This window comes from Apodemus sylvaticus, chromosome X, assembly GCF_947179515.1.
Source record: "Apodemus sylvaticus chromosome X, mApoSyl1.1, whole genome shotgun sequence".
Taxonomy (NCBI): Eukaryota; Metazoa; Chordata; class Mammalia; order Rodentia; family Muridae; genus Apodemus; species Apodemus sylvaticus.
The window spans coordinates 102,419,998-102,471,306 of NC_067495.1; the positions used below are offsets into that span (position 1 = coordinate 102,419,998).

General features: G+C 42.9%; 1 protein-coding gene, 1 non-coding gene and 1 pseudogene across 2 annotated transcripts; all 3 read right to left on the bottom strand.

The window, feature by feature from the left end:
• Positions 1–15,545: 15,545 nt before the first annotated feature.
• On the bottom strand, positions 15,546–20,919 carry LOC127674627 (stathmin-like; annotated as a pseudogene).
• A 10,073-nt stretch (positions 20,920–30,992) lies between these two features.
• On the bottom strand, positions 30,993–33,581 carry LOC127675817 (testis-expressed protein 13B-like). Its single transcript, XM_052171942.1, has 2 exons — positions 33,129–33,581; positions 30,993–31,100 (listed from the first exon to the last, which is right to left on the bottom strand). The coding sequence occupies exons 1-2, from the start codon at positions 33,579–33,581 to the stop codon at positions 30,993–30,995; spliced, it is 561 nt and encodes a 186-aa protein (XP_052027902.1).
• Positions 33,582–44,840: 11,259 nt separating this feature from the next.
• LOC127675931 (small nucleolar RNA SNORA17) lies at positions 44,841–44,977 on the bottom strand. Its single transcript, XR_007975607.1, has one exon. It is a non-coding gene; the product is annotated as a small nucleolar RNA SNORA17 (small nucleolar RNA).
• Between the last annotated feature and the right edge of the window lie 6,332 nt (positions 44,978–51,309).

Below are 51,309 nucleotides of genomic sequence, written 5' to 3' on the forward strand. Positions count from 1 at the left end.
TTATGTATCCAGTCTGTTATAATCTATGTCTTTTTATTGGAGAAATGAGTCCATTGATATTAAGAGATATTAAGGAGAAAGTGTTTGTTGCTTCCTGTTATTTTTGTTATTAGAGATGGAGTTATGTTTGTGTGGCTCTCTTCTTTTTAGTTTATTAAAAGAAGATTAATTTCTCGCTTTTTCTAGGGTGTGGTTTCCCTCCTTTTGTTGGTGTTTTCCATTCATTATCCTTTGAAGGGCTGGATTTGTAGAAAGATATTGTGCAAATTTGTTTTTTGTCATGGAATATTTGGTTTTCTCCCCGTCTATGGTTATTGATACTTTTGCTGGGTATAGTAGCCTGGGCTGCCATTTATGTTCTCTTAGGGTCTGTATTATATCTTCCCAGTACCTTCTAGCTTTCATAGTCTCTGGCCAGATGTCTGGTGTAATTCTGATAGGACGGTCTTTATATGTTACTTGACCGTTTTCCCTTACTGCTTTTAATATTCTTTATTTTGTTAAGTGCATTTGGTGTTTTAATTATTATGTGATGGAAAGATTTTCTTTTTTGGTCTAGTCTATTTGGTGTTCTGTAGACTTCTTGCATGTTCATGGGCATCTCTCTCTTTAGGTCAGGAAAGTTTTCTTCTATAATTTTGTTGAAGATATTTACTGGTCCTTTAAATTGTGAATCTTCACTCCCTTCTATACCTGTGATCCTTAGGTTTGGTCTTCTCATTGTGTCCTGTATTTCCTGGATGTTTTGAGTTAGGAGCCTTTTGCATTTTGCATTTTCTTTGACTGTTGTGTCAACGTTTCTATGGTATCTTCTGCTCCTGAGATTCTCTCTTCTATCTCTTGTATTCTCTTGGTGATGCTTGCATCTATGACTCCTGATCTCTTTCATAGGTTTTTATCTCCAGAGTTGTTTCCCTTTGTGACTTCTTTATTGTTTCTACCTCCATTTTTAGATCCTAAATAGTTTTGTTCAATTCCTTCACCTGTTTACCTGTGTTCTCAGGTATTTCTTTAAGGGAGTTATTTATGTCCCTCTTGAAGTTCTCTATCGGCATAATTAACTGTAATTTTAAATCCAAATCTTCCTTTTCAGGTGTGTTGGGCTATCCAGGACTTGCTGTTGTGGGAGAACTGGGTTCCGATGGTGTCATGTTGTCTTGGTTTCTGTTGGTAATGTTCTTGTGTTTCCCTTTTGCCATCTGGTTATCTCTGGTGTTAGTTGGTCCCACTGACTCTGGCTGGAGCATGCCCCTCCTGTGGGCCTGTAAGCCTGTCTCAGCACCCCTGGGAGACCAGCTCTCCCCTGGCATAGAGGGCTTGTGGTTCATCCCAGCTCCTGAGTGCAGATGGAGCCCAGAAGGACCCTGTCCTAACTGCTTGCCACACCTGTGCTCCCTGTGTTCCTGGCCGTACCACCTTGGACAGTCACTGGAGAGAACATGGCAGCCTGACCTCCAAACCCTGGGCATCAAAGTACTCCCTGGAGACAAGTTCTCCCCTGGCATGAGCTGTGCACAGATGGCTGTGGAGCAGCCCAGCTCCTGAGTGCAGATGGAGCCTAGAAGGACCCTGTCCCAGCTGCTCTGCCACCCCTGTGTTCTTCAAGTACAGACTATTATTAATCAATGTTCTTTAGAGGAACAGAACCAATGGGATTACTTTGTGTATATACATATTTAAGTCAGGTAACCCATGTGATGAACATGAATATATACATATATTAATGTATTAAGTTAGCTTATGCTAAATCAGCAACAACAGCTGCATCACCCAAGAGGCTGAGAACATGCTAGTTGCTCTGTCCTTGATGCTGGTGTCTCAAAAATTGGAGTTGTTTCCATAGTAGTTGTCTGTTATTGAGGGTGCTGACAGCATCAGTCCTCAGTTCTTCAGGGAACAAAAGCCTGAAATGTTTCTGGGGATCCACTGGTCCTTAGTCTACAAAAGAATCTCAGGATTACTAGTGATAAATCTACAGAACCAAAAGCAACACGGGAAGGAAAGGGTTTGTGGTGGTTTGAATATGCTTGGCCCAACGAATGGCACTATTTGGAGGTGTGGCCTTGTTGGAGGAAGTGTCATTGTGGGGGTGGGCAATGAGATCCTCCTCCTAGCTGGAAGTCTGTCTTCTACTAGCAGCATTCAGATCAAGGTATAGAACTCTCAGCTCCTCCAGCCCCATGTCTGCCTGGATGCTGCCATCCTCTGGCCTTGATGATAATAGACTGAACCTTTAAACCTATAAGCCAGCCCCAATTAAATGTTGTCCTTATAAGAGTTGCCTTGGACATGGTGTCTCTTCATAGCATTAAAATCCTAACTTAGACAGGGTTTATTCTGCTTATACTTTCACATCACAGTTCATCATCAAAGGCAGTCAGAGCAGGGCCTAGTTGCAGGAGCTGATACAGAGGCCATAGAGGAGTGCTGCCTACTGGCTTGCCCAGTTGCTCTCTTAAGAGCACCCAGGGTCATTAGCTAAGTAGTGGCATAGCCCACTATGAACTGAGTCCTCCCATATCAACTGTCAGTCAGGAAAAATTTCCCACAAGCCTGCCTACAGACTGATCTTACAGATACATTTTTTTTCAGTTGATATTCCTACCTTTCAGATAACTTTAGTTTATGTCAGGTTGATATAAAACTATGTGGCACACCTGGAAATTCTGGCTCAATTATCATGGGAGAAATGAGCTGCAGCAGCAACAGGGTAAACTCATTTGGTGGCAAGAGGCAAGGCCAAGACAGAGGAAGATAGGTATATTCCCTCTTGCATACTCTTTTTGTTGGACTGCAACCTGAATTTCCTTCCCACATCAGTCAAGACAGTCTGGGCACTTCTTCAGGTGATTCTTCCTATAGAGACGATTCTAATTTGTGGGAAGTTGATACTGAAACCAACCCCAAGACCTGGCTATCACTGTATTGCTCTACTTTAGAGGCTAAGAAGACAAACTTCAAGGACTGACATGTGAAGTGGCCTGTGGTTAGACATTGTTGATGTAAGCACAGTAAGGTTAGCGTGTTAGGTCAGTTGTCTAAAGTCACTAATGCTAAGGGTGAGAATGGCAAGGTAAATGGAGCCAGTGTCAAAGGCAAGGTCTAATGAAGGCACAGTCATTTGTTTTGACTAAGATTTGCTGTGCTCTTTCTCAATGTCAGTATGTAACAAGGCAGAGAAGGTTCCTAGAAGTGGAAATTTATGGTTTCTTTGGAAAGTCAGTTATGTGGGATGGTGTTTTGCTGGAGCAGACACGTGGAGGGGTGTTTCACTGAAGAAAACCCAGGTGAAAGGATGTTTTGGCAAAGCAAGCTTGTGAAAGGAAGTGTGATGCAGGATTCTTCACTAACGATGACACACATGTATTGGTTCATCTTACATGGCATTGTTGACCTCGGTTTCTTGTGACTCCATAAAGAGAAACACACCAAAAACCTTCTGGTGGTGTTCTGGTGGTTTCTTGTCACTTCCACAGACAAGGGCTAATGGGCAGAATGATGTCAACTGGTACAGACTTGCATGGAGTTTTGCTAAGACAGACTCATGTGCTGAGGCAAGACATGTAATGAGGCAAGACTTGTGAAAAACATGACTTTTGGAGGGAGTATAAATAGGACTCAATGGACAGTGACTGCTGGCTTGCATAGCTAGCTTTGCAACACTTTGTTGGTCTAGTGTCTTTGCTTTGTTGAGAGAGGTATGGCAAAAAACTTCTAGTGTCCCTGCTGGTCCTGGTTATTCCTGCTGACTTGTGCCAATTTGGCAGAAGCCTGGTTATTTCTGCTAGGTCGCGCCTCCTCTGATGTTTCATCCTGACACTGCTGAACTGGACTGCTGGTGTATCTGTGAAGTGTTTTTGAGTGGACTGAGCTGCTGAATGCAGACTTCTGTGAACTGAATAGCTGATATTCTGACAACATGATGGTATTTGCATCAAAGAACCATTCCTAAACAGGTTCACTTCCCCCATATCCTAATAACCTTTCTTTTCTACTACCTCTGGTGGGTGGGGGGCTAAAAGGGAGGTTAAAGCATTTACGAATCATCACTAAAAGTAGGAGGTTAAAACATTAAAGCTACAGTTCCTGATGTACTATAAACAAAAAATGCAAACTATATCAGCTCTACGGTAAGAAAATGTTTCTATAGATCAGCAATTCTCAATCTTTGGGTGGTGATCCTTTTGGGGGTCAAATGACCTTTTCACAGGGGTCACTTAAGACCCTTAGAAAACATAGATATTTACATAACAATTCTTAGCAGTAGCAAAATTGTAGTTTTGAGGTAGCAGTGAAAATAATGTTATGGTTGGGGTTCATCACAACACAAGGAACTGTATTAAAAAGTTAGAGCTTTAGGAAGGTTGAGAACCACTGGTCTAGATGCTTATAACATGAGTAAATGTTATAGAGAGAAGAAGTGAGGCTGACTGACAAAAGCTCGATGATGTGTGTAGATGAAAATACAATGAAACGCATTTTATGTTAATTAATAAAACAAAGTATATTAAAAAAGAAATTTAGATGGAGAAAGAAGTGAATTGAAGGCTGAATTGGGATGGAGGTGAATCGTGGGTGGGTAGATGTGTTTTAGGTGAAGGAAATAAACCTGTATACAGGCCTGAAGCTAGATGCATAGTGGATTAGGGGAATTGAAAGATGTCTCATGGAACTATAGCATTTTAAGTAGTGCTATAGCCATATAACAGTAATGTGATTGAGAGCTGAGCAGTAGGTTCCTGTAAGGAAGTTTTGCTCTATCTAAGAACAGTTAGAAATGCTCCTATTTAAGAGTTATGATTAGGTAAGTAACATAATCCATTTTCTCTATATTTGTAATTTTTATGATTTTAAAAGTGTATGTATGTGTGTGTGTGTGTGTGCATGAGTATGTGCCACAGTTTGCCTGTAGAACTCTGGAAAACTTTTAGGAGCTAGTTATCTCCATCTACCTAGGTTACTAAGGATTGAATACAGGTGATCCGGTTTGCACAGTAAATATTCGTTATACAGACTGAGTAGGTAATATTCAGGAATATATACATATATACATATGTATATACATATATACATATATATATGCATGTAATAAAAGTTCATGTAAAAAGTTAATGTAAATTAACAGGTAATGTAAAAGAGGTCATGAATTTGAAAGGGAGCAAGAGGAGTGTATGAGAGGGTTTGATAAGGAAAAATGTTGTAATTATAATATAAAACAAAAAACAAACAACTCTGTGGCCATCTCACTGGTCCTGTTGGTGGTTTTGAGAGATGGTCTCATTTTACCCAGCATAGTTTTGATATTTTTAAAAAATTTTCTCTCTCTTTTTTAATTGGATATTTTATTTATTTACATTTCAAAAGTTATTCCCTTTCCTGGTTTCCCCTCTGCAAACCCCCTATCCCATCCACCGTCCCCCTGCTTCTATGAGGGTGCTCCCCCACCCACCCACCCACTCTCACCTCACTGTCCTAGCATTCATCTACACTGGGGCATCAAGCCTTCACAGATCCAAGGGCCTCCCCTCCCATTGATGCCAAATAAGGCCTCTTCAGCTCCTTCAGTCCTTTCCCTAACTCCTCCATTGGGGTCCCCGTGCTGCTAAATCCAGTGTTTGCCTGCCAGCATCCGTCTTTGTATTTGTCAGGCTCTGGCAGAGCCTCTCAGGAGACAGCTGTATCAGGCTCCTGTCAGCAAGTATTTCTTGGCATCAGCAATAGTGTCTGGGTTTGGTGTCAGCATATGGGATGGATCCCCAGGTGGGCCAGTCTCTGGATTGCCTTTCCTTCAGTCTCTGCTCCACTCTTTATCCCTGCATTTCCTTCAGACAGGAGCAATTTTGGGTGAATATTTTGGAAGTGGATGGATGGCTCCATCCTTCAACTGGGAGAGGCGGAGCATGCCTAACCTCTGGATATGGTCTCAACAGGTTCTATCTCCTCTTTGTGAGGTATTTCAGCTAATTTCATCCCCATGGGGTCCTGGGAAGCTCCTGCTTTCCTGGCACCTGGAACTCCCTGGTTGCTAACCCCAGTTCCCCACCCCTCCCCTTTGTTACACACCTCTGTTCCATTTCCTGACCTTCTGTACATCAATTCCATCTCCTCCCATACTTGATTCTACCCCTACTTTCCCCTCCTCTTCTCTTCTACCCAAGTCCCTTCCACCCTTTACTTCCTTTGATTATTTTGTCCCCCTCCCTTCTAAGTAGAACTGAAGCATGCACTCTTTGGTCTTCCTTCCTCTTGAGCTTCATGTGGTCTGTGAGTTGTATCGTGGGTATTCCATGAACTTTGCCTAATAGCCACTTATCAGTGAGTACATACCATGTGTGCTCTTTTGTGACTGAGTTGCCTCACTCAGGATGATATTTTCTAGATCCATCCATTTGCCTGTAACTTTCATGAAATTGTTGTTTTTAATAGCTGAGTAGTACTCCATTGTGTAAGTGTACCACATTTTCTGTATCCATTCCTATGTTGAGGGACTTTTGGGTTGTTTCCAGCTTCTGGCTATTATAAAAATGGCTGCTATGAACATAGTGGAGCATGTATCCTTAATACACGTTGGAACATCTTCTGGGTATATGCCCAGGAGTGGTATAGCTGGGTCCTCAGGTAGTATTATGTCTAATTTTCTAATGAATCACCAGACTGATTTTCAGAATGGTTTTACCAGCTTGCAATCCCACCAGCAATGGAGGAATGTTCTTCTTTCTCCACATCCTTTCCAGCATCTGCTGTCACCTGAGTTTTTTACCTTAGCCATTCTGACTGGTATGAGGTGGAATCTCAGGGTTGTTTTGACTTGCATTTCCCTAAAGATTGAGGATACTGAACATTTCTTTAGGTGCTTCTCAGCCATTAGAATTTCCTCAGTTGAGAATTCTCTATTTAGCTCTGTTCCCCATTTTAAAATAGGATTATTTGGTTCTCTGGAGTATCCAGTCTGTTAGTCTGTCTTTTTACTGGGGAATTGAGTCCACTGATATTAAGAGATATTAAGTAATAGTGATTGTTAATTCCTGTTATTTTTGTTGTTAGAGGTAAATTATGTTTGTGTGGCTGTCTTTTTTTGCGTTTGTTGAAAGGTTACTTTCCTGCTTTTTCTAGGGTGTTGTTTCCCTCCTTGTGATGGAGTTTTCCATTTATTATCCTTTGTAGGGCTGGATTTGTTGAAAGATATTATGTAAATTTGGTTTTGTCATGGAATATCTTGGTTTCTCCATCTATGGTAATTGAGAGTTTTGCTGGGTATAGTAGTCTGGGCTGGCATTTGTGTTCTCTTAGAGTCTGCATGAGATCAGTCCAGGATCTTCTAGCTTTCATGGTCTCTGGTGAGAAGTCTGCTGTGATTCTGATAGGTCTGCATTTATAAGTTACTTGGCCTTTTTTTCCTTACTGCTTTTAATAGTCTTTCTTAGTTTAGTGCATTTAATGTTTTGAATATTATGTGATGGAAGAATTTCTTTGCTGGTCCAGTCTATTTGGTGTTCTGTAGACTTCTTGTATGCTCATGGGCATCTCTCTCTTTAGATCAGGAAAGTTTTCTTCTATAATTTTGTTGAAGATATTTACTGGCCCTTTAAGTTGTGATTCTTCACTCTCTTCTATACCTATTATCCTTAGGTTTGGCCTTCTCATTGTGTCCTGTATTTCCTGGATGTTTGGGGTTAGGAGCTTTTTGCATTTTGCATTTTCTTTGACTGTTGTATCAATGTTTTCTATGGTATCTTCTGCACCTGAGATTCTCTCTTCTGTCTTTTTGATTCTGTTAGTGATACTTGCATCTATGACTCCTGATCGCTTTCCTAGGTTTTCTATGTCCAGAGTTGTTTTCCTTTGTGATTTCTTTACTGATTCTTTTTCCATTTTTAGATCCTGGATGGTTTTGTTCAGTTCCTTCACCTGTTTGTTTGTGTTTTCTTGAAATTCTTTAAGGAATTTTTTATGTTTCCTTTTTAAGGACTTCTAGGTGTTTACCTGTGCTCTCTTGTATTTCTTTAAGGGAGTTATTTCTGTCCTTCTTAAAGTCCTCTATCATCACCATGAGATGTGATTTTAAATCAGAGTGTTGCTTTTCTGATATGTTGGGGTAAATAGGGACTTGCTGTGGTGGAAAAACTGGGTTCTGATGACGCCAAGTAGCCTTGGTTTCTGTTGCTTATGTTCTTGCACTTGCCTCTTGCCATGTGGTTATCTCTGGTGTTAGCTGTTGCTGTCTCTGACTGTGGCTTGTATCTCCTGTAACCCTGTGTGTCAGCACTCCTGGGAGACCAGTTCTCTCTCCCAGCAGGATTTGGGTATGGAGAGCTGTGGCACAGGGTCAGATCCAGGGTGCAGATGGAAACCAGAAGGCTCCTGTCCCAGGCCACTTCCTTGTTCCTGTGACCTGAGGGCTCTGGGTGGGTCCCTCAGAGCAGAAGTGGTGGTCTTACCTGTTCTCTCAGGTGTGTCAGCACTCCAGGCAGACCAGCCCTCTCATGGTGGGATTTGGGTATAGAGAGCTGTGGCACAGGGTCAGATCCAGGGTGCAGATGGAAACTGGAAGGATCCTGTAGTTTTGATTTCTTGACACTTTTGTCTCTGACACCCAAGTGCTGGGATTATGGGTATATTTCACTAAGCCCTGCTTTGTTTGTTTCTTCCTTAAGCAATGTAAAAAAGTATGTCCCCAAATGGATGGAGCTGGAGAACATCATACTAAGTGAGGTAACCCAGTCTCAAAAGATCAATCATGGTATGCACTCACTGATACTTGGATATTAGCCTAGAAACTTGGAATACCCAAGACATAATCCACATATTAAATGATGTCCAAAAAGAACGGAGGAGTGGCCCCTGGTTCTGGAAAGACTTAGTGCAACAGTACAGGGGAATACCAGAACAGGGAAGTGGGAAGGAGTAGATGGAGGAACAGGGGGAGGGAAGAGGGCTTATGGGACTTACGGGGAGTGGGGACCCAGAAAAGAGGAAATCATTTGAAATGTAAATAAAGAATACATCGAATAAAAAATATTGACAAAAAACAGTATGTCCCTGGGGGGGGGGCAGGGGGGATTGGAGAGATGGCTCAGTGGTTAAGAGCTCTTCTGAAGGTCCTGAGATCAAATCCCAGAATCCACATGGTGGCTCACAACCATCCATAAAAAGATATGACTCCCTCTTCTGGAGTGTCTGAAGACAGCTACAGTGTACTCACATATAATAATAAATAAATCTTAAAAAAAGTATGTCCATGAAATACAATGTGCAAGTTCAGTTTGTTTACACATTATCATATATTTGTACATAAAGGTGCACACTCAACATGCACACATAAAAAAGCACCATCCAGTCCTCACATTACACTTCCATGTATAAAAATCATAGCATTTCATGTAAGTTTTTTTTTTTTTTGAGAATTTCATTCAGTGTAGGGATCATACCACCCCCAGTCCCTTTTTTTATGTTTTTTTTTTTGTTTTGTTTTGTTTTTTGAAACAGCGTCTTCCTGTACAGCCCTGGCTGGCCTGGAATCCACCACATAGACCAGGCTTCGTTTGATTTAAAGGCATGCACCACCTTAAGTGGCTGATCATTTGATAAAAGGTTTGTAGTATTCTATTACCGTCTTTAAAAAAATATTTTTCTTAAGGTATTGAACGGGACATCCACTATAAGATTGTAGAAACATCATACATCCTTATTTACTTCCTTAAGTGAGAATAACTGAGAATATTTCTAACACTTCATCATTAAGTATTTTGTTTGATGTGGTTTCTGAGAGCTACCCTTATCAAGTAAATGACTTCAGGTTTTACTTCTTTGCGGCTTTTTTGAAAAACATTAATTGATGTGGTTTTTCCATTAATTTATTTATCCACTTTATATCCTGATCACAGCCCTTCCTCTTCTCCCAATCTCCCCTCACATATGTTCCCCCTTTCCCCTCCCCTTTTTTTCTGAGTGCCCTCCAATACCAACCCACCCTGGCATGATGTGGAGTTTTATTTAAAAGCTTTTTTTTTTTAAACTTTTCTACTTTTATTACATTAGTACTTAGTCAATGCTTTTAAAATTCTCTCTCTCTCTCTCTCTCTCTCTCTCTCTCTCTGTGTGTGTGTGTGTGTGTGTAGTGTATGTATGTGTCCTAAGTGGATATGTGTACATGTGGGGACCTGACTTTTCCACCTTATGTTTTTGATACAGGGAGTCTTCCTGAATCTAGATCACTTCATTTGGACTAGACTGACAAGTGAAACCCAAGAATCTGCTTGTCTCCCCAAGTTCCCCAGTGCTAGGGTTACAGATAAACACCATAGTGCCTTGCTTTTCTGTGAATGATAGGATCTGGACTCAGGTTCCTGGTGTTTGTGCAGCCAGTGTGTTTCCCACTGAGCCGGCTCCACAGCCCCCACAAAATGCTTTTACTCTTGAGGTTTGTGGAATCTGGATCCAACCATTGACAACTTATATTAGGTTATATCTAATCTTTTTATTTTATTTATTTATTTTAAGATGAAATATACTAACATTTTATTTTGGAACAATGTAAATACCCCATGTATTCCTGCTCTGCTCTAAGAATTTATGATAGATAATTTAATATAACATTAGTGATTGTAAACAAATTGCTCTGACTTGTTTTGTTTTTTAATTATTGTATAAAACAAATGACTTCCTTATAGCATTTTCATAAGTATGCACGTTTCAGTTGACCTTCCTGCTTCTATTTCTCTTTCATTATATTCATTTTAAATCTTTTTTTTAATTTACAATTTTTATCTTATGGGCATTAGTGTTTTGCCTACATGTACGTTTCTGGACCATGTGCCCACTTAGTGCCCAAGGAGGCCAGAAGAGTGTTAGATCTCCTGGAACTAGATTTATGGATGGTTGTGAGGCACCAAGTGGGTGCTGGAGATAAAACCTGCATCCTCTGCAAGAGCAGCAGCCAATGTTCTTAACCACTGAGACATCTCTGTCTCCCTTGCTCATTTTAAAGCTTTTTAAAGCTAAAATCAAACACTGCCTCATTTCTTTAAATCCCTTGCCATTGGCTTGTTGCAGTCTGGAATTTGTCCTGTAGGTTGTCCTGTGGTTTTGGTTTGGCCAATTGCCCCCACATCACATAGTCTGGACACAGTCTTGAGATTCATTTTCTTTAATATTATCTTTAAAAAGAATAGTGTATCATTGAGGCTGAGAACTTTTATTTGTACAATGTCTGCCTGCCTCAGCTTTAGGACAAACACAAGTGGATTGAGGTACTGGAGATGTAGCCACTCTGTTGTCAAATTTTTCCTTGTCTTCTTATTTAATGGCTTTACTAATCATTTGGTAACTGTTTTCTAAATCATTTTATGAAGGGTTTCCAAGTAATGGTTTTCCAATTCTATAATTCTCAGCATTTGTCAGTTACAATTGGTTTGCAATAATTATTTGTTTCCTGTTTGATAATCCCAAAAAACTTCCTGTAGCAAAGAGGATATGTGTTTAAGTCCTTTTAGTTGCTATAGTTGAATTACATTTATTTTATTTAGCATCTTTTGTTACTGTGTTCATAAATGTGATTGCCTATAACACTGATTCTTAATCCCCCCAAAAATGTACCTCTCTATGGAGCATTTGGAAATACCTGGGGGTGCCTTTCATTTTCGTAGTTAATTCATATTTCTGTATGTACTTTGTTATTAGTATTTAGCAGAAATGGTCTAGGATTGCTAAATGAGAGCTGACTTATCCAGATTGTCCGCTGTTGCCAGGTATTATGGCACATGCCTTTTATCCTTGCACTCAGAAGACAGAGGTAGCTGGATGAATTGGATTCCAGCCTTGTCTTTTTGCTGAGTTGCAGGCTAGCCAGGGCTGTCGGCTTTGATTTTTCAAAACCCACTTTTAATAAGGGTTCTTAAAAGCTTTACCCTCCCTTCTAGCCTGCCACCCACCAGAGGCAGTGGGAAAGAAAGGTTATTAGGATATGGGGGAAGTGGACCCATTTAGAAATAGTTCTTTGGAGCAAATACAATCTTCGTTGTCAGGATATATACTAGTTCAGTAGTGTCAGGGTAGCAAACAGGAATCAGCAGTGATACCATGGCCCAGCAGAAACAGCCAGGCCTCTGCAGAATCAGCACGAGTCAGCAGGAGTGACCAGGACCAACAGGGACACCAGGAGAAGTTCTCTGTAGTGTGCCTCTCAAGGAAGTGAAGATCAGTGAAGTGGTGAGACCAATGAAGGATTGCAAAGCTAGCTATGTAATCCCATCCTCACTGTCCACTGAGTCCTATTTATACTCCCTCCAAACATCACGTGTCCTCCCATGGGTCTTGCCTCAGCAAAACACCACATGAGTCTCTCTTAGCAAAACTCCATGTGAGTCTGTATCAGCTGACATCATTCTGCTAATTGGTCCAAGTCTGCAGAAGTGACAAGAACTTGCCAGAACATCACCAGAAGTGTTTTGGTGCATTTCTTTCTATGAAGTCACAACAAATGATGATCATTAAGGTGTACCAATACCATCCAGCATCATCTACCATCTGTTGGGTTATATTTATACTCCTTCTTACCATCATGTGTCCTTTCACATGTTTGTTTTGGATAACATCCTTTTACCTGTGCCTGCTTCAGGGAAACATTCTTTGACATAACTGACTTTCCAAAGATACCAGAAGTTTCTACTTCATAGGGCTATATAAAGATCCTGTCTAACACATAAATACACATACAGACACAGAGACAGAGACAGAGAGAGACAGAGACAGAGACAAAGAGAGGGGGAGAGACCCCCCAAATAATAATAAATAAGGAAATTGCCAGCTGTTAAAAAATGTTTCGTTGTACATTTCTTGTGCGTATTCAATTGGAATCAAAGTTCATAGGAGAGGTGGGCCTGTAATGCTACCTCCTTATATTTTGTGGCTTTGGTATCTAGATTATACTAGGCTCACTCTCGTGACATAATTGCCCTCATTTCTTCTTGCTGTGGAAATTTGTATAAGACATTTTAACATTTTATAATTTAACTGTGCAATGTAGTTCAATTTGTCTTCTTGGACCATTTAGTATTTTGCACAAAGATTCCATATACTTTCCTGAGGATCTGGTGAAATATATAGTAGTCTCTATCTTAGAATTTTGGACATTCCTCAGCCTTTACAGTAGTATAGATTAGTAACTAGCTTTAGGTCCCCATTCCTTAACTCCCCAAAGGTTTCTAGACTTTAATTCAATCTCTGGGCTATATTTGAATCAGAATTATTTCATTGTAAGCAGCAGAAAATGATTTTACATAATGGAAACAAAAGCAACGCTATTTGGAAGGATACTGGAGTTATTTAAATTCAGATTGATAATGCTTGGAAAAACATCTCAAGAAGTCAGGAACCAGAGAAGTTCAGGTGTTTGGGGAGCAGTACCCCATGTCTCTGGTATCTTCATTCAAGATTAAAAATTTAAGGATGGTGTTGGGCAGTATGGAATGTACCTTTATCCTAGCACTCAGAGAATAGAGGTAGGTGGATGTGTAAGTTCAAGGCCAGTGTGGTCTACAAAGTGAGTTCAAGGACAGCCGGGCTACACAGAGAAATCTTGCCTCAAAATAAAAGAGTAAGCATGATACACTGAAGAGATGGCTCAGAGGATAGGAGCACTGTCTGCTCTTCTGGAGGACCTGGGTTTCATTCCCAGTCCTTACATGGAAATATACAGCTACCCGTGATTTCAGTTCCAGGGCATCTGATGCACACTTATAGACCCCACTGGCACCAGGCAAGCATGCACTGACATAAAATTCAGGCAAAACACCTATACACATGAAATACATTTTTTTTTAAATTTAAGGATGGAAAACTTAAATATTCCAAGGACTGTTTAAGATTAGGTCAAGTGAATAAAAGACTAAGAGAAAAAAAAACAATAGCAAGTAAAAGAAGTATAAACAGTTTTCAACATGAAAATGGGATATTGAATAAGCCTTTAAGTGTATAAACCAGTATCTCAGAGAGGGCTGGACTGGGATTAAAGAATGAAGCACCATAAGGATAATTGAAATTGTAGACATAATTTAGATTTCTCTGGAAGAAAGTAGGAACTGATGTATGTACCAACAGGCATGGACGGTTTTTGCAGTAATTTGAGGGTTGATCCTGTCTCAAGGAGAAAGGACTAAAGGCTGGAAAAGGACTTGATGATGTCGGACTAAGAATCACTGTGCTGGAAACTTTCCATTTCCTAAAAATAAAACTATTATGTATAAGTTTTAATGGAATGTAACGTCCTTGTGCCAAAGTTATAATAAACACCACAATATTTTTTCTCTAAAGTTTGTCATTTATATTGTACCTGCCCCCATGCTATGTACTTTATGAGTGCCATTTTATTTAATCCTCATAACAAATTAATTTTATAGATATTATCATATATCTACATATATCTGCCTGCCTCTGCCTCCTAAGTGATGAGTAAAAAAATGTGTGCCTCTAGACCAAGCTGTTATTATATACATGTGTTCCTAGAGTCTTAAGAGAATTTAATTTATTCAAGCTGTTATTATTGACAGAGTTCAAAAAGACTTAAATTTGAGTTCAAATATATACATACACACACATACACACACACTTCATGTAAGAATGAAACACTGCATACAATAGCTATAGGTTAAATTTTTTGTGCCTTTCCTGTGTACTGTACAGTGTTGGACATTTTATTCATTATCTCATTTAGTCTTCATAGTATCCTCACAAGCAAAGTACTACTGTTATCTGCACTTAAATGATGAATTTGAGGCTTAGATGTATTGTTTCATGACGCAGTTATCACATATTACATTTTTATAAATGGAGTAGTTAAACTTGAATATATCTATTGTTTTTTCCCATTGCCACCAACAGCACTGTGCAGTTTATTAACCATTCAAGTACAGTAGCATCTGGTGAGATTGGGACAAAATTGGGATCGCAAAGTGAACAGCTATTTAGCATCCGATGGGTTGGAAGAAGCCACTAGACTCTCTTCACAAATATCTTCCACAGTCAATACAGTATTAGTATTAACCCAGTACACTGGGTGTGCCCCAGTGGAAAAGATATAACGAGAAAAATAGCTATGTTAGAAAGACCAACACTTTAAGAAAGTAAAACACTTTTAGTTTCTCTCTCTCTCTCTCTCTCTCTCTCTCTCTCTTTTGATTTTTTTTTTTTTTTTTTTTTTTTTTTTTTTTTTTTTTTTTTTTGTATTTTTGGATTTGGTTTTGTTCCAGACAGGGTTTCTCTGTGTATCCCTGGCTGTCCTGGAACTCACTCTGTAGACCAGGCTGGCCTTGAACTCAGAAATCTGCCTGCCTCTGCCTCCCAAGTGCTGGGATTAAAGGCACAAGCTACCACCGCTCAGCTCATTTTCTCTTCTTGAGCCCCTAAAACACCTCACGGTCTGGATCTACCTATATGGCCCTACATCAGCTTCTAGACTGTCAGGAGGAAAAAGTAAGTGACACTGGCCAGTACAGTCTTTGGATATTTAGGAAGGGATTGGGAGAAAGCCAGTTCTCAACAACTTAGCCTCAGTGTCTTCCAACGGGGTCTCCAGACTCTTTGTTCTTCCGCACCTCTTCAAGGAGCTTGTCCTCTCGCGAACGCTTCAGCTTGGCAGACATCTGCACCCCCCCCCCCCCCGTTCTCTTTCTTAGCCTCCATTTTGTAGGTCAGTTTCTCCTCTGCCATTTTGCTGAAGTTTTTCTCCTCGAAGGCTTTCTGGAGTACTTCTTTTTCATGCTCCTGCTTCTCAGCAAGCTGCTTCAAGACTGCAGCTTCATGAGACTTGCGACTTTCTTCTGCAGCTTAAAATTTCTTCTGGATTTCCTCCAGGGAAAAATCCTTCTTCTTTAGGGGGGGGGCTGGGGATCGGGACAGATTCTTTTGTCCAAGGGCTGAGAATCAGCTCAAAAGCCTGGCCTGAAGCGCACTTCTCCCGCTCTTTCACCCGAGTGTCAGAAAAGTGTCCGACAGAAGAGACTGGCTGTAACTCTACACAATCCACTGGCAAGGAAAGCCCTGGAATGATTTTTCAAAGCAGGCAATCAGTTTCTCCACATTTTTCCTGCTCGGTCCACACTGTCTACTGGATTTTAAAATCTGTATGCTTCATTGACACATGCTCCTATAGGAACCCCCCCCCCCCCCACACACACACATAACGCCTGCCCCATAGGGAGTGGTACTGTTCTGAGGCATGGTCTTATTAGAGCATACCATTGTAGGGGTGGCCTTTAGAAGTCTCCTCTTATGCCCAGGCTCCTCCCATTGTGGAAGAGAGTTTCTACCTACCTGCCTGAGGATGATAGTTTGTTCTGGTTGCCTTCAGAACAAGAAGTAGAACTCTCAGCTCCTCCTGCATCATGCCTGCCTGGATGCTACCATGTTCCCGCCTTGATGATAACGGATTGAACCTCTGACCCTGTAAGACATCCCAGATTAAATGTTACCCTTTTAAGAGTCGCCTTGCTCATCATGTCTATTCACAGCAATGGAAAAGCTAAGACAAGCAGTTCTCATCCTTGATAGTGTATTCGACTCACAGTGGTGAACCTCATCCATGATTCTGATTTAATTTATTAGGAGTGTGGGATGTCAGTCTTTGTATGTGAGGCTATCCGGAGACCTCTGGTCAGGCTTGGCTGGAGGGTTCAAGCGAAGGGGAAAGGGCGAGCAGGGAGGGGAAAGTACCACTGCAGCCACTGCTCTAGTGCTACTGCCTGGGGACTGGGGGTGGTGGTGGCAGCGTTAGCAAGCAAGTAAAGTGCAAGGGAGCTTCTGGTGCTGAGCGGCCTCTTCCCAGGCAGTGTTACAGCTCTCTTGACAGATGCGCTCAGACATTGGAGTAATTCTCACACACCTTTATTCCTTCTATAGGATCCTATAGACACTTTTGGGGTGGGTTGGGGTCTGACTGCAGGTGCTTCCTATTGGTTTGACCTGAGATACCTCATCTACATGAGGAGTGACTTGTGGGCGCTGCCCCTCAGTGACTGATGGCCACAGTTCTCTCAATGGGGGGGGGGGGGGGCTGTGGTTATGTGACAGGAGCCTGGAGTTGGGATCAGGAGAAGCTCCTACCTTCTCTTCTGAGTCTCCGGGGCTTCAAGCCCTACCTCGACCTTACCAGGCTGCCTCTCCCGGTCCACTGCCCCACAGTGGGCCAGTTACGACATTCTTTTTAAAAGCTAGTCATCCAATTTAGCCCATAGATATTAAATGAGTATCTGTTCTGTTCCAAATGGTGTCTAGGCAAGCAGGAGCTATCAGTTCAAGCTATGTTCAAGCAGGAGCTATCAGTTGACTCTTGCCACGATGCTATGTAACAAAGCCCACAGCATTTCTGATTGCTTTGTAAGCACTTGTTCTTATAGATTTGGAGGGCAGCTGAAACTCAGCTGATTAGTAGTATTTTGTTGGGCAACTCTGATTCAGACTGAGGTGGCTCTATGGTTTTTCTGCAGTACCATGATTAACTTACAGGAGCTGTGTTTCGCATACTTCTCATCTTTGGACAGTGATATTGTTTTGAAAATAAGCACCACCTTTTTCTGGGTACACTTGGAAGGTGTATGGGAAAAGCTGAAAGTTGGACCTAGTAATTCAATTTAGCTGGGAAAGATGATATCGAGGAATATGTAACTATAATATATAAATAAGTTATCAAGTATAGAAGAAGAAACCAATTTGTATTGCAAAGAAAGTAAAGTTTTAGAAGTTACTGTGAGAGTAATCGTAATGTGCAGCTGGGGCTGTAAGATGGCTAATCTCGCTCATCAACTTGACTACATCTGGAATCAGTTAAAGCCCAAGGCATACCTGTGAAGGGTTTTTCTTGATAGGATCATTTGGAGAAGACCCACCCAAGATCTGGGCCACACCTTCTAGTGGCTACCCACAAAAAAAAAGGACATGGAAGAAGGAAACTTTGGCTTTTTGCCTACATGCCTGCTTGCCCGGCCGCCCACCTGCCCTCACTGTCACTGGCATGTTCCTGGCATGTGTCCTGTTGCTGAGGCTTCCCTTTGCTTGTATTAGAACCTACATCTTTGGTATTCCAGCGCAGACTCAGACCAGCAGCAATCTAGGAATTCCTTGGGGTCTAGCACCGGACTGCTGCGACATCCAGTCCCGTGAATTGAGCACCTGCTGGCTTCTTGGCCTTTCCACTGGGGAGACAGTCATTGTTAGACTAGCCAAATCATAGCCTGTAAGCCACTCTAATAAATCCCCTTTTAATATGTATATTATATGTATATTAAATATGTGAGTATAATAATTATGTAAGTTCTGTTTCTTTGGAGAACTCCGACTAAACAGATGGAGCAATTGTTCATAAAATGGTAACAATGAAACTTGGTCTGGCATTGCCTCAACCGTATTAAAAGTAAGAATATGATCCTAAAAGGTGAAGACTCATTTCTAGCTAGAAATAAAGTTGGAGCCTAGGCCTACCTCCCTCCCTCTCTCTCCCTTCCTCCTTCCCTCCCTCTCCCTTCCTCTTTCTCTTTTTCTTTATCTTTTCTTTTCTTTCTTTCTTTCTTTCTTTCTTTCTTTCTTTCTTTCTTTCTTTCTTTCTTTCTTTCTTTCTTTCTTTCTTTCTTTCTTTCTTTTTTTCATGGGATAGGATCTGACCTTGTAGGCCTGGCTGTCCTTAAACTCACATAGATATGCCTGCCTCTGCATCCTGAGCACAGGGATTAAAACCACTTACCACCATGCCAGCCTTTGCATCTTGGTTTTGTAACTCTCTAGACTACAATGTTTGACACTGTAGTCTTGGGATTTTCCTTTTACTAGAGGCACCAAAAATAGTTGTAGAGAGCCATTATGTTAGCATGTCTGTTACAGATCACAGTGTTCTTCTTGATTTTCCAGGATGAATACTCTGAAGAAAAGCAAAGATGTGGAACCTGCTGGTACTTGAGTGTATTACCTGGAAAGAAAGGTGAGTAATTGGCTGAAGTAGAGAGAAGTGTACAGGAAAGCCTTCCTGTTCTCTTTTATGGCTGCTTCCTATGGGGAGCAGAGGCCACTCATCCTCAAGAGACTGCTCACTTGCCTGTGATGTTCTAACATCTGCCTTTCTATGACCCACTTTCTTCTATCCACCTTTGTGGAGCAGCTATGTGACTACAGCAAACTCTTTCACCATGATACTTTTGCCTTAGTACAGACTCAGAAATGATCCAACCAACTATGGACTCTGAAACTCCATCATCAAAATCAATCCTTCCTTTTACTATTTTTCTCAGTTATTTGGCACATCAATACAACTCTGACTTAACATATTAATTATGTAAAATAAAATGCTTATACCCTAAGAGAAGACATAAGAGGAATTCTTAGTATTTGCTTTATGTTGGACATTACCTAAAATGCCTTTATAGGTATATTAATTACCTTTTTTATTGCTGAGATGAAATCTCCTACTAGAGCAACTTAAGAAAGATAGGATTTATTTTTGTTCATAGTCCATTATGGCAAAGAATGCATAGTAGCTGAAACAGAAAACAGGGCATCATGTGGCAGGCATCCATAGTCAGGTGGCAGGGAGAGATGAATTCTGCTACTCAGATCACTGTATCCTTTATATTCAATCCAGGATACTGGTCCACAGAATGGTACCACCCACACTTAAGTTGGTCCTCTCCATCTCATTTATCCTAATGAGAAATTTCCCTACAAATGGGCTGAGAGGTTTGTGTCCTAGGTGACTCTAGATCCTGTCAAATCGGCAATCACAAGGCCATCCCTTGTCAACTTGACATACACACACTCGCTGATGTGACTAATAGAGCTCCAGGTATCCTTCATCTCTGCCTTTCAGGTGCTGTAGTCACAGGCAAGCTGCCACACCTGTCTGGTAGTAACATGAGTTATGAGTATCTCGTCCAGTTTTCAGGCTTGCATGGTAAATACTCTAACCATTGAGCCATATCCCTAGCCCCCGACTTTTAAGCTGTAACCTTCCAGTCTTTGTTTATATAGGTTCAGGATCATCTTATAATACAAAATGCATTAGGTTCATTTCTAAAAGCCCCCACAGTCTTTGAAGTTCTAACACTGTTCAGAAGTGTCAGTGTAGGGTTATTTCTTCTGAGGCTTGGTCTGTCTTTTTAACTCCGAGCCTCTATATTGAAAACAAAATAGGTTTCAGACTTCCAACATTTAAGGAAACAGAGTAAACATTCCTGTTCCAAAAGGGAATAATGGGGCATAGCAAGGAAAAATCAGGTCAAAATGAGATGAAAACCCAGCAGAGAAAACATCAAACCCTGCAGCTCTGAATCAGGCTTAGGGGGCTCATGAAAGAATTTATCATCTGGGCTCCAAAGAACTTGAGTAGCCCAACTTTTCCAACTCTGCCACCTGAAGCAGGCTTAGCTTCACTCTTGAGCTGCATGCTTGCAGCTTTCCTTAGTGAATGTCCCATGATCTTTGGCATATCCAACATCTGATGATATTTATTTTGCTAATATTTTCATATCACAGTTCATTATAGAAGGAAGTGAAGACTAGAACTCCAATAGCACAGGAACCCAGAGCTGATGACGAGGTCACGGAGGAGTGCTGCTTATTGGCTTGGTCTCCATAGCTTACTTAGTCTGCTTTCTTATAAGCAACTGTAGTGGTTTGAATAGGTATGAACACCCCCCCCCATAACTTCATGTTATTGAATGCTTGACCCAGAGGAAGGGGCACTACTAGGAGGTGTGGCCTTATTGCAGTAGGTCTGGTGTTGTTGGAGGAAGTGTGTCACCTGTGGAGGGTGGGCTTTGAGGTTTTATATATATTCAAGCTCTGCCCAGTGTTATATGCAGTCTTCTGCTGCTGTCTGCTGATCCAGATTTAGAACTCTCAGCTCCATCTCCAGCACCATGTCTCCCTGGATACCGCCATGCTCTTACCATGATGATGATGGACTAGAACCTCTGAAACTATAAGCAAGCCCCAATTAAAATTTTTCTTTATAAGATTTGCCTTGGTTATGGGGGTCTCTTCGCAGCAATGTAAATCCTAACTAAGCAGCAACCGCTACCAGCTCGGGGATGGTTTCACCCACAATGGGCTGGACCCTCCTCTATCAATAATGAAGAAAACTTGTACAGGCTTCTCTATAGCCTGATCTTAGGGAGGTAGCCTGCCTCTCATCTGTTTTCTTTTTTACAGTTTTTTTCCCAATAATTTATTTTTTTATTCACTTTATATCTTGATTGCAGCCCCTCCCTCCTCTCCTCCCAGTCCCACACTTACAGATTCCTCTCACCATTACTCCTTCCCTGTAGGCCTGTTCTGATGCGGCTGTGTACCTATGGAAGAAGGCCCATCAGGCAGGGGAGTCCTTGGTCCGTTCTGGCTGCTGGAGACGCTGAGAGACCTGTTCCATTGCTTCAACACAGCAAGCTTAGATTAGAGGAGGCAGCCCATGCTTTTAAAGCTTTATTATAGAGAAATAAAGTAAGAGAGGGGAGATAGAGAGGTAAAAGCCGGCCATGATGGGGGAAGGGGGGAAGAGAATAGAGAAAGAAAAAGATAAGAGAAAGGGAGAGAGAAGAAAAGAGGACAAGAGAGAAAGACAAGAGAGAGGGCAAGGGAGGGAAGAGGGGCCATGCTGCCCCTTTTATAGTGGGCCTGCTACCTGGCTGTGGGGCAAGGCAAACCTAGCTATAGCCAGGTGACTATTGGGGTGGAGTCCAGACAGAACACTAGGGGCCTGGGGCGTGGCCCTATGTGACTGATGGCCACAGGGTTATGTCCAATATTTCCTCCCTTTACTTTTTCTTTTAAAGATAGGGTCCCTGTATTGTCCTATGCGACTGATGGCCACATGCCTCTCCTGGTGGTGGTGGTGGGGGATGGGATGTTACTGTGACAAGAGGCAGTGGGCCCAGGGAGTGTGACCAAAGTCCTTTGTTCCACATAGGTGGAAACCCTGCCTACTAGGTTGCTGGGGTTCAAGGTTGATGCTCAACCTGGCATCAGGCTACCTGTGCACAGCTCCCCTCCCGACAATTCCCCCTTTTAAGGGAGAGGTGTCATTTGTGGTGAAAAGTTTAGGTGGGGTGTAAGTATCAGAAGAAAACACATAGGCCAGAAGGGTAATACACCTAAGTCAGAGTGGTAAGGAGGGTTGAGGGTGGGACGTTGGGAAGGCAAGGGATGATTGAATCAATAGATAGTACAGTTCGAGGATAATATCATCGGTTTTAAACAGTAATTAATCAATCTAGATAGACATTTAAACAGTAATTAATCAATCTAGATAGATGTCTTCTTCACTATCACTTAATTTCCCCCCAGGTTCAACAGCCATTTGGCTTTGGCAAGAGACTTCATCTGTAGCTGAAAGTTCCCAAGGCTGTCCTCTGTGGATTTCAGTGCCTGTCTCTGGATCTCAGCGTGTGGTGTGGTGTGTTTCAGGAGTCAGATGAGGTGTCTGGAGAAAGACAGCTCTGTTGTCTCATGTAGGTCCCAGGAGGTGGTGCCATCTCTGCTGGATCTGTGGCAGCAGGCACGGTGTGGGGATAAACTTGTAGAGTAATGACTACAGAGGAGCAGAACCCCAGCAGGGGGATGTCTGCAGAGCGTGGACAGTGAGTGTTGAGCCTGTAATAGTCCTGGAAGGCATCTTCAAGTCTGCTTTGGATGGGTGAGGAAGAAAATAGTATGTTAATTGTGTATCTGGGATCTATAGTAACAGATTGTCTGTAAAAGAAAACTGGCTGTTTATCAGCATAGTTAATTCCACCTGTGAAAGCATATTAGATGGCCTTTGGACCTTCAAGGAAATTTTAAAGAAGTTGAAAATTTTGGACCTATATCACGAATGCTAGGGAGAAAAATAAGCATTTAAATAAGGAAGCGAGAAAATCTTGGGTTGAAAAGTACAATTTAGGTATTTCTGTAGGGGCAGCGAGCTAGCAAAACATCAGGGGCAGCTTTCCCAGTCTTCGGTGGACGGGGGAGGGGCCTGCCTGTTTTGCCACGAGGTAGCACACGGGTCTCCTTCGTCCCCTCCCCCTCTTCATTTTTCTTGGAAAGCAGGAGGTGAAAAGGCTTTTCTAGTCAAAGCCGTGACACTTGTGCCTGTAGGCAGAGTGAGAAAGCAGCGAGTTTAGGGCATCTGAAGGCTGTTGGATGGGAGGTTTTGCTGTGGGGCTTAGGGAGGGATACAGAGAGAGCGGGTGACCAACCAACCACCTACCTCCATTGGGTCGCAGGACTATAAAGCAGCAAGCAAGGTGGGGAAGGGCAGAGGAGTTTGGGAACCTTTGTGCTGTAGTGGGCAACTGAGGGAGGGGGAAGAAGCTGGCCAGAAACATGGGGGAGAGAGAGAGAGAGAGAGAGAGAGAGAGAGAGAGAGAGAGAGAGAGATCAGAGGAAGACCTAGCTTTTGAACTAAGTCATACAGCTTGAAGTGTGTCTGTCTGTTACAGCTGAGGGTCTGTGTTGTGGTAGGTAGCACAACAACAACCGCGGGTGGGGGTGGGGAGAGAGGGAAGGCATGTTGGGTGGGTTTGTGTGCGTGGGCGGGTGAGTCCCACATTGTGGGTGCCAGATGTACCTGTGGAAGAAGCCCTGTCAGGCAGGGGAGTCCTTGGTCCGGTCTGGCGGGCTGGAGACGCTGAGAGGCCTGTTCCATTGCTCCAATATGGAGGGTTTAGATAAGAATAGACAGCTCATGATTTTAAAGCTTTATTATAGAGAAATAAAGTGAGAGAGGGGAGATAGAGAGGTAAAAGCCGGCCATGACCACGTGGAAAAGAGGGGAAAGAGAATAAAGAGAAAGAAGAGAAAAGGAGAGAGAAGAAAAGAGGACAAGAGAGAAAGACAAGAGGGAGGGCAAGGGAGGGAAGAGGGGCCACGCTGCCCCTTTTATAGTGGGCCTGCTACCTGGTTGTGGGGCAAGGCAAACCTAGTTATAGCCAGGAGACTATTGGGGTGGAGTCCAGCCAGAACACTAGGGGCCTGGGGCGTGGCCCTATGTGACTGATGGCCACAGGGTTATGTCCAAAACTTCCCCATCTCCTCAGAGAAGCCCCTCCCTCCTTGGGTACCACCCTGCCCTGGGACATCTAGTACCAGCAAGAGTAGGCGCATTCTCTCTTGCGGAGGCCCAACCAGGCAGTCCAGTTAGGAGAAGGGGATCCAGTGGCAGGCAGCCTCTGCTCCAACTGTTAGGGACCCAAATGAAGACTGTCATTTTTTCAATTGAGGTTTCTTCCTCAATTGACTTTAGCTTGTGTTAATGTAAAACCTGCTGTAACAACTGAGAGGAGACTACACTATACAGGTTTTGCATCCATTTGTAGCAATTATCTGGCTGCTGTGCAAGGGGCACTTCTCATTAAGCCTCTTTCCTCATTTAGGTGCTCGATCCGGACTAAAAGCCAATGGGGTAATAGTTCCCCGCCTCCTCGGCCCCACTATATATATTGGAGTTTTGGATTTTTTTTTTTTTTTTTTTTTTTTTTTTTTTTTTTTTAGACAGGGTTTCTCTGTGCAGCCCTGGGTGTCCTGGAACTCACTCTGTAGACCAGGCTGGCCTCCCACAGTGCTGGGATTACAGGCGTGCGCCACTACCACCCGGCTAATATTTTTAACATCAATAGAAGACTGATAAATTTGCAATTTAGCATGGGGCCTTTCAGTAACCTGTGAAGGGTTATGACCTGCAGGTGTCCCATCAGGGAAGCAGCTTGGGAGGTTTCTAAAACTGAAGACCTCCGTCCTCTATAGTGCAGGCGCAGGAGGAGTTAGTTCCCTCTTTTTTTTTTTTTTTATACCCACCTCCCTCCTTTTATACCCACCTTTGTGGGGGAATTGCTGGTTAGGCTGTAAGGACACTGAATTTTTGTCTTTCATATTTTTTTTTCTTGAGGGACTCCAGCTGGATGCAAACCTATCTACATTTGCCTCCGTGACTCAGAGAGATCCCTTTGTTAGCCTCCTCTCAGCCCAAATCTGTGTTCGATTGTTTTAGCACCTTATAAATCTAGTTCACAGGCAAGTCTAAGTCATTTGGCTCTATTAAGTGTTTCTCCTACTTTACAGTGATTATGTCCTACTATAGGACTTACCAGAGCCACCAAAGCCTCAGCCCAGTCTCAAGGTCTCTTCTGAACAACCTCTTCCTCAGTGTTTGGTCCAGTGAACTGCGTATCAAACACTACTTAGCTTTTGAGTGGTCACGATTGTCTTCCTTTTTTTCCCTATTTACTGTCCAATACTTTTTATTGGTTCAGGTTTTGGAACCTTAGGAAGGGCTCTTTAGCTCACACAGGACTTAAAAACTATTTCATGTACTTGCATGTCTAGCTCATCCTCTCTTATACAAGACATTTCCACTGAGTAGCCATCTCAGTCACATATGTATGCATCATCCATAAAACCTATGTGGTAACCTGTTGAAACGTATCCCTTACATGTTACTCTCACAGACCGCCAAATGTACATATGATGGCATATGCCTGGCCTGGAATCTTACCTAGCACTGAGGAAACACAAAAAGGAGGATCCCTGGAGCTCTCTGGCCAGTCAGTCTTGCTAAATTGGTGAGATCCAGGGCAGTGAGAAAACTTGTCTTAAAAGTAAGGCCTGTGGGGCTGGACAAATAGATGCTCAGCAAATGAGAGCACTTGCTGTTCTTCTTGAGAGCCTAGATTTAATTCCCAGCACCTACATGGAAGCTCACAAAGCTCTATGACTCCAGTCCCAGGACCACCTTCTGGTCATTTCAGACACTGTACACACATGGTACACAGATGTACACATCCATGCATGCAAAATAAACATAAATAAATCTTAAAAATAATACGGTGTAGGGAGACATGCCAGCTACCATACAGCACATGAAAGACACCCAGAGATATGCTAGCCATCACACGGCAGTATGTAGGCTGTGCCACCACAATGAGCAAGTAGGTGTTAGAGAGTTGGGAGAGAAAGAGAAGAGGAACTGGGAACACAAGGGTGCTGAGGAGGAACCTGATGCTGAGTTCCCTGTGCTGCTACCTGAGGCCACGGCCCACATGAACACAGGTCCTGGCCTGGGTCATGCCTCTAAAGCAGCAGGGGTCTGTGTCGACATCCATGTCCCATGTTTCCACCAAAGGCCTTATGGATGTCCCTGGTCTGGGCTCCTTCTCCCAGCTGAAGCACTTGGGAGAGGCAGCCCTGCCCTTGCCTGGCAGTGAGGGAGAGGAGGCTGGCCCCACCCTTTCATTGGCCATGCACTAGCATGGGCACAACCCACTCCTTGCCTATGTAGTTTGGGAGAGCTGGCCCCAAGGGCCTGATAGTGGGACAGCTGGCCCTGCTCCTCACGGCCTATATCTCTTGGGAGGACAGGCCCTATACCTCACCTGGGCAGCACACAGTAGAGTTGGCCAAGGTGGCATGGGTGCTGGTGAGTGGCTTGTGGTGGTGAGAGCAGGAGAGCTGGTCCTTCCCCTCTCAGGGCAGTGCTGAAGAGCTGTCTGAGGTGTGGTGTGTGGGTGAGGGAGAGCCAGACCCACCTGTCACAAGCAACAGAGATGGCTCTAGTAGCGCAGGCGCAGGAGAGCTTGCAGGAGAAACAATCTAGCCAACACCCAGGCCCAGATCTAGGGCCCTGAGTTGGCTCCAACATCTACCCTGTCTATGAATTGCTGGAGCACACGAAGGGGCCAGTCCTGCAGAACCAAAGCTGCAGGATCTCCACAACACAAGGCCACAACTCATTGCAATGACTCAGTGCAATGACCATTTGCAAGGAAAGCTACTTTGGTATACTGTGAGACGCACTGTGAGATGCACTGTGAGCCGCACTGTGAGCAGCATTGTGAAGCTGCACTGTGAGATGCACTGTGAGACCCACTGTGAGCCACACTGTGAGCCGCACTGTGAGATGCACTGTAAGATGCACTGTGAGCCGCACTGTGGGATGCACTGTAAGATGCACTGTAAGATGCACTGTGAACTGCACTGTGAGCTGCACTGTGAGCTGCACTGTGAGCCGCACTGTGAGCCTCACTGTGAGCCGCACTGTGAGATACACTGTAAGATGCACTGTGAGCTGCACTGTGGGACGCAATGTGAGATGTACTGTAAGATGCACTGTAAGATGCACTGTGAGACGCACTGTGAGATGCACTGTGAGACGCACTGTGAGATGCACTGTGAGACGCACTGTGAGATGCACTGTAAGATGCACTGTGAACCGCACTGTAAGATGCACTGTGAGACATACTGTGAGATGCACCATGAGACACACTGTGAGACGCACTGTGAGACACACTGTGAGACGCAGTGTGATACTATGCAGCTTCCACTGTGAGATTTTTGTCCTTTTGTTTTGGGGAGGAGGAGGTTGCAAGGATAGAGGGAGGAAAATGTGGGATGGGAGATGAATGGGATCGGAGTGTATGATGTGATAATCACAAAAAAATCAATAGAAAGGTCAAAGATAAGGTGGAGAGCAGCAGAGGAACACACTTAGTTTTGATCTTTGGTATCCACCTGCATGGGTATTTTTGTGCATGTATACCTCCTAACTGGGAGTCTGTGTACACATAGATACATGTGAACACATATACCACATATGAAAATATGTGGTATATGTGTTCACGTGTATATACACATATATACTACATATGAAAATGTTAAAACATGTTATATATAGTAAAGGTTTTGGGGAAGCCACTTGCTCTCCCAGTATAGTGACTACAATGCTTCTCATGGCATTAGTAAGTGCTCACCTAGGCCTCTGACCTTGAAGTCAGACCTGGTTAACCTCGCTTGACCAAATTATTTTAACCTTCTTGTCTTTATGTGCAAAATGGGGTGAATTTTAAGAGGTAAATTAATACTTTTGTGGCATAAAGAAAAGCTTCCAACACGAAGCCTCTCAAATTACGTTTGTGTTTTCATCTCCTTTAGATCCTTCAAATTGCAGTTTGTCAGTGTGTCAGCTACACCTGTTCTGTCAAGCACTGTGTACTTCAAACTGCAAAATCACTAACTTGAAATACATTGAAGTTTGCTTTAAACTCTTAAGGTATTAAAGATAAAGCCAGGGTTATCAGATGTTGGGTTGTGTTGGCCCCTATCTGCTCTGCCACCTGCTCGGGGAGGTGGAACTTGGGAGTTTGACTGCACGCATCCTGTGCATCCTCTGGGGCTCCACCAGGTCTCCCCGGGGCCTCGGAGGGGTGGGTATTGGGCTGTAGGGGAAGCCTAGAGGTACCACTCCGGGGTGGGAAAGTGCAGTCAGAGAATGTGGGAAACCAGAGGTGGCTGGGCGAGGACAAGGGTGTGTCCCCAAGCCTTGGAGGAGGTGTGGAGGGGGTGGGCATGGGCTTATCAGGCTCTTGGACATCCAGGTATCACTAGGAGTTTCAGAAAAGCTGAGAATGGAGTCAGGGCCCATGGGCTGGGTCTAGCCACAAGCCTGCCTCCTTGTCAGTAGGTGCCCAGAAGACAGCATCAGATCCCATTACAGATGGTTGTGAGCCACCATGTGGTTGCTGGGAATTGAACTCAGGATCCATGGAAGAACAGGCAGTGCTCTTAACCACTGAGCCATCTCTCCAGCCCCTTGCCTTTTCTCCTTTAATATGTGTTCTTCCTGCTAAAATGAGAGTGGTACGTTTTTAAGTTTTGTGTTCCGTACCCTTGGGTCCCAGAAGAGCAATCCATTTTTACCAGGCTCCTACTGTCTAAGTTTATTTTCATCTTGGTCCTACTTTACTCCCTGGAACTTGATGATCCTTTTCTTTCCGTCCATGTCCTATTCTTAAATTCATAAATACTTTCACTGCCCGGGACTCCTGACCTCACTCATTTGCAGGTGCACTGCCAACACACACACACACTCGCTCAGCTGCCAACTCCTGGAATGTCACCTCTTTGCCACATATCAGTGTCTGTTGTCCTTTTCTTCTATCTTTGAGGAAGAAATAGCCTTTTCTTTTCTTTTCTTTTTTTTTTTTTTAGACAGGGTTTCTCTGTGTAGCCCTGGCTGTCCTGGAACTCGCTCTGTAGACCAGGCTGGCAGAGAACTCAGAAATCTGCCTGTCTCTGCCTCCCAAGTGCTGGGATTAAAGGTATGCGCCACCACTGCCCGGCCCAGATATAGCCTTTTCAAACTGAAGTGGGTAAATAACTTTTATTTTTGTGAACACCTTATTACTTTTAAAACACAGAAGTACATAAAGAAAAACCTTTTATTCAAACTTTGCTGTATTCTATTCTATACTCCCATACTACACTGCCTTCTGTTCCCTACCTATTTGCTAAAATGTCTTTTCCATATCGTTTCAATGCTTACAGAAATACAGATTTTATAGACATAAATTCATAACATATTTACATATATCATACATATGCATACCTAAGCGTTTTAAGTGCTTTTCTCTTACACAAAACAAAATGGTCCCTTTCATAGTGTTGTTTTCCTTCTAATATCATTGGCTATTCTTCCCATACATTCCATAAGACCATCTTTTCTCTTTTTCTTCCATTTAAAGCTTTCCCTGTGTATCTCCTTTACTGGCTCAAGCTTTTACTAACGAGTCTTCAGGAGCTTTCCTGCAGGCTTTTTATCTTTAGGAAAGTACTCCAAAAGTACCTAACCTTAACTTTTACTGCCTTTATCAGAGTTTACACGCTTGCTAAAAATTTTGTCCAATATACTGTGCCAAGCATGTGGCTGACAAAATGATTTTCTTAGCCATGGCTCTCACTTTACTCCTTCCTGTCGCAGCCTATAGTCCTTGTAAACTAGTGGTTCTCAACCTGGACTTTGTAACCCCTTTGGAGGTCAAACAACCCTTCCATGGGGTCACCTAAGATCTTTGGAAGTCACAGGCATTTACATTATGATTCGTCATAGTAGGATATGAAGTACCAATGAAAATAATTTCATGGTTGGGGTTCACCACCTTAAAAGGCACTGTATTACACTGTTGAAACATTAAAGGTTGAAACAACTGTTGTAGAGGGTAGAGGTTCCCCTCATTCCTCAGGCCTGGCTGTTTTGTTTCTACTCTGCCACCACCCTGAATTTTCTTGAATATCCAAAGTAAACACAGTCCCAGTGAACCATTTTTTAGCTAGCTTCAGCCTCTGTGACCTTGCCTGTTGAGTCTACTTTTTGGCACTGCTAAGCCCTTCAACTTCCCTCAGTTGTTCCCAACTCTGGTTGGTTTTGCCCTCTAGTGGACATGTGGCAGTATGCAGCAACAGTTTTGATTGTCACAACTGAAGGGTTAGGGAGTGGGTCACACAGACATACATACTGCGGGGAAAGGTTAGGAATCTGCTGAACTCCCTATACATAGGACCTCCTACCCCACAGCAAACAACTTTCCAAATCCAGGTATCAACTGCAATGAGGTTAGGAAACCCTGTAGTAGAGGGAGAAGAACAAGCCCAAAGAGTGTTCAAAAAAATTGCAGGATAGGGATCTGGCCTGCAATCTTGGAGGGAACTATATCCTCACCAATAACAGACAACCCAAAGTCACATATTTGATGCTACAGGTGTCCCATGGCCACAACAGCTTCATATTCTCCAGGTCCATAGTCTCTGGGAGATAGTCAGGTCTCTTCTAGCTGTGTTTCAGTCCAGTCCAGATACAGTCTTTCTCTTTCCTTCTACCTGAGGACTAAAATACATATAGCCATAAAGGGAGAGAAACAGTCTGATCCCCCTACCCTTTGCCCCCTCCACTCCCACCTTCCCCCACCACTCCCCTCCCAGTGAGATAGAACTCTGTTGCACTTTACTTTCTGAACACACCGAGAGCTTTTGAAATCCACATTCTCCCCATTTATCACGATGCCAAGTTGGAAGAGAGAATGCCACCAGCTAGCACTATGCTTTTGGCCCCTGTGGACTGGTAAACCCTTGGCACTCTCAGTAGTTGACTCACCTTGCAGCAGTTGCTGTATGTTTCCTGTTCAGATCTGTCTGGCTCTGCCCACTGGGGACTAGGGAAGATTTCTGTTAAAAGGCTGTATAATCGTAGAGATCCTCGCTTGTATCTGGTGCTGGCATCCTCTGTAGTCTCTCAGAACTCTCATACTGGTGGCAAATCTCTGCCATGTTAATTTGAATTGATCATAAACCTGAGGGTAATCTATCCCAGGTCTCATTTGATGGTTTAAATGACATTTCTTGTGATATTACTCTGCCAGAACATGAGCCTCCTATCCAGTTCATTCCTGGGAACAATCACCCCAGGCTTGAGCTATTTCTGGCAATAGAATTCCTGCAGGAATATCCATTTTATTCATGGGGCCTTGCTATAAAGGAGTCACCATTTGCTATCTGCTTGTTCAACCCCCCTATCAATTCCAACACTTAGGAAGTGCAGGCAGGAGGATCTGGAGTCAGCTACATAATGAGTTTGGGACCAATCTGGGCCACATGAGCCCTTGTTTTTTTTGTTTTTGTTTTTTTTATATAAAGATTTAAAAGAAAAGTTAGCTAATATGAGAATGATCTAGTTGCTCAGAATACTACTTGTAAAATCACAGAGAAGTGACCTAGGTAAAAATGGAACTCTATGTAACACAACTGCAGAGACATAAAAAGTAGCTGAGTTCTCTGCAGCCAGTTGTTCAACTCCTTTGTGTCTCTTTATATTTATCAGCAATCTGGAGTCTCCTACTAGTATCAGTCTAAAAATGTCTGCAAAGCAGCAGATTCTGTTCCCTTAGCCAGGGTCAGGAATGGGCTGTGCCTCCCTTCTCACTGGCTATGGCGCTGGACCCAACTTCCAGCGATCCACTGACTCTACCTAACTACTCTATTGGACAGCTGATTCTGTTTCGATCCTCCAGCCTGAACATTTTTGACTCAGAATGGGTTGAATAACTACTATAGCTCTATGTTAAAAGCCAGGGTATGTGGAAGGGGTGGGGTATTGCATATTTAGCTGTACCAGGAAGGGACATACATATGCACAACTGAACACACACACACTCACTCACTAAAGCAGTTCAAGGGTATCGAATGCAAACAATCTGGAATACGAAAGAAATCAAAACTTGCCTCCTGCACCTTCTGTACCCACCCAATCCCACCCCTCCCATTCCCATGAAGCCCCCCTCCCCTTTCCTTTTCCTACCTCTGAAAACTGACTTCCCCTTTGTGAGATTTCCATTCTGTATCCCATGTTATTATTATTTTTTTTTAAACTCACTAAGGGTTTGGCAGCCAGCCTTGCCTCCCACATCGGAAGCAAGCATCCTTCCTTGAAAAATTCATAGATTTACACCAAGGGCAATCCCAATCCCCAGGGGTACAAAATGCTGTTTTTCTCTGCTGCTGGGGTCCACTATCATAGCTGTCTTTAGGGGGATCTTGGAGGTACACTGTCGGGCCCTCAGTTTCGGACATATTCATATCAGTGGCCATGAAGTAGGGAGGCATCTGAGGTTCTGTGACTGTGCTTGGTGGTGGAGATGGAGTGGGTGTGACAGGGAAGGGACTTTCATATGAATATGTAAATGAGACAGGGAGTTGGATAGTAACTGGTTGTGGAGAGGCTGTGGACCTGAAACCCAAGTGCATGGAGGTAGGACTTGTGGGTATTCCCATAGGTTTGCCTTCCCCCTCCTCCTGCCCCTCTACGCCCAGGGGATAAGTTTTCCACTGCATAGCTCCAAGATGCTCAGGGATGCTTCCTTCCAGCACCAATGTGGATGCCCTAGAGGCAGCCATGGCTACAGCCCCTTCCATCTCCTCTGGTTTACACTGTGCTGCATGACTAGCTGTCACCTCTTGTTTCTCTCCTGCATTTTGTATATCTAGCCCTGCCTGTGCCCCTCCGGCGGCAGCAGCAGCCGCTGCAGCCGCTGCCGCTGCAGCCGCAACAGCGGGAGGAACAGGAACAGCAGGAACAGCAGAAACAGCAGGAACAGGAACAGGAACAGGAACAGCAGCAGCAGCAACAGGTACACCAGTCATGATTGGCATCTGTGCAACTGGAACAGCCCTCAGCTCCTGGAGGGGGAAGTGAACAGAATTGAAACACATTCCTGGAATGGGGGGGCAGGGGGTGGGGGGTAGGGGTGTGGAAAGGGGTGGGGAGACGACTCGGGCTTTGTAGGTCATCTTACTGCATGAAGTAGCTTCAGTCTCATCAGGTCTCGCTCTCTCTGCACCTCTGCGAGTTTGGTGTGAGCCAACTGCAGCTGGTAGGCCGCCTCCTTGCGTTCCATCTCTTGCTGGTCCGTGAGCTTCTTGAGGTCCATCGCCAGGGCGTGCGCCGCCGACCGGTGCAGGCTGGCGAAGTCATGCAGCCACTGCACCCGGCGCCCCTGCAACTGACTCTGGCGGAAGGCGAAGCGCACGCCCAAGGCCAGGCTGCTCCAGGCACAGGCTTCCTGAACAGCCCGGGGCATCTCGCTGCTGTCCAGGATGGCTTTGAGCTTGTCCTCCACCTCCTCCCAGGACAGGGACAGGTTGTCCAGGTAGAACTCGGGGCCCTTGGCGTGCCTGGCCATCTGCTCGTTGATGAACATGAGCACGCTGGCATGCCGGAACCCACTGGTGGTGTCGTCGGGATTCATGACTTCCGGACGCCTCGGACGGATGGCCCTGGGAAGAAGAGAACCTGGCGAGGGTCCTCCTTAGCACCCGAACGGGACCCAGGCCTCCCCTCAGGTCCTTAGCCCGGCCTCCCCCTGCCACCTGCCAGCCACTTCGATCGATGAATCCTCGGAAGGCTTTCCGGCTCCCCAGGGCGCGCCCCGGACCCCCCAACGCCCCCCTAAACCAAACCAGGCCTCACGTCTCCGAGAGCTAGTGGCCGGAGAAAGTATAACCCGAACATACCTGTCAGAAGACCCGGTCAGGCCAACCAAGGGCGACAGGCGACAGAGACACAGAATGCCGAGCACCTCTCTCCGAAGCCTCTCACAGGAGACTGGACCCGTGAAGAAAGAAGCGCGAAGCCAAGTCTCACCAAGTCTCGTTGAACTTCTCGCGAGGTTTGCGCTTGGACTAGTCCAACTTCCTGGAAGTGGAGGGTGGGTGAGAGGATGGTGCGGGGGTGTGGGGAGTGACACCTAATTACCTGAAAAACCTAGAAACAATGATTTGTTGGGAGGATTGAAATCCATTGAAGATAGAAAGGAACAGGAGTGAAACAAACAAACAAACTCTTAAAAAAAAACCCTAATAATCTAACTACGTTTCAAAAGTCGTACCCCCGAAGCATAATGGTTTGTCCCGTGCTGTAAACGGCAGTTGTATGGATGGAACGTTCAAGAACTCAAACGACAACCTCACGGGGTTTTCTGGCACTGCCCACGAACGACAGCCTCACGGGTTTTCTGGCACTGCCCACGGAAGGGGGCGTAGTCTCGGGCTAACACCATCAGCCGTAGTCCACCATAGTAGTTTGTGCTCGTTTCTTTACCCCTAACAAAGCACCTCCAACCGCCACAGTGTCTCAAGCACCATCTCCATGTGGCAGTTAATATTCAGGGCCCTTTCATCTCTCCCATTCATTACTAAAGCTCTCCGAGATTAGGCAGCTAGCAATCGTGCTCCGACTTCTTATATGTCTGTTAAAACGTTCACTTTATTGAGAACGGACAGAGGATTCCACAGTTAAGAACACTGGTTGTTCTCGCAGAGGTGCCGACTTCAATTCCTAGTACTCATCTGGTGTTTACAATCATCTAACTATGCAGCCCCATGGGATCCCATGTCCTCTTGTGATATATAGACGTACATGCAGACAAAATACGTATAAACCGATAGAAAGACAGGCAGACAGACAGACAGGTCGATCAGAGAAATGTTATTTTGGAGCGGTGGACTCAAAGGGGAGGTGAGGGGAAAGTGAATTAAAAGTTATCTCTCTGGTTTCATTTGTTATAACTACATATGCATGTATTATTAAAAACCTCTAACTTTAGTCAAGCACAGTGGCGTACACCTTTAATCCTAGCACTCGGGAGGCAGAGGCAGGTGGATCTTTGGGTTCGAAGCTATCTAGTCTACAGAAGAAGTTTTAGCATACCCGGTCTATGTAGAGGAACCCTGCCTTTTTGTTGTTGTTCTTATTCAATTTTCTGTTTTATTTAAGAAAATAGACCGGGTAATTCAAACAGTGAATACAAATTTACTTACCCAACATCTCTGGAAACTGTAAAACCTAACAGCAAGGCTCTATTATCTGATGAGGATTTTTTTTTTTAAATTTACTTCCTGATCGCTTCCTCTTGTCCCGATCATCTTCTCCCACAATCCCTCCACCTTCCCCTTCCCCTTCTCCTATGGGAGGGTGGAACCCCCTGGGTATCCGTGACCCCCCCTCAAGTCTCTGTGAGGCTAGGCATTTCTTCTCCCACAGAGGCCAGACAAGGCAACAGAACTAGAAGAACACATCCCACAGGTAGGCAACAGCTTTTGTGATAGCCAGCCCCTGACCCAGTTATTCTGGACCCACATGAAGACCAAGCTTTATATCCTTTACATTGGGGTGGAGGAGCTAGGCAGTGAGAAACTGTGTCTTAACAACAATAAAACAAAGAAAAATCTGGAATATCATATATTTTAGTAGTAATTTTCTTTGAGCAGTAGGAATATCAGGTGGTGTGTGTGTGTGTGTGTGTGACAGAGAGAGAGAAAGAGAGAGAGAGAGAGAGAGAGAGAGAGAGAGAGAGAGAGAGAGAGAGAGAGAGAGAGGAGAGAGAGAGAGAGAGAGAGATGGAGATACAGAGAAAGAAAGAGAGAGGGTGTGTCTTACTATGTAGCCCTGGCTGGCCTAAAATTCTCTATATAGACTAAAATTCTCTATTTAGACCAGTGTATTAGTCAGGGTGTCTATTCCTGCACAAACATCGTGACCAAGAAGCAAGTTGGGGGGGGGGGAAGGATTTATTCAGCTTATAGTTCCATGTTGCAGTTCATCTCTAAAGAAAGTCAGGACTAGAACTCAAGCAGGTCAGGAAGCAGGAGCTGATGCAGAGGCCATGGAGGGATGTTTCTTACTGGCTTGCTTCCCCTGGCTTGCTCAGCCTGCTCTCTTATAGAACCCAAGAATAACAGCCCAGGAGTGGTACCACCCACAAGGGGCCCTCACCACTTGATCACTAATTGAGAAAATGCCTTACAGATGGATCTCATGGAGGCATTTCCCCAACTGAAGCTCCTTTCTCTGTGATAACTCCAGCCTGTGTCAACTTGACGCACAAAACTAGCCACTACAATTGACCCCTTGTCAACTTGACACACAAACATACCACTATTAAGCCTCAACCCTTACTTTTTTATTTATACCCAAGATCTAAATAACTTTAAAAGTCCCACAGTCTTTACATAAAAGTTCAATCACTTTAAAATGTCCAATATCTTTTAAAGTCTCTTAACTGTGGGCTCCACTAAAATACTTTCTTCCTTCAAGAGGGAAACATATCAGGGCACAGTCACAACCAAAGCAAATCTCAAACTCCAATGGTTCAATGTCTGGGATCCAACTCAAGATCTTCCGGGTTCCTCCAAGGGCTTGGGTCACTTCTCCAGCTCTGTCCTTTGTGCACACAGCTTGTCTTCTAGGCTCCAGCTGCCTGTACTCCACTGCTGCTGCTGTTCTTGGTGGTCATCTCATGGCACTGGCATCTCCAACACGCTGCTATCTTCCACTGTAACTAGGCTTCACCAATAGCCTCTCATAGGCTCTCTTCATGGTGACAAGCCTCTGCTTCTATGCATGACCCCTTCAAGTCCTGGGCCATCAATTGCAACTGAGGCTGCACCTTCACCAATGGCCTTCTGTGGCCTCTCACTGTGCCAAGAGCCTCAGCTGCTCTTCATGACCCCTTCATGCCTTCAAAACCAGTACCATCTGGGTGACTCTTACAAGGTACCAAGTCCTGCTACAGCACGAGGTACAGCCTTGGCTATCTCTGAAACACAGCCTCTGTGCTCTCAGAAAACACTTCCCAGAAGATTTCACCTCTGTAATGCTGGTTTCTTTCTTTCTTTCTTTTTTTTTTAATATTTTTATTTTCTATATTCTTTGTTTACATTCCAAATTATTTCCCCTTTCCTGGATCCCCCCTCCCCATATGTCCCATAAACCTTCTTCTCTCCATCCATTCTCCAATCACCTCCCTCCTTTTTTTCTCTGTCCTTATATTCCCCTCCAATGCTAGATCGATCCTTTCCAGGATCAGGACCCTCTCCATACTTCTTCATGGGAGTCATTTGTTATGCGATTTGTGCCTTGGGTATTCAGGGCTTCTGGGCTAATTAACATCCACTTATCAGAGATTGCATTCCATGTGTATTCTTTTGTGATTGGGTTACCTCACTTAGGATGATATTTTCCAGATCAAACCATTTGCCTAAAAATTTTGTGAATTCATTGTTTGTAATTGCTGAGTAGTATTCCATTGTGTAAATATACCACATTTTCTGTATCCATTCCTCCTTTGAGGGGCATCTGGGTTCTTTCCAGCTTATGGCTATTATAAATAAGGCTGCTATGAACATAATGGAGCATGTATCTTTATTGCATGCCGGGGAATCCTTTGGGTATATGCCCAGGAGGTCACTGCTAATTTCTTAGCTCCAGCTAACCAGCATCAATAGTCCCAGTAACACAAAGGTTCGCTTTAGTAGTTCTGGTATCTTGTTAATCACAACTGATTCTTCAGCCCCAACTAACCAAAACCACAGAATCTTCACAATCAAAACATGACCCTGATAAGAGTCTTTAATCTTCCCTCTGAAATTTCACAAGCCAGGCCTCCATCTTATGCACTGTTCTCAACATTATCTTCCAAGCTCCTACACAACATCCCACAGAGCTCTTAACAGTGAATGGACCATCTAGCCCAAACTTCCAAAGTTCTTCCACAGTCCTCCCCAAAATATGGTCAGGTTGTCACAGGAATACCCCACTACTCTGGTACCAATTTGTCTTAGTCAGGGTGTCTATTCCTGCACAAACATCATGACCAAGAAGGAAGTTGGAGAGGAAAGGGTTTATTCAGCTTACACTTCTGCATTGCAGTTCATCACTAAAGGAAGTCAGGACTGGAACTCAAGCAGGTCAGGAAGCAGGAGCTGATGCAGAGGCCATAGAGGGACGTTTCTTACTGGCTTGCTTCCCCTGGCTTGCTCAGCCTGCTCTCTTATAGAACCCAAGAATACCAGCCCAAAGGTGGAACCACCCACAAGGGGCCCTCCCCACTTGATCACTAATTGAGAAAATGGCCCACAGCTAGATCTCATGGAGGCACTTCCCCAACTGAAGCTCCTTTCTCTGTGATAACTCCAGCCTGTGTCAAGTTGACACACAAAACCAGCCATATAACCAGGATGTCCTCAAATTCAGAGATCATTTTGCCTCTGCCTCTAAAATGCTAGGTTAAATGTATGCACTACCAAGCCTGGCTAGAGCACTTTCAAAAAGAGATTTTTGTTGTTATAAAAATGTTTAGAGGCTGTAGATGTGGATCAGTGGGCAATAGAAATTGCTACACAGATGGAGGACCAGAGTTTTGAATGTGCAGAACCTACAAAAGCTAGATATGGTGGGTGACATATATAATCCCAGTGCTCCCGAGGGTAGAAGGAAGGCAGAGACAGGTAATGCAGACACCTGGCTTTGTCAACAGCAAGACAAGAGACACTGTCTCAAGATGTACCTGAGGAGGTGTATTGGAGGTTACACCCTAACCTACAGACACAGCCATGGCAGGCTCACGCCTGGAGTCACACACACACACACACACACACACACACACACACACACACACACACATTATTTTAACTTGATGAGAAAATGTAGTATATTTCCCCAAATAGAAGAAAAGATAGTATTCCTGATAATAGCAGATAATTGTAAATATTCTTTTAAAAATTATTATCAACATATATTCATTATATAAAGGATGGTTTTTATTATGACATTTCATGTGTATATTTTGTACTTTGCTCATAGCTGTGCCCCCATTATTCTCTCTTGTCCCTCTTACCAGTCCCCTTCATCTCCTCAGATAGTATAGTGCCCCTTCTACTTTTGTCATATCATATCCTACATATATAAATAAAATTTCATTTATATTTCACATGCATATATATATAAAACTTTACATAAGACAAAACTTTAACATTGGTCTTTCTGACTATGGTTCATTTCCTCAACAACATGGTCTCTAGTTTTATCCATTTTTTTTTAAATTGACAAGATTTTTCCATTTTAATGAAGTTTTTGTGCTGTGTGTGTATACATATATGTATGGAAGAATCCTTGCCTGTGCAGTCACTTTTGGAAGCCAGACACTGATAATGAGATACCTTTTGCTATCATTTTTCTACTTTAAGTACATTTATTTATTTATTTATTCATTCATTCATTTCTCTATCTCTCTATTTATTCATACACATGTGTTACAGTACATATGAAGAAGTCAGAAGACATCTTGCCAGAGTGGATTTCTTCTACCATGTGGATCCTAGGTATCAAAGTCAGGTCATGCTTGAAAGCAAATACCCTTAACACACAGTTCTGTTTTCCCATCCCTGACTTCTTTTTCTTTGGTCTCTTATTGAACCTAGAACTGGAGATTTTGTGTACATTGCAGCCAGAGAGCTTCTGGGTTTTGCCTGTTTTGAGCCTTCAACACTGGGATTTTGGAAACATGGTGTCACCTTTGGCTTTTTCCATGGGTGCTAGGGATTAGAATTCAAGTATAGCAAGTACTTAATCCACTGAGCCATATCCCCAGCCCACAATTTTTCTATATGGATGACTAAAACTTTATTATATATTATATATATATCCTATATATAACATATAATATATATTTTATATGTGATATATTTTTTCCTTATACATTTTTGTTGGTGGACATCTAGGCTAACTCCAAGACTTAGCTATAGTAAACTGTGCCTTAATAAATATGAATGTACAGGTATCCCTGGTGTATACTAACTTCAGGATCAGATATAATAGAAGAAATTTCTATTTTTGGTGTTTTAAGGTACCTCTATACTACTTTCTATAGTTGTTTTCACTAAGGTTGTGCTTATTACTGTCTCCGCATTCTCTAGTATCTCAGTGTAGCTTTGATTCTCATTTTACTGATGGTTAAGGGTGTTGAAAGTTTTTCCTCATATCTACTTGTAATTTTTACTTTAAGAACTTGCTTATTTGTTGATTGGATAACATTTTTGGTGCTTGACAGTCTGAGCTTTTTACATATTATATATGGTAACTATAGTCAAACATATAAATGTTAAATCTTTTCTTACTTTTCTTTACTGTATTGTCTCATTTGCTCTGTATACATTTTCTGATTTCTTGCAATGCCTTTTTTTCTGTCTGTGCTCTTATATCTAGGACTATTGGAGTGCTCTTCAGACAGTTCTTGCCTATGCCTATAACTTGAAGTGTTTCTCCTGTTTTATTCTAGAAGGTTCAAGGTTTTGAAGTCTTAAATTCAGGTATCGATTCAGCTTTGAATCCATTTTTCTTGTAGGATAAGAAGTAACTGATTTTTTTTTTTCATTTTGTGACACGTGGACATCCAGATTTTCCAGTATCAATTGTTGAAAGAGTCTGTCTTTTCATTATATGTTTTGGGGATATTTGAAAACCAGGTGGCTCTGTGCATTTAAATTGTATGTTATTCTTTATTCCATTGGTCTATGTGCCTGTTTTTGTGCTAGCATCATTCTGGTCTTGATAGTAAGGCTCTGCAGTATCGTTTGAAATCTGGTACTATGATTTCTCTGTCATTGTTCTTTCTGCTCAGAATTATTTTGTCGATCTGGGATCTTTTGTACTGCCATAATAAAACCTTACTTACCATTGTGTTTTCTGATTCTCTGAGAAAGATGATTGGAATTTTAATGGGGCTTGCATTGACTCTGTAGATCACTTTTGGTAATTAACCATTTTCATAGTATTAATTCTGCAAGTCAATGTTCATTTCTTCTAATATCTCCTTCAATTTCTTCAGGTTTTTTTTAACCTTTTAAAAAATACCTTGGTTACCTTTGTTCCTAGCTAGACACCCTTCCTCCTTTTTGGATGCTGTGAATTGATTTGTTTCTTTGATTTCTTCCTCAATATGTTCATTATTATCCAGAAACTAATTTTTGTATTTTGTTTTTTATTTTGTTATCATTTTATTTGACTTCAATTGGTTTCCAGATCCAATATATTTTTAAACTTTTTATTGGATCTTTGTGAATTTCACATCACACATTCCTATCCCGCTCATGTCCCCCTCCCCTCTTACCCAACTTCCACACTTGCAACTCACCACACCCAACAGAGAAAAAAAATCTCATTGTGAAAGCTGTAGTGTGTCACTGTGTGTTCCACAGTGTACCCTTTTGTCCCCACTTCTTAGCTTGCAAATGTTCACTGCAATGACTCCTTGGTCTGGTACAGGCTTGTGCTACTCTATCAATATTGGAACTTCACTGGGACTCTTGGGTATCTTGTTGCTGTCCTGTGTTATGGATATTGTATAGTTTTGGATCTATAAGACTGGCCCCTTCTAATATCCAATATATACAAAGAACTCAAGAAGTTAGACCCCAGGGGACAAAATAACACTATTAAAAAATGGGGTACAGATCTAAACAAAGAATTTTCACCTGAAGAAATTCGGATGGCCAAGAGGCACCTTAAGAAGTGCTCAACATCATTAGTCATTAGGGAAATGCAGATCAAAACAACCCTGAGATTTCACCTTACACCAGTCAGAATGGCTAAGGTCAAAAACTCAGGAGACAGCAGGTGTTGGCGAGGATGTGGAGAAAGAGGAACACTACTCCACTGCTGGTGGGGCGGTAAGATGGTACAACCACTGTGGAAATCAGTCTGGAGGTTCCTCAGAAAACTGGACATGACACTTCCAGAGGACCCTGCTATACCTCTCCTGGGCATATACCCAAAGTATTCCCCAGCATTCAATAAAGACACATGCTCCATTATGTACATAGCAGCTTTATTTATAATAGCCAGAAGCTGGAAAGAACCCAGATGCCCCTCAAAGGAGGAATGGATACAGAAAATGTGGTATATTCACACAATGGAATACTACTCAGCAATTAGAAACAATGAATTCACAAAATTTTAAGGCAAATTGTTTGATCTGGAAAATATCATCCTAATGGAGGTAACCCAATCACAAAAGAATACACATGGAATGCAATCTCTGATAAGTGGACATTAATTAGCCCAGAAGCCCTGAATACCCAAGGCACAAATTGCATAACAAATGACTCCCATGAAGAAGTATGGAGAGGGTCCTGATCCTGGAAAGGATTGATCTAGCATTGGAGGGGAATATAAGGACAGAGAAAAAGGAGGGAGGTGATTGGAGAATGGATGGAGAGAAGAAGGTTTATGGGACATATGGGAAGGGGGGGGGGAATCTGGGAAAGGGGAAATCATTTGGAATGTAAACAAAGAATATAGAAAATAAAAATATTAAAAAAAAAAGAGACTGGACCCTTCATGCATTCCAGCAGTTCATCAATGGGGTGGATGTTAGGGTGGGACAATTCAAAGCCCTGGGTCTGGGCCTGAAAGGTATTTGAGCTGGCCAGCCCATCAGCTCTGCCACTGTCACAGCACTGGGGACAGTTTACTGGCGTTCCACACAACCAGGGCCAGCTCTACCCTGCTGCCCAGGTGAAGTGTAGAGCCCACTCTCCTGAGTGTAACAGTTGGTGAGGCACAGGGCCAGCTCTCCTTCACTTGTCATGACCCCAGGGCTAGCTTTCCCACTTACCATAGGTGACAAGGGATGAGGGCCAGGGGTCGTCTCTCCCTTGCCCATGTCACCACAAAGCAGACAAGTTGTGGGGCCAGCTCTCTCATGCTCACACCCTTGGGACCCAGCTGACCCGTGTCCCCACCAGCAAGGTCAGTTCTACTGTGGTGCCCAGGTGAGGTGCAGGACCCATTCTCCTAAGTGGGGCAGCTGGTGAGGGCAAGGGCAACTCTCCTGCTTTTATGATTCCAGGGCCAGGTTTCTTTCTTTCTTTCTTTTTATTTGATATATTTTTTATTTACATTTCAAATGATTTCCCCTTTTCTTGTCCCGCACTCCCCGAAAGTCCCATAAGCCCCCTTCTTTCCCCCTGTCCTCCCACCTACCCCTTCCCACTTCCCCGTTCTGGTTTTGCCGAATACTGTTTCACTGAGTCTTTCCAGAACAGGGGGCCACTCCTTTCTTCTTGTACCTCATTTGATGTGTAGATTATGTTTTTGGTATTCCAGTTTTCTAGGTTAATATCCACTTATTAGTGAGTGCATACCACGATTCACCTTTTGAGTCTGGGTTACCTCACTTAGTATGATGGTCTCTAGCTCCATCCATTTGCCTAAGAATTTCATGAATTCATTGTTTCTAATGGCTGAATAGTACTCCATTGTGTAGATATACCACATTTTTTGCATCCACTCTTCTGTTGAGGGATATTTGGGTTCTTTCCAGCGTCTGGCAATTATAAATAGGGCTGCTATGAACATAGTAGAGCATGTATCCTTATTACATGGTGGGGAATCCTCTGGGTATATGCCCAGGAGTGGTATAGCAGGATCTTCTGGAAGTGAGGTGCCCAGTTTTCGGAGGAACCGCCAGACTGATTTCCAGAGTGGTTGTACCAATTTGCAACCCCACCAGCAGTGGAGGAGTGTTCCTCTTTCTCCACATCCTCGCCAACACCTGCTGTCTCCTGAATTTTTAATCTTAGCCATTCTGACTGGTGTAAGGTGAAATCTCAGGGTTGTTTTGATTTGCATTTCCCTAATGACTAATGAAGTTGAGCATTTTTTAAGATGCTTCTCTGCCATCCGAAGTTCTTCAGGTGAGAATTCTTTGTTTAACTCTGTACCCCATTTTTTAATAGGGTTGTTTGGTTTTCTGGAGGTCAGCATGCAGAAGAATGCGAATTGATCCATCCTTGTCTCCTTGTACTAAGCTCAAATCCAAATGGATCAAGGACCTCCACATAAAGCCAGACACTCTGAAGCTAATAGAAAAGAAACTGGGGAAGACCCTTGAGGACATCGGCACAGGGAGAAAGTTTCTGAACAGAACACCAATAGCGTATGCTCTTAGAGCAAGAATTGACAAATGGGACCTCACAAAATCACAAAGTTTCTGTAAGGCAAAGGACACCATCAAAAGGACAAATCGGCAACCAACAAATTGGGTAAAGATCTTCACCAATCCTACATCAGATAAAGGGCTAATATCCAATATATATAAAGAACTCAGGGCCAGGTTTCTTACCTGCTACAAGTGGTGAGGGGAAAGGCGGTTTTCTTTCCCCAATCCATTCCACCACACAGGAGATTAGTGTCAGGGCCAGCTCTCCCATGCTCTTTTACTTGGGGACCAGTTCACCTACAACTCCTTCAATATGCAGGGCACACACACCTCAGTACTGCAGTTGGTTAGGGATAGAGTCAGCTCTTCCCAGTAATGGCCAGTTCTGCACAGCCCTCAGATATCATCATGTCCCTGGATGGCAGTCCAGACCAGGAATATATGGTCCCAGGTGGCATCACTGGCTACTCACATCGGGCAGTTTCTCACTACCATTGAATCTCCAGTTCTACCTCGCTCCCTGGTGCCCACATCCTTCTGTTTTCTCTTTCTCTTCCATTTCTCCACCACTTACTTGTTCCTCTTAGAAGCACTCAGGGTCTCTGAGTGTCTGGGGTCATGCACATTATGGCAGTGGGTCATCTCGGGCATGGTCTGCCTGCCCACGTCTGTGCAGTGCCTGACTGGTGGTCATCTTAGGCTAGCTCCCTGTCCAGGCCCCCTGGTGCTGGTGCTAGGCTAGTAATTAATCACTCAGATGTTCTTAGGTCAGAACACTGAGCACAGACATTGCCTCTCTGCTCTCTGCTGCCCTACTGATGCGCATGTGACAAAGCAACCACACCTTCAATGCTTCTAGAGGCAGGCACATCCATTTTTTTTTTCGAGACAGGGTTTCTTTGTATAGTCCTGGCTGTCCTGGAACTCACTCTGTAGACCAGGCTTGCCTCGAACTCAGAAATCTGCCTGCCTCTGCCTTCCAAGTGCTAGGATTACAGGTGTGCCACCACGCCTGGCCAATAATTTTTAATATCCACAAATACAAAAGTTATTTTTCTTATTGCTGTAAGAAAATCAACTTCAGAACAGAATGGTTTAGTTTGGCTTATGATTCAAAGGTATAGTTGGGATTTGCACAGGTGTTAGCACTGGTATTTCTTCTGGTTATATTCAGGGATCTTCTTAATGAGCATGGTTTTCTCAAGGTTCCATTCCTAGGACCAGTTTCAGAGGAGAAAACAAATGAATATAACTGCACCAATACTAAACCAATCCAGATATAGAAGTACAATTAAAATTAATTAAAACCAACTGATATACCATATACAGTTTTTTGTATATACAAAGAAATGCTAAAAGAATTATGTAGTGTGTCTTAGTCATGGTACTGTTGCTGTAAAGAGACATTGAGACCAAGACAACTCTTTAAAAAAGGCATTTAACTAGAGACTTGCTTACCATTTCAGAGGATTAATCCATTTCCATCTTGTCAGGAAGCAGCCAGGCATGGCCCTGGAAGAATAGCTGAGAAATTTACATCCTGTTCCACAGGCAGCAGGCAGAGAGAGACACTGGGCCTGGTGTGGACTTTTCAAACCCCAAAGTCCACTCCCAGTGACACACCACCTCCAACAAGGACACACCTCATCCTTCTCAGAACTAAGCTTGTGAAATGCGAGCCTATGGGAGGCATTTCCACTCAAACCACCTCAGTAAGTTGTGAAGCTAGAAATTAAATAAGATAAAAATAATAATTATGATAAGTGAATTAAATAAGAAAGCTAGAAAGGGAAAAATGAAGAAAAGTTAAATGAAAGGGAATAGAAAAACAAAGAATTTGATGAAAGGAATAACAAGAATAAAAATAAAAACCTTAAGCCAGGTGTCTTGGGGTTTCTATTGCTGCAATGAAAGCAACTTGCTGAGGGAAAGTGTTCAGGGGTTCACACAGGGCAGGAACCTGGAGGCAGAATCTGATGCCAAGGCCATGGAGGAGTGCTGCTTATTGGCTTGCTTCCCCTGGCTTGCTCATTTTGCTTTCTTACAAAACCCAGGATGGTCCATCCAGATGGCACCACCCACAATGGGCTGGGCCCTCTCCCGTGAATCGCTAATTAAGAAAGTGCCTTACAGATAGATCTTATGGAGGCATTGTCTCAGTTGAGGTCCCTTCCTTTTAGATAACTCTTAATAAAATTTGAAGGTTGTGTCAGGCTGACATAAAACTACCTAGTGCAAATAACATGGACCTTAATGTCATATACATTTGGATATAGAATTGTGTCTTGTTTTGCTATATATTTAGCCTTCTGGTGTGAGTCTTCCATTTCCTTTTCTGTCAACAGAAAAACAGTAATGTAGACCTCTGAGCTGTTGTGCAGACTAAGGGAAATCATGAATTCAGAGCATTTACCACAACAATTGGTACAAAGTAATTATTCAATAAATGTGTGTTATTTTCATTGATATTTCCAGTTGCAATAAAAATTCCCTTGTGAACCATGTTTCACAGCGACATTTTAAAAGACAGTCACTATTATTGTTCCTTCCTGTGATTCCATGAATGCACTTTGATTACACAAATAGCCTGGGTACAGCTAGCTTTGCAATGCTGCTTAGTCTGACATCCTTGCTGATCTTCACTTCACTGAGAGAGGCATAACAAAGAACTTTTCTGGTATCCCTGCTGGTCCTAAACCCTCCTGCTGACTCTGGCTGTCTCTGCTAGGCAGTGCCACCTCTGCTCGTTTCTATTTGCTACCCTGACTCTACTGAACTGGACTGCTGGTATATTTGTGACATGTTTGCGAGTGAATCCAGCTGCTGCCGCTGACTCATATGAACGTAACTGCTGATTTCCTGACAAAGCAGATGGGATTTTCTCAAAAAAATTTTTTTCTACCCAGGGCTACTAACACTGTATAACCTTTCTTTTCTACTACCTCTGGTAGGTGATGGGCTAGAAGGGAAGTTAAAGCATTTAAGGACCAGTATTAAAATTAGGAATGAGAAAAATTTAATCCTACAATATACTGAGGATGGGATTCCAAAATCTGCCCTACCCATATGTTAACTACATAAAAGTAGCTACATTTGATAAGAGATATGCAATCGGGATTCTGTTTCCCCCATTATTTGGAGATTTCATTTAGATTGTCTTTTTATATGCACACATTTTAGGATGTTTCTCCTGTATTAGATTTTCATACTACTACTACCTCTGAAAATGCCCCTCAGTTTTAGCTGTCCTTCCTCGTATTCCCTCCCTTCCCCTCTTCTTTCCCCTCCCCACTTGAACCTCCCATTTTAGAACTCCCCCAATTTCTCCATAGCTATCTGTTCTTTTATTCTCTTTTCTAAGAAGATCTGTTCCTTCTAGCCCCTACCATCTGTGGTTCTATTGAGTGTAGCATGGTTATCATTGTCTTCCCAGTTAATATCTACATATAAAGGAATACATACCATATGATTTTTCTAGTTCCATAAATTTTTTTCCTGTAAATTTCATGATGCCATTTTAAAATAATAGCTGAGTAGTGCATCCTTGTGTAAATGTAGCATTTTTTTAAATCCTTTTTCTGTTGAGAGATATCCAGATTGGTTCTAGTTTCTGTCTATTAAGCAGAAACTATATAGCAGTAGTGAACATGGTTCGGCAAGTGTCTCTGTGGTAGAATGAAGCATCCTTTGGCTATATGCCCAAGAGTGATATAGGTAGATCTTGAGGTAGATTGATTTACATCTTCCTGAGAAAAGGACACACTGATTTTTATAATGGCTGTTTGAGTTTCCACTCTCACCAGCCATGGAGGAATGTTCCTATTACTCTGCACCCTTGCCAGTCTGAGTTTGTTTTGTTGATCTTATCCATTCTGAGAGGAGTAAGATCAACTCTCAAAGTACTTTGATTTAATTTCCTTGATGCCTAAAGATGTTGGACATTTCTTTAATTCATTTAATGTAATTTCTTTAATACATTTAATATAAATTTAAGTGTTTCTCGGCCATTTGAGTTTCCTCTTTTGAGAATTCTGTTTATATCTGTTCTCATTTTTTAATTGGGTTGTTTCCTTGATATCTCGTTTCTGGAGTTTTTAAATAGTTTTAAATAGTTTTAAAAGTTTTCCCATTCTGTGGGCTGCCACTTTGTCCAAATGACAGTGTCCCTTGCTGTGCAGATCCTTTTCAATTTCATGAGGTCTCATTTATTATCTTAGGGCCTGTGCTAATGTTGTCTAGTTAATAATAAAGTCTTTTCCTGTATGAGTTCAAGGCTATTTCCTATATTTGTTTCTATTGAGTTCAGTGTATCTGGTTTTATGTTGAGGTCGCTGATCTGTTTAGAGTTAATTTTTGTACAGGGTGATAAGTGTGGATCTATGCTGATTTTTCTATATATGAAGCCATTTAGTTTGTTCAGCATCACTGAACATTAACGAGCAAACTATACCTACTGGGAGAAGGAAGATCAGTTTTGTCCAATAGACTTAAAACCAGGTATCACAACTATTCTAACATAGGCATTGCGTTTAGAAATAGTAGTTGGCCAACACATAATTGGACTCCAGTGATTTTTTTGTGCTTTTATTTGATTACAATTTGGCTCCTCTATTGGGGACCCCTTGCTCAATCCAGTGGTTTGCTGAGAGCACCAACTTCTATATTTGTCAGGCAGTGGCAGAGCTTCTCAGGAGACAGCTATATCAGGCTCCTGTCAGCAAGCACTTATTGGTATCCACAATAGTGTCTGGGTTTGGTGACTGTATAGGGGATGGATCCCCAGGTGGTGCAGTCTCTGACTCATCTTGCCATTCTTCTAGACTTTCTGAGTGTTTCCTCTCTGCAGCTTATGGTAAGCCTCTTGCATAAATCCTCAGCTCTACCCAGAGCCTGACAAGACTACCGCTAATTCATAGTAAAAGTGGAGATTTGTGATTGCCATTTCTATGTGAAGGATTAAAACAGCCTGACTGTCAGTTAACGAATCTTACCTGAATATTATGAATTGTAGGTATGGATAGAGTTTATGATGTTACAGCAACCCGAGAAATAAGTATTGTTTTTGTCCAGCTAACTGAATCACGAGATACGAAAAATATGAAGAATGAGTTAATATAGAGGGAATAAAGCATCCTTATCCCTGAATCTCTGCTTATCTCTGGCCCAGGGAATCTTTTTCATATGTCACTTGGTTTTTCTAGTGTGCTTTTCTAAATGAGTCCTAACGTTTCCTGAAGCAGTTGAGATGATGACACTCTTCTCTGTATTGCAGATCTGTCACTGGACCAGAGTGTGGGGTCACAAATTGTGCATTGCATTCTATAGCAATCAACATCTGAGAGGCCCTGAGATCAATGATACTGTTTTAGGTGACAAGGGCATGCAGGTCCCGAGTGAAGGGTTGAAATACTTTTGCTGCAAACTACCGACCTTGTGGTAGGTACCAGGAGAGTCTGTGCTTAGGAAGCTTTAGTTCAAGGCTGTGTATGAAAGGGACAGCCTATGAGGAGTATGGGATAAAATTAACTTCTTTTTCCCTCTAGGATTGTGGTGGAGGGTTGAAATGACCTTGCCACAGATACCAGGCTAGCTTTGGACACACATCAATCTTCTTGCCTCTTTCCTGAGTGCTGGATTAAAATATATAGCATCATGTCTAATGAAGTTGATTTATTCCCTAAATCTCTTTACAGGTTGGCGCAGTGTCACCTTAAAGATGCTTGTAGTGGTGTTCATGCCTGTGTTCTCTACAGAGGGAAGAACATAAAAATGGGAAGGCATGAAAATGCCTTCAAGGATTTTCTAGAACAGATGCTGTGTGATGCATGGATTTGTCCAATGTGTAAAGTAAAGTCACTGTTATGGGCAAAATGGGATAGAAGGATATAAGATGAGCATGCTGGATTTAGTCAGAAACAGCTTCAGTGTTTGTTTATTTTAAAGAGGAAAACTGAAGATAGGACAAACCTAGGCAAAATGGTTAAGTAAATACAATTACCAAATAGACCCCTTGTCCACCTTGGATATAAACAAGGAGCAGAGGCAGATAACGGGCAGCTTGTATCTCATTGCTAAGAAAAACATTCTAGAAGAAAAAGAACACAGGACTGGATGCTAGGTTTGGCTCAATTATGTATATGATCATGTATATGATCACAAGTACAATATCTCTGAGCTTCAGTACCCTTGACTATTAAATGTAGATAATGCTGCTTACTGACTACTTGAGGTCAACATGAGGATTGAATAGAGAACACAATTATAAATGTCCCTACTGGATATACCCTTAGTACATAGGAGATGCCACATGTTAAGCCAGTTGTATTTCTATTTCTCATGCTCACCAGTGTGCTAATGAGAACATTTGGAGTGTCTTTGAAACTCCAGGGGGATGAAACTGTAATGGGAAGATTTCAAGGGGTGGAGGTCTCCACCTTCTGTGATCAGTGTCCATCTGCCCGCTCAGCAGGATGATATGCACACAAAGTCATTCTTAATTACACTACAACTATGCTCTGTTGGCAGCTAACCAGTGGCCAGGTGGCCATTCGTGGTTGGTATTCAGAACTGGAACACATAATGGAAAAGTGAAGTCTTAGTGTGAAAATTCCACAGTCCAAAGCCAATTTGGTAGATTGAAGCCGGACGGAATTCAGCATAAAGAGCTGATTACAAAGCTGCAACAGAAACTGCTTCTCTGCTGGCGAGGTGATGTCTTTCGGTTTCAAAAGCTCAAGAGAGTGCTTATTACCAACCAACCAGAGGGAATGAACGCATAACATGATTAAGTCTCGAAGGGTAGGGACTTTCATAGTTTTATTCTCAGAAATATGTAAATGGGACCTTTATTGTCATGATTGACATAAACTTAACTGATATACATCTTAACGCTTTCTTAAATGTAGAGTGTCACCACAGTGGCATCACCCTGGTGGCATGTGTGCCTCAATAAAGGCTTTAAAGAAGAGCAAGGGATTGTTTGGTTGGGATAGAATGTCATTGTGTATTTTTTATGTAACTTGTGCTACCATTTCCCAATTCACTTGTGCTTTATCTTTTAACTAGCATGCTTATACTGTATTTTCAGGCCAACTTTTAAACCTTTATAATCTAGCACATAACAAGGTCATAGCAGGGTGCAATATCATTGACTACAAATTGATTACACAGAGTAGCTACAATTTTCTGATCTCAAATC

Excerpts from the sequence above, each read along its gene's own strand:
- LOC127675817 (XM_052171942.1), bottom strand. The coding sequence starts at position 33,581 with ATGAATCCCGACGACACCACCAGTGGGTTCCGGCATGCCAGCGTGCTC. Across the intron at positions 31,101-33,128 it reads GACTGAAGCTACTTCATGCA|AGATTTGCCACCAGTATGAG; the intron begins GTAAGATGACCT and ends TTAACATGGCAG.